Source organism: Homo sapiens, chromosome 4 (assembly GCF_000001405.40).
Source record: "Homo sapiens chromosome 4, GRCh38.p14 Primary Assembly".
Classification (NCBI taxonomy): Eukaryota; Metazoa; Chordata; class Mammalia; order Primates; family Hominidae; genus Homo; species Homo sapiens.
This window is the reverse complement of record NC_000004.12, coordinates 72,948,593-73,020,681: the sequence shown is the minus strand read 5'-3', so window position 1 is coordinate 73,020,681 and position 72,089 is coordinate 72,948,593. Positions and strand designations below refer to the sequence as shown.

Genomic DNA, 72,089 nt, shown 5'->3' with positions numbered 1-72,089 from the left:
AACCTCAGAGGCGGAGGTTGCAGTGAGCCGAGGTCACCTGCCATTGCACTCCAGCCTGGGCAACAAGAGTGTAACTCTGTCTCAAACAAAGGAATATTTGAGCACCAAATAGGTAAGAAATATTTAATCTCAGAATCGATGATAATCTTTTAATTTAGTAACTTCACTTTAGGTAAAACTCTATATTGTTCATCTCACCAAGGACAAATGAACTCTCTTAGTTTGCTGGTGTCCCACAAGCAAGGAGCAGAGAACTGAGTTCTTATTGGGTTCGATAGGTAGAAACTATGATAGTTCTAGTTTCTTCTCTCTTTTCAGTTGTTGCTAGTGAAGGATACACACAAAAACTAAGAGGCAGAATGCAATAGGCAGAAAATAGATTATTCCATAATGAAATTTTCAATTCTCCATCAGTATGGCATTTTAATTTTCTGAAAAATCTATTTTGTTTCTGAACCTTATTTAGAAATGTACCAGTAGTTATTCAAGGAAAAGAATAATGTTTACTGCTCCATGGCAGAAATTATGCTCGATGTTTTGCATACTTATTTAATCTTCACTACAACTCAGAAGCAGCCTCAAGGAAAATTAGTTTTTTTGCCTAAGTCTCACAGTGACGAGTGAGGTCCATATGCCTGCTTTCCATACCACTGATTTTCTTGATGTTTTGTTTGTTTTTTTTAGCCCACAACTAACATCATATGATTTTCATGATGTTTAGTATTTTCCTTAGAAATATGTAATAGCATTTTCTTACCATCTGGAATTAACCATATTATTGCCTATATCTACAAATTCTCCTGAGTTCATTTTACCATAGCTGTGGTGAAAGGAGGGGCTTTTTGGAAGCACCAAGCAAGTATTAGTGGAGGGGAAGAAATGGAAAAGAGCTACATTTGCTGGCCGATCAATGTAGGGGTAGTGTAGAAGAATTCAAGCCAATGATAACATTTCTTCTTTTGGAACCATTTCCCATGAAAAAAATAGTTAAAATTCCCCAAGAAACCAATCTTCACTAATATCACCACCAGGGGGCAATCAACACTGTCAGATTGTGGTGGTTCCAAATGCAGTAAAAATACAGCACCACCGGTTTTTTGTAATTATACCTTTTCTCTTTTTCCATTTTTTCTTTCCCAGAATAATGGGTACACTAGGCAGATATTTTGTTCTTTAATGTATCTCGACTTTGAATGCTTTTATAAGATTACATGGAAAATAAATAATTCTTGTATGATGTTTAACCATATATTATGTACGAAGGATTGATTGAACTTGCTAGTAACCGTGACCATTTCCTTTTAGGATAACTTTTCTAGAACCTTCCATGAAGATGATGCTGTAGGATAAATATGCCACTAGAATGCTCCCTGCCTCCCATCTCCAGTTCTCTCATTTTATTCAGTTCTAGTGTATTGTGAATTTCTTTCCCATTAATGAAAATTTTCTGGCCCCTTGGTTTTCAGATAATTTTCTTCTAAACTCTTACATAGGGAATTCCCTCTTACATAGGGAATTTTAGTGTCAATTCCCTATACCCCACTTAGTCCTGTACGACTTAACACCATTCACTTTTCAAGTGTTTCTTTATTTCTTTCACAACCGTAAAAGCTCCAGGGAGGACAATCAATTGAAAACTTTCTCCCCAGGCCACAATAGTCTAGGGTTGAAACTGGGGTCTCGATGACAATAATAAAACATATTTTCAGGTTCTTTCCTCACTCAATTTGTGAGAACTACAGGTCCCCCAGGTTTTTTCAAACTAATTCTGTGAGTCCGCCTTGGTTTTCTTCCATGCGCTGGTCCATCAGTCTGCGTGGCTGTCAGGATGGGTCAGTGCTTCCCTTTGCCCCAGCAGTGAGGCAGGTGGGGCTCCTGCTGGACAGCTGGCTCCTGCCAGTGCTGTCACCACCACCAGGGCTGCCCATCAATCTGGTTCCTCCCCAGCGCCTTCTGCAGAGGTAGCCTCTTCGACCTCACTCCTCAGGCCTCTGCACCGCAAAGGTGATCCAAAAAGGAGAATTATTAATCCTCTCTTGTGCTGTGTTCTATAGCATGACACCATGCAATATGAACTTGTGGTCATAAAATCTTACAGAATTTAGAAAAGTAGGAATTTTACTGTTGTGCACCTTTTATTTATCTTTTCCACCTTACAAACTATGTTTTAAATATTTTCTGATTTACAAAATCATTTCAAAGCCCTCAATGAGAAATTTTATAATACAAAAATGTTTCTCTGTGCCTGTTGTGGTGTAAGTATACGTGTACATGTGTATGCCTATGTGCATGTGTGTACACTTGATCTTAGGCACAAGCCTGAGATTTTGTGCATGTGTCTACACAAGATGTTTTGCTTTTACCAAACAGCATGTTATTGTGTAATTTAAATAATTTATTTGGTAAAAGCCTGTGTCTGCAAAATACAAACTCTTTCTGTTAAACATCCAAATCAAAATGGCTTGGGTACCAATCTGACAAAGAAGCACACAGTGCAGGCTTTTCCCTGGTTTCTTTGTTCCAAGTATCCTGAACACCTACACTCATACCTCAACTAATTCTTGTTGCTCTCCTCTGGCTGCCTTCTCAAACTTGAATGTAGCCCTGAGGGTCACAGGCTGCATCTCTTAACTCCCAGGAGAGTTCAGCCTTGGACTCAGTTACCCCTGGGCACTTTCTTCACTATGATGTCACAGCTGTTAGGGAAGTTCCTAATACCCTGCTTGCTGTTGTCCTTGCTCCTGGTAAAAATATCTATGGATCTGCAATTTGAGGTTTGAAGGAGATATTTCTCAGCATGATGCTTAGTTGAAGTGTCCACAGCAACATTGTCTGGTCCATGTAGACAACTTTTGATTCATGTATTTACTCATTGACTCCCTCATTTTTTCTTTCATTCAGGGAAAATATTCATTGAGTACTACATGCCAGGAACAATGCTAAGAGCTGCACAGAACTTTACTTCATGGTGTCACAGGGCCTGGGTGTGAGGAGCTGAGATAAAACAGGTTCCAGCATTAGATGTATGCTGATCCTGAAACCTGCATTCCCTTCAATGCCTAAGGCCCTGGATCTCAGTTCTGGTGATCGGCAGCCTAGTCTTTCTTATTTGGGTTTCCTTGTGGGACATAACGTTTTTGTTTATGTCTGCTTTGGCTTGGATATATCCACCCTCTCCCACACTAGTGAATCAGACAGATTTTTAAATCTTTAGATTCTCAAAATTATGGGCCATTTCATTTCTTATCAGGAGGCACCATTTACTGTGTATACATTTATATAAGCAGATGGTACTACTCAGCTCCACCAAATAGACCTAAGCTCTAAATGCAACTACTTTGTTGAAAAAGGTGACAATTCTTTTACCTATAGAATCTGAGCCCCCGTTCAGCTGTAATATCCTATAATAACTATGTATATAATTTGGAATTCTTCCCTCCTCCTCCTCGACCCCTTCATATTCTCAAACTTTATATATATAATAAATGCTAGCATATATCATTAAATATTCATTGAAAAAGATCTTTAATACCCACATAATCATCCATTATGTGAATGCACCATAAATTATTTCACCATATTACTGGATAATTTGTTTTTTTAAAATACATTTTTGTTGTTATATGAAATGCTATGATGAGAAATCTTGGATATAAATGTCAGCCTACATTTGATTATTTCTTTAGGAATAATTTCTAGGAGTAGAATTACTGGCTTTTATTAAACATGACTTTTTTTTTACAGCAACTTATGAGAAGCTATTCCACCATATCTTTGTTAACAAAAGTTTTAGCATTTATAATTTTGAAATGATAGATGCATTGTTTTAATTTACACTTTTGTAATTACCATTAAGACTGAACATTTTAGTATGTTTGTTGGGTTTTGTGTTTCTGTTAATTTCAATGCTTTTTATATTTATTTATAATCTTCCTTTATATGATCAACATAATGGCCTTTTGTTATATGTGTGCCAAGATCTTTTTCTTCATTGTGTAGTTTTTCAATTTTGGTTATAATATTTTAGCTATGTACAAACTTAAAACTTTTATGCACTCAAATCTTTTCATGTTTTTCTTTGTTATTTTCTAGCACTATCATTCATATTCAAGTAGCAGCAAAATATTTATATATATTTTCCTGTTTAATTGTTTTATCCAAAAACTATTTTAGGGACCTGTAAAGTTTAATATACTTTATAAAATAGCTTCAGCTGGGTGAGGTGGCTCACGCTTGTAATCCCAGCACTTTGGGAGGCCAAGGCAGGCAGATCACAAGGTCAGGAGATCGAGACCATCCTGGCTAACACGGCGAAACCCCGTCTCTACTAAAAATACAAAAAAAGTTAGCCAGGCATTGTGGCGGGTGCCTGTAGTCCCAGCTACTCGGGAGGCTGAGGCAGGAGAATGGCATGAACCCAGGAGGCAGAGCTTGCAGTGAGCCAAGATTGAGCCACTGCACTCCAGCCTGGGCAACAGAGCAAGACTCCGATTCAAAAATAAATACATACATAAATAAATAAAATAAATAATTAAAAAATAAATACAATAGCTTTTTTTTTCTCCCAAAAGTTTGTCAGTTTATCTTACATCCTTTGTTAACTAATGCTCGACTTTCTCCATTGTTTTATGATGTTGGCTATTTATATACTAGGTTATTCTATGAACTATGGTTATTTTGGGCTTGTCTATATTGTTTTATTATTCTGCCTGCCCCTAGACCAGTATAAAATTGACTTAATTACTGTGATTTCGAAATAAATGTTAATATTTGGTGAAGCAAGACAACTTTATTACTGCATTAAAAATATTTTATTATCTTTTCTAATTCCAAAATAAACTTGGAATAATTTTATCTAGTTGGGATTTTTCATTACATCATTAAACCAATATTGGTGGAGTCCTTCTGTGTGCCAGACATTCATTATTCCAGGTGCTGGGGAGTGAATGAGATGTCACTGTGTACAAGGCAGGTGGTCATTGCTCTCATGGGGTCCACATTCTCTTTGAAGAGACAGACAAGAGACAAAAACAGGAATGGATATACAGTGCAATGTCAGGTAGTGATAGGTGTGACAAAGAGAAAAAGTAGGGTACAGAAAGAAAATGAGGAGTATGATACTAATGATGTCCAATAATGTTTCTTTGAAGAGGTGGCCTTTGAATAAAGTAGCAGAGTGGGTGGGAAGGAATAGCTACAGGTGGAGGGAACACAGGTACAGAAGTCTTAATGTGGTAGAGAGCCTGGTGTTCTGGAGGAAGAGTGGGAAGGCCCTGTGGTTGGAGGCAGTAGGGGGTGAGTAGGTGATGAGGGCAGAGATGTAGTCGGCAGCTGGGGGCCAGACAATGCTGGATTCTGTAGGTCCTGAAAAATAATTTGGATTTTAGTCAGGTATTTTGATGAAAGTTGTGAAAATTTTATGAATTAATTTGGGAAAAAATGAAGAAAATATGTGTCTCTGAACATGTTTTGTTCTCTTTTACTCCCTTTCTCCTTCTTCTTTACATTTTATACCTTTTTCTCCTTCTTCTTTACATTTTATAGTAAAAAAAAAAAAAAGTGTCTTGTAGCCGGGCATGGTGGCTCACGCCTGTAATACCAGCACTTTGGGGGCCTAAAGTGGGAGGATCACCTGAGGTCAGGAGTTTGAGACCAGGTTGGTTTCGAGACATGGCAAAACCCAGTCTCTACTGAAAGTACAAAAATTAGCCAGGCATGGTAGCATGTGCCTGTAATCCCAGCTACTTGGGAGGCTGAGGCAGGAGAATTGCTTGAACCCGGGAGGCAGATGTTGCAGTGAGCTGAGACCGTGCTGTTGCACTTCAGCCTGGGCAAAAAGAGTGAAACTCTGTCTCAGGGAAAAAAAAAAAAAGTGTGTTTTTTTTTATATAGGTCCTTCACATTTTGTTTTTGGGTTATTTCTAGGAATTCTGTATATTTCTAGGAATTCTATATATGTGTAATGTTATTGTTAATGGAATATCTATTCTATTGTATTTTCTAACATATTTTATGATATAGAAGAAAGTGTGGATGTTTATGTATCTTACATTTGAATACTAAAATTGAAGAGATTTTCAATTAAATCTTTACGACTTTTGAGTAAACAATTTTAATTGTTTCCAATATAATATTGGAATATTCCAATATTGTCTTCCAATATAATGACAATTTGTCCTCTCCATTTGCATAGCTCTATCAGATCAAGAATGATTTTGGATATCTTCACTTATTTTTTGCTTATGGAAATCACTCTAAAGATTTACATGTAATGTCATTATTTTAGAATATTTATTTACTTGCATACTAAAAGAATTTTCTCTAGTTCTGGTTTTTGAAAGTTATTTACTTTTTCCTAATGAATAGATTATTAATTTTCAAATTCATTTTAGTATCTTTTGAGATAATTATATGGTTTTTGTCCTTTGACTTATTTATAGTATTAAGCAATTATTGCACTCCTGAAATCAATCCTACTTGATTATGGAAATGTTTGCTTCAGTCGGCTGCTTAATTTGCTCTATTCTTATTTTATTTTGTCCTTTCAAATTTACATTAGTAAGGTTGATTTACAGCTTTTGTATTTTGGACACTTTTTGGTCACTTTTGCTATTTTTGGTTATGCTAACTTCATAAAATGAACTGAATTGCTTCCCAGTAAAACTGTCTGGTTCTAAATCTTTTATTTGAGAAAATTAGTTGATAACTTTCAATTTCTTTCAATTTTATCAAACTTTTCATGTTTGATATTTTTCTTGAGTCAGTTTTGATTATCGATATTTTCTTGTTAATGTTTTATTTCATTGAGATTTTGAAATTCATTAGCATAAACATGTATGTAGTAATTATCTAATTTCAGAAAAATTTCCATTTCTTATTTTTCATTGTAAGGTTCTTCCTATCCCTGGGGCTTAAAAATGCGACCATAGAGGCAGGATTGAAAGACTACTTAAGAGATTGACGCTGGGCTCTACTCATTTGCCTGACTCTCATCATCTACAAACAAATATGTGATGTGTGAAAGGGTAGATTTTTAGTCACAAATTAAGTTATTATAGAAAAGTAGGTAGTTGACATCATCAGCTGTTTATAGATGATGGCTTCTGTCTGCTGCTTGTGACATAGCTTGCTCTTCTTTAGAAATAATGACTTCTTTTCCAGGCAGCTCTCTAGTTCCTCCTATAAATAACACCCTGATGGGTCTGTCCAGCCTGCAGGTCTCCAAACAATCCCAAGTATGTGTGAGTTTTAAAGTGTTATCTTTTTCATCAATATGGCACCAAATTGTGAAAAGGCCAGTGGGTAGAAACTTAAGGAGGTCGGATTTGGACTCAAAATAAGGAAGAATTTTTAATAAATTTTGTCCCAAGCTTGAATGGGATTCTTTACATGGTGGCCACCCCATCAATGGCGGTATCCAAAAATTGACTGAGTGTTCACTTAGTGAAAGTTTTTGAAAATATTCAGGGTATTGAGGGAAACAAGTCAACAGTGTAGTAGTCTCATTCTATTCCAAGTCTATCATTATGCTTTTCTTGAATCTCCCACAGTGCACAGTACTATGTCTTGTCACTGAGTGAACAAGCAGTCAAACGTAGTCTTATGGGATCACTTTTCTGGCTGGAAACCTCTGTGGCTGGTAGCACCTTTGCCCAAGTTTTGCTAGGGCCCACTGGGCTCGTTCCACCCACTTGGCCTGGCAGGCTGCACTTAGCTCACGCTACCTCCCTGGATTCCATGGCTCCAAGGGAGACTGTGAATCAGGTGTGGAGTGGCGAGGGGTGTGTGAGTGAATGTGGGGTATGGCCACTGTGCAGAGACACACCAGCTGCTGCCATTGGGTGGGCCACTCCAGGTGCTGGCATGGGCGCTAGCTCTCTGTGAGGCTGTGGCTGGACCAGGTGCAGCATAAGTTGCTTCCCCAGCTGGCACCAGGGTATGTGATGGTGCCTGGAAGCTTGGAGATACCAGGAAATGCAGGGCCCCAAAAAGGGAGTCACAGCCCTGACTTGGGGGAACTCCCAGGTCTGGGCTCTCCAAAGGGCTGCAGCTTTCCTCTTCTTCTCTTTGCCTGCAACATGGCAAGCAAGGGGCATGTTTCAGCCCTGTTCGTGTTACAGCTCTTTTAGTCTCACCATTCAGTGGGCCCCAAGTTCTTGTCCTGCAACCAGGAAGAATGAAGTACACAGAGAAGTGAAGGGTAAGCAAGACAAAGAGGAGCTTTATTGAGCAGTAGAACAGCTCAGAGGAGACCTGCAGTGGGCAGCTTCACTCTGTAGTCAGGGTGTCCAGATGAGTGTTCAGCTCTTAGCAGAGAGGGTAGTTCCTCTCTGCAGTTGGTCATCCCTCTGTCTCCTGAGCTCTCAGCAGAGGGGAGACCCTGGGATGGGCAGCTCCTTTCTGCATCTGGTCTCCCCATTGTCTCTTTCCTCAAGCCTGGCTGAGTCTGGGGTTTTTATGGGCCTCAGAGTGGAGGAAGTTGTGCTGATTGTTCCATGGGTGGCCATAGGTGGGCCCAGGGAAAAGCACCACAAGTTCCCCCTCTAGTCCAGGGGACTGGTGGCTGGGCCCCCAGGCTTCAGGCCCTCCCCAGCTTGAAGGTGGGGCTTCACCAGACTGGTCCCCTCCACCCAGAACCCTGTCTGCCTCCTCCCACAGCTCATGGAACCCAGGCTGTTTGTGCCAGGGCGTGCCTGCAGGCCAGCACCTGACTATCCTCAGCCCCTCCTCAACCTCCCTCCCTTACTTGTCAGCACCCCAAATCCGGAGGGGCCAAGAGGTGGCAGGAGGCTGGCATGTCAACATTGCTCTGAGTGTGTTCCCCCGCTGCCGTTGGGCTGTGACAGCACCTGGGCTCGGCCCTGATCTTGTTCCAAGATTGGAGCAGGAGCCAACAGCAGGGAGAAGCCAGGCAGCAGCAGCAGGCACCCTTGAGCCCACAGGAGACAGGGCTGCCTTTGTGGGCTCCCAAGAGTGCAAAGATACATGGATCCACAGCCTTGGCAGGGTGGCCACAGCTGCACCCAGGGAGTTCTTGCCCTGCCAACTCAGAAGGGGTGGGACTCCCATTTGTCCCTGGCTCCCACTGGCTTTGTGGAGCATGCAGCCCTGCCCACACCTCCTTGCAGTTTGGGGCAGGGGCTCCAGGTTCTCCCTGCACCCTGGCCATCATCTGGGGCAGGGGAGACATTGCTGTGAGTTCTTCCCATGGCCAGGTGCTCAGGGGTGGCCCAGGGCTCTCCCTCCCTTGGCTCCTGGCCCTGCCTGGGGAGAGACTCCAGGAGTGGATTGTGGGCCCCAGTCTTGGCCATCAGGAGGGTCAGGCTCTGCAGTCACTGTGATGTGGGGCAGACCCTAGGCATGTGGCCCTGGGCTACCCCACATACAGCATCCTCCCTAGGTGCAGGAACCTGGCACTGTTGTTGGGGTGGGCATGGTGGCTGGTCTGCTGGCCAGGTCCTTGAAGTGGGTGTGGCGCCCATTTCCTGGCCTGACCCCTGAAGCATGGCCCCAGCTCTGTGCCCTGGGCCAGCTGCCATGTTCCTTGTGCAGGTGCAGTACCACCACGGGTCCAGCTTTGTCTCGAGGCCCCTCTCTGCCCACCACTTTGTGCCTGACCATGCTGCTCCCTAGCTGGTAGGTGACTTGACCTCACCCCACTGCAGCAGCCCCCAGGGTGGTGGGCTCCTGGGAGCTTCCAGGGGAGGGCTCAGGGGACTGTTCACTTCTCTCCATGCCCTACCTGCAATGGCAATGGGCGAGAGTGGTGATGTGGGGCCAGGGTCTGGAGCAGCAGTGAATCTGGGCCTGGGGCCAGGTCATGCCTGGCTGTGTGAGATTGGGGGTGGCACAGTCAGCTGCCTCAGGGATATGGGGCACAGGGTATATAAGGCACAGGGGACCCACTGCTACCACTGCTGCTCCTGTCACAATGGCTGCTCCAGATGGCTTGCCACGGCCATCAGTAGTAAACGAAAAGTAATCTGCAAGAATATTTCATTGTTATCAGAAGCAGAGAAATGGACACGCATGGTGAATCTGGCCCAGGCTGCTCCTTGGTTATAGAGATCCCATGGAAATTGTGAACAAATGCTACCACTGATATTAATACCATGATGATCATGACTGCCATTAACTGAGCACCTAGCATGGTAATAGAGACTAGTAAACATTTTGTCTATGATGTTTCATTTATATTTCACAAGTACTCTATGAAGTAGACATCATTTATCCTGTTTTATGAACCAAAGCCCCATTTTTAAAGATAATAAAGCTGGGTAAGTTAGAGCGTGCTGAGAGTTGTGTTTGCAAATAGATTGTAGGACTACTCAGATGTTCTTAGCCCTGGCGATGGGTGGGATGGGCTTGGGGCTGTTGGATTCCCAAGCCAGTTACCTTTGACCAAGTGCTACTTTGACCCAGTGTGTTGTACAAATATTATAACTGTCTATGCCTAACAAGATGTGAAAATTGGCAGGCGCATTAAATTACTCATCTAAGGTGACAGTGCTCATATACAGCCCAATTAGGGATCTAAATCAAGGTCTGTGTAACACTAGAGGCCATTTCTTTTCACTATACTTCACTGTCTTTGAAGATCTGAGGAGTGATGTTTCAGAAACGTCATGTCCTTCATATGAAAGCAGAAAAAACAGCAGGAGGTGTTTAATTATGCAATATGGGTTTCACACAGAAGATGCAGATTCAAACACTTTAGTACCACTAGGGCTGGTACGTGATGTAGACTAGTGTGGGATTAAGATTGAGGGCTCTGTTGCATGTAGCTGGACTTCCTGGATTTAGAACCAGATTCCATCACTTACTAGCTGTTTGGCTTTGGGCAAATTACTCTGTTTTTTGTGCTTCAGGTTTCTATTTTGTGAAATGAAGATTAATTTGTTTGTTGATTTGACAAATATTTATTGAAGGTCTTCTATGTGTCAGGCACTGTTTTAGGATCTGCAAATGCAGCAGTGAACAATGTACCTGCTTTCTGAGTTTATCCAACTTGGAATTCATTGGGCTTCTTGGATGTGTAGATGAATGTTTTTTAAAAACGAAATTTGAGAAGTTATTGGTCATTATTTCTTAACAATTTTTTTACACCTTTCTCTTTCTTCTTTCCTTTTGGGACTCTGATTATGTGTATTCAGGTATCCTGATTGTTTCCTACAGGTGTCCAGCTCTGTTCATTTTCTTCATTAGTTTTTCTTTCTGTTTCTTTCCCTGGGTATTCTCAATTGACCTATCTTTTCTGTTTTCTGATCTTATCTTTTCTGTTTTCTGATCTGAATCTTATGCCAGTTCTGCTATGAAGAAGTGCTAGTGAGGAATGTTGAGATGAGCACTACTTTAGCTAGAGTGCATATGGAATGCCTCTTTGAGGAGACGACATTTGAATTGTTACCTTAATGAGACAACTTGTATATATCCAAGAAAAAGAACAGAAGTGTGAAGATGACCAATTTTACACAAGGAACAGAAAAAAGAACAGGGAGGGATATGAGAACAGAGAGGGGGACAGAACACCTAGAGTCAGGAGGCCCTGACAAGTAGTTTCGGACTTTTTTTTTTATTGCAAAGGAAAGACAATGAAGGGTTTTTAGTATGACATGTTGGGATCTGATTTAGACTTGAAAAAAATCAATTGATTTGTTTTTTGGAGAGTAGATTTTTGATCATCAGGGAGTAAGATTTGAGGCAGGGAGACTACCAATGAGAATATTATAAAATACTCCAGACCAGATATGATGGTGGCTTGGGTTGGCTGCATAGGGAGGAGATGGTGTGGAGCAGCTGGGTTTGGAATATAGTTTGGAAGTAAGGTTGATAGGATGTACTGATTGATTGGATGTGAGGTGTGGAGTAAAAAAAAGATGATTCCTAGGATTTAAGTGTAATCAATTGAATGAATTTCAGTGCCATTTACTGGGATGGGGTAGGCTTTGGGTATGAGCAGTGCAGAAAAATTTGAGAGAGATGTGAGAATAAATTGTACTTTGTAAGTGAATGTGAAAAAATGTTAAATGAATGTTTTATTTTTTTCTGTGATACTTTTTGAGGCTTAGCCCATTTTCTGCAGAATAGTCAGCTGCCTCTCTTGTTAGCTCATTGTGCTTTCTACAGGAATGCCTAAATATAGTACTGTTTGAGCTTTGATGAATAAGCTTGGTTTTTTTTTAATTACATTTTTTTCTCAGAGGTTGTGTTTATTTATTTATTTATTTATTCATTTACTGGTACAAGGTTGCAACCAAAGAACACTTTTAAAGCCCTATTGTTGAGAAAGGATGAGATTTTCTCTTTGATTGAGATTTAGATACTTAATACTTCCCTTTGTCATGGCAAAATATCTATTTGTTGAAGATGGTGGGCTATTCTCAGACTGAACTGCAAACTGTGCTCCCATGCGTTGGAGAAAGAGGTTGATCATTCCCTTGGTATCTCCATAAACCAGTTCATTTGGTGGAATTTTCTGTGTTTCTACCTGAGCTCTCTAGATTTGCAACACAAATAAATGTTCTAATTCTGAGAGCTTTATTTATTTATTTTTAAATGCACTGCCAATTGTTATAAAACACCCTGCATCTGCAAAATAATCTTTATTATTTAGGCAGACTTGAATTTTTTTCACAGAGAAGCGGGAAGACTTAATTATAGTTTCAACACACATTGGCATGCTTGGAGCAATTCAGAAGGAAGTCAGAGAATTTTGAGAATTTAGGCCATGCTACTTATTCCATCTTAATAAGATTGTGACTTGATGTTTATTTTACCAGCAAATAGTCCCATAAGTACCAGGTAATTGGGCTTTATTCTATGGCCTGAAGGCCAATATACTGCACTTGGTGAAACCAACTGAAAAAGTGAATTCCAAAGATGGAATTTCTCCATGGAAAATGTGTTGCTTACAGCCTTTGGTATTCACACCTAAGGCCTCTTGGCAGCTGTTCTTTGGACAGCTGAAACAGGCATGGTGGTACATAAAGGCAGTTTCTATGGAAACCTGAACCCAAATGATATTGGGGCTTGGAAGATCAAAGGCAACACCCTGAATTGTTTGGAGAGCCCAGTGAAGGTTTCAGAACTTTATTGTTCTCCTTAGAAAACACTACAGCCAAGGCTTTGGAATGCTTTCTTCTCCAGGTGCACTAGAACTATGTGCACAAAATAGAAGTTTGTAGTTTGTTGTGAATGTATCTGTTCTAATTATTTTACCAGCCCTTTTACAACATCCATCTCTGCCATAAAGAAAATTGTTGTCTTCCGTTTTTCCTTTCTCATCTTCATTTTAATAAATAGGTGAAACAATGAGGCACATGGAATATGCTAAGTTTGTAAATTTGATAGCAGATAATGGTTCCTTCTTTTCATAAATCATGGGTAATCTATTCAGTGCACTATTCTTCTCATTCATTTTTCTTAATATATACAAATGACTGTGTTGTCACGTGTCATGCAGCTGAATTTCAGTTCTGCCTATAAGGAAGGCTTTGACTACAATAGTGTTCCCTCATATGAGTGCAGTCTTTAAACTGGTTCCTTGTTTAGTATTTATGACACAAACCCCATTATCAAAATGTTAGCAGAAATTAAAATGTAAGAAAATATTTCCCATATATATGTCTCCCTAAAAATGCGTCTTCATTTTGTGGGTCTTAATTTAGATATGTTTCTTCTGAAAACTCCCACTTTATAAAAGTCTAAGCATCCTGACGAATGACAATGGGACAATGGGACATACTCTTCTTGGCTGATGGAGGTTGCCAAGATAAAAGACCTAAACATACTGTATTTTTCTGTGGGGATTTACATTCTTGGTTTTGAAAGACATATTGGAATCAGCCGGATGTATTATGGTGAGTCACGGTATTCAAAAAGCATCATATTCTCCACAAAGTAATGAAATGAAGACTGAGTGGCTTATACCAAGATTTATGATTATAGTAATCTGTGCATATGAAACATGGACAAGGAGAGAAGCATAATTTGGAGAAGCTCTCTATGAAAAATTTATTTTACTCTTCATAGCTTTTATTTCTCAGACTTCCAGAACCAAAGTAATCGAACTACCTAGGCTATATTTACTAGAATGTAGTTTTTGAACACTCTTGCGGGGAGAAGGTGATTCCTTTCCCCTCACGGGAACACCTTCTCTGCTTCTTCTCTCTGGGGGATTTCCATTTTGTCCCAGCCACATTTTCAGGCTAGTTCAACATATTATCTTTTCTTCTCACTTCTGCTTTTCTTTCTCACCTGTGAAGAATCAGGTGCACTCTTGCAAGAATTTTCTCTCTTATATCTCTATTTTCCCTCACCACCAAGACAGGACATTTGAGTTTGGATTGTGATATTACTTTGGAATTTTAACTTCTTTACATGCAAAGCATTGTGTTTAAGTAGTAAATTACAACCATGGTTTAAATCAAACTGGCAAACTGGCTGTTTGCCATTTAATTCAGAGAATCATAGGATGAAAATATATAGAAAGGACTTTGGAAAGCATTTATCAGTATTTTGCCATCATTTTGACGAAAGGACTTCTAACAGCAGAGGAAAAAGAGCATATTCACCAGATGTTTGGGGGCACAGAGAAAGTTCCACCCAGAATGAGCATACTATGTCTTTGATGTCTACTGTTTTTTCTTTAAAAATCTTGTAACTTTGGAAAACTCCAAGTTATATTCTTACTTATTTTGCACCTAGCACATGTGCATGTACCTTGAGAAGTGTGTGTACCCCAGTGCAAATAAACACAATCTTGGAAATTATGTTCTATGGTAGATGAGTGAACTGAGATCTAGAAATAAAAAGAGATGTGCTAAAGTTCACCATGGCAGAACCAGCATGAGAATTCAGGTCCAGTGGCTGCCAGCTCAATGGGTTTCCCATCAAACTCTGACATGTTTCAACCTGATGTCTTTTCCACATGGGTTTCTGGAAACAAAAGTTTCTGTAAGTCAGGAAAATTTTTGGAACCTGGCTGCCCCCATTTAACCTGGTTTCTGTAGTATATAAGCAAGGCTGGAAAACTACTGTAACTACTGATACATGCCTCTGACGGCAGCCTTGCTCAGGAGAGTTATATGAAGGCATGTGTTTGTGTGTGTGACAGTGGGTGAATGGGGGGTGAATAGTGTTGGTGGCAGCAATGGAGGATAACATTCAGTAGATCATCATATTTCCTCATATTTTCCCATCTTCTGAAATTACTACTCCTTCCTAAAAACCATTAGTCTGGTTTTGGCTTCAGGCTGCTGGAGGAAAGCATTATTTAGTGAGTGCTGCAGGGGCTGATTCTTGTGGAACTCATGAGATTTAGATCTGGCTAATGTTAAAATTTTCATAAAATTTTGGATTTTCGGAGGCATTTTGTACTCTACTTGTGAGCTTGATCTAAATAGTCCTGTTCTCTATATCTGGTGTAAAATTAATGGATAAAAAGAAGAACTTTATTTGTTCCATATGGAAGATATAAAATGTTTGAGTGACTGAATAGATGGATGAAATTTTGGGAATAATCATTGTTCAAGTTTACATTGCCATTTTCAGACAGGGCCAACCTTTAACTCCAAAGATATATCCAATTCTTCAGACCTTCATATACAAGGGAAAAAACTGTGCTATTCTAAACTAAATTGATGAGGAAAGAAAAGGTCATATTATATACTTGAAAGACTGTAATACAAATAAAATATGTATTCTAGCCAACCAGACAGAAATAAGGAAAAATCTTTATTTGCTCCTTTCATGGGTGAGATTAGAGAATCTTGGCTCTTCTCTTTGGTCAGATAAATTACTCATAGATATTGATTATGTGAATACTTTCATAAAATAAGCCTAGCCTTCTACTCAATGCCAGCCCCTCAAGTAGAAGTTTGGACCTACAAAAATGACTATGGTCAGTTGTGCCCCAAGTTTCTTATAGTCCACTGGAAAGACAGCTGCATGGATAACTAATCATAGTATAATATAATAAGCAATAATGCAAGTGATATAAACCAGAAGAAGGATTGTGTTAATTGATATTATCTTGGGGGAGGGAGTGTTAAGGAGAGTTGCACTGAAAAGCTAAGTTGAAATGTAAGGGGTTGTAAACATTTTTTTCCAGGTAAAAAGGGTTAAAAGGCATGGAAGGAGGAGAGACAAAGGCAAGGCGATGGAAATGGGAAAGTGTCATGATCCACTGGGGAAATGGCAAGGAGGTCAGACTGAGACTGAGACAGGTGTTCATGGCCTGAAAGGCAGGTGGGTGTGCCAGCCAAGAAATCGCTTGATTGAATATGGACTCTTTACAATTCTGTCTCTGATAGGAGCTTGTAGAACTGACTGCGTGGTGGGTGGTGGGAGAAGACTGGGGAGAAGGGAACCAGTGTTATCTAAGTCTGTAATTCCTTTTTTTAATACAGACTTTAAAATGCTGGTAAAAATAAAGGCAGGCTTTAGAAAAGCTGATTTTATCTCTGATAGGCAAGATGCCACAAAGAGAAAATGAAGTGGCATGCAATGAGAAGGAGAGGTGTTTGTGCAGGAATTATGTAAGAAAAGAATAAAAAGCCCTTTAAAATGAGACTTTCAGAAATAGTGATTTGCTCAAGATTGTATTGATGATGAATGCAGTTACAATAGGATCCCCCAGCCAACTAGAGAAGATTGAGAGCCCGGAGAAGCCACATTCCTGTTATGTATCCATTCCATATGATTTAATGTTAAAGTGAAAAAATATCCAGATATCAAACTTAAAAAAAATAGTCATACTGCTTCCCCCACATACCCACAGCCTTCCCCATTATCAAGAGCTGGCATCAGAGTAGTACCTTTGTTACAAGCAATGAAGCTACATTGATGCATTAATTATCACTCTGTCTTCATCTGTTTCTGGCTGTTAGAATACCATAGACTTAGTGGTTTATAAACAACAGAATTTTATTTCTCATTGTTGTGGAGGCTGGGAACTCCAAGATCAAGGCACTGGCAGATTTACTGTCTGGTGAGGACCCTTACCTGACCATCTATGGATGATTGCCTTCTTGCTGTGTCCTCGCATAGCGAAAGGGGTGATGGAGTTCCCTAGTATCTCTTTTATAAAGGCACTAATCCCAATCACGAGAGCTCCACCCTCATGACCTAATCGACTTTCAAAGGCCCCACCTTTTAATACTATCACCTTAGGAGTGAGGATTTCAACACATGAATTTTGGGGGGACATAAATAGTCAGTCTATAGCACACCCAAAGTCTGTAACTTACATTAGCGTTCATGCTTGGTGTTGTACATCCTGTGAATTTTGACAAATGTATAATGACATGTACATACCATTATTGTGTCCCACAGAAGAGTTTCACTGTTCCAAAAATCCTCTGCTCTGTAAAACTTTTAAATAATCATAACTTAAAATCTATATGTGAATGTATAAAAGATTAGAATTAAATTCAGCAGCATGTTTTAAGAGTGTTGATACTTGCTTATAAATTCAGATTTCCTGCTTGCTCAGAGGGTGCTGCTGTTCTTTCCTAAAATCTGGTCTTTTGTTAGATCACTCCAGGTCTGTCTTTCATGTTTGTATTATTAGACCCAAATAATGGTGAAATGGAATCACTTAGGCTAGAAGATAGTTCTTTTTTTGCAGGAAAATTTATAAAAACAATTAGATATGTGGGGGAAGAGGATCCACTTACCTTCATCTAAGAGCAGTGAAATAAATCTGTTAGGGATATACACATAGCTCCAAAAGATTCATCTTCATATTGAGGAGCGACGCACATTTGGAGCCCCAGATGCTCATATGATCCGTACTTTCAGACATTCCAGCAGTGGTATAAATGTGTTAAAAATCCTGGCAGGCCTGTTCTCTGCAAAGCTACCATGGTAGTGATGATGTGGTAGTGTGGAGAGAGCATAGATGTGAAGAATTGAGCTTTATAATTTGTTTTTAAATGTAGTTACATACATGGGAGCAAATAAATTAATGATAGCATTTTAAAGGGAGAAAAGGCTCAGGGAATGACATTCTGGGAAAAAATATCTAGCAATCTACAAAATAATGCCTGTTTCAGACTTTCTTGTTTTGTTCCTATTAATTTTGGAAATATGTTGGCTAGAGAAAGAAAAAATTAAAGAGGAAATATTGTTTGATTGTGAATGAGATTTAAAAATTTCCACAGCATTCCTTAAATAGGAATTATAGCTCTGTCTGAAGATAGACAGTTGTAAGATTACAGCTAGGATAAGCCAACTTCATAGATAGTTTCAGAAAATAAAAGGCTGATATTTTAATTAAATCCAGAATTTGAAGATTTAAAAAAAAGAGAGATGATTGTTTGTGTATTGTAGGGTAGAGGGCTCATTCTAAGAATGCTTTTTCTTTTCCCCATCACCACCCACTTTCCTGTGAATTACCTATAGGCACAACTGTCTTCTTCAAAACATTGGAATACCACCTTTTGGAATAATTCTTATGTTTTTATAGTGTTTAAATATGGACATGCTTAAGAAGGCAGAGAAGATTTGACTGTGTGGAAATTTACATCTGGCTGTGGATTCAGCATCTTTCCCTCTTGTTATTTGGAGGCAGTGGTGAGAAGGAGCACAGCATGGGGTAAATATGTGGATAGAAACATGAAAGGATTTCTTGGTCTGATGTGTGGCCAGTTCCCCTTGCCCCTTTTCTTTAGTTGACTGAAGTCCATTACAAACATGACTCTAGCGATCCATGCAGATTTCTCTTCTTTAGAGTATTGTGCATCGTGCCAATATGTATTCTATTCCTGAGATGCTTTTGTGTAAATAAGAAATGCTACTTAACCAAAATCAATACATACAAACTAAACAGCAAACTTTCAAAGTGTCTCCATGACATAGATTAGCAATGCTACCTCTAATTCATTATTTATGTAGTAAAAGTTTGTGGGAATATGTGTGAGAGGGAGTAGAGGAGCCTAGAGAATCTTCCTGCTCACATCAAAGATGTTAGGATATCAGGGACTGTTAGCAGGACTTCTTTCTGCAAAGGAGTCTCCAAGACTTCTGGAGAAAGAAAACTAACTAGGTAACTAACTAGTCAACTAATTAACCACACTGGACACTTGTGTTGTGTGTACCTTTCTGAATATATGCTATACTTAACAAAATTTACATAAAAAATTAACGGCAGGCGCCGAGGCCACTGGGGTTCAAGCAATTAAACAATAAAGGGAGACAAATATTGACTACTGGTTTCTGGCAGAAATATGACCCATATGTAGGAGCCTTAGCTGGAGATAGCTTACAGGTCCCAGAGCTTGGATATCGTTTGATTGCTATTGGAGAGAAATGTTGTTGAGGGCATCAGTAACAAATATTCTCTAACATAGCTATGCGTAAATGTGTCTCAAGTTTCATCAGGGAAAGAACCATAAAAATTGAAATAAACAATTATTTAGTGCTCAAGCAAATACTTCTATACACTTGGGGAATGGATGCTTGTTTGCTGGAAAGAGACCACCAACAAAAGTGAAATATGAGAATTGCTTAACAAGTTGGCCAGCAATGGTAGAAGCATGACTGCTGGAAGGAAGAATAGAAATGACAGTGGCAATAACAGAATTGGTTGGAAAACATAATCCAGGGAGAAATGATCCTCCAGGACTCAGTGAGACAGAGAAGTGTTATGGATTTTGAAGTTCAGGATTCAGTGTCAAAACACCACTGTGATTCTTACTGACGCCCTGTAACTTCCTCCTCCCCACGCTAGACCTTCTCTCACAAGTGACTGGGAAAACAGTTGTCATATTCTTATTGCCATTTGAATGTTCATCTCATCTTAGTTGTTTCCTAAACTGGAATGATTTCAGAAAATAAGGTTTATTTTTAAATTAAAATAGATAGTGTATAGATGGTGGACTTTGTTTAAAATATATCTTTGTGTAAATATAATTATGTAGGTATATTTAATCCTTTCTTGTGGCAATATTCAATACACATAGAGCTAATATGCAGCTCATTTATTTAGGGCATTGTATTAAGTGCTGACTTGGGTACCAAGAAGTTAAGAACCAGTCTTAGCTCTCAAAAACTTTAGTGACAGAACCGATAAAGTATAATATTAATCTGTTTCTAGGTTTTCAGTTTTAGGGCTAGGGTGTGGGTTTGTGGGATGAATTATTCAAGGTAGGCTAACTGCTGTAGAAAGAAAACATAACCAAACAAGTCCCAAATTGTACAGTTTATATATCACAATTTGTTGCAGGTTAGTGAAAGCGGAAGGGTCTATCCACTCCATGCAGAAATTTAGGGCCCTAGACTCCTTCCATTCCACGCCTCTACCATCTTATTGGGGTTTGGATTCCTCCATTAAATTCCCTGCATCTGGGCTTCAGTTGCAGACCAGGCCTGGAAGTGGCAAATGTCACGTCTCCGACATTCCGGTGGCCAGAACTAAGCTCCATGACCCACTGACTACGAGAACTGAGAAATGTAGTCTTCCTGTGTTCCCAGAGGAAAATGAATTGGGATCAACATGACACATAGCATGGTCTCTGCCATTAGAAGAGTTCTCTCAGGCTGACATTTTCTGATTTCTGGGAGCTTGAATTGAATTTGCTCATCAGATATTAAATTTCTCCATTTAAATAAGTAATGGAAGCAGGGAGTACAATGAAAACTTATGAAATACCTATGGTATATATTCATGATCTCAATTAGTCCTCAAACTGTGTACTTCAATGATTTCATTTATAGTTGCTGAGGCTAGGAGAAGCTAGGCAGGTTGCTTGAAGCCACTTCACTGGAGATTGGTGGAATAGGTATTTAGATCTGCAAGTCTGTTTTTAAGGCATTTGTTCTTTCATTATTCTCTGTAGGAGGGAGTTTGGCTCAGGATGAATAAATATTTGTTGAATGAATGAAAAAGATAAAAGAATTAAGTTATTCCAAAAGACAAAAGTAAGCAATTCAGAAAAATACAAGAAATATTAATGAGATTTAATAATGAATCAAAAAAGGACAGAAATTGTAAATGTATATTTTAGAATTATGAGAAGGTGCTCAGTGTTTAGTTTGTAGTTATTTCCCATCTTGAACCCAGAGAGCAGTGATTGGTTCCTTTTTTTGAACCATTCATTCATTCAACAACTATTTAATGAAAGCCAACCATATGTAAATCATGAGATGCAGTGATAAGACAGATACAGTTCTTTCCTTCGTGAAGCTTACACACATGGGAGAGAGATGAATAACCACTTTGGGTAGCTTTTGTTGGATTTGGGCAGCCCTTTCTCTTCTATATATGCTGCAGTTTAAATCTGCCTAATGATAGTTTTATTTTGTCTAGGCAGAGAAGAGAACTACTTCTTGTGAAGCAGTGTTTTGGGAATTCTTTTTGTGGTGAAGCAAAGTAATAAGAAAGTTGTTTCGGCCAGGCGCGGTGGCTCACGCCTGTAATCCCAGCACTTTGGGAGGCTGAGGAGGGCGGATCTCCTGAGGTCAGGAGTTTGAGACCAGCCTGACCAACATGGTGAAACCCTGTCTGTACTAAAAATACAAAATTAGCCAGGCATGGTGGTACATGCCTGTAATCCCAGCCACTGGGGAGGCTGAGGCAGGAGAATCACTTGAACCCAGGAGACAGAGGTTGCAGTGAGCTGAGATTGCACCATTTCACTCCAGCCTCAGCAACAACAGTGAAACTCTGTCTCAAAAAAAAAAAAAAAATTGTTTCTTGTGGCTGAAGGCTTTTAAGCATCAGTCTGCTTTTCTAGAAATTGTTGGATGACTTCTCCCAAACACAACAAGGACTCAACATTTAATTATAGTATACCAAATACACTTCATGTAGTGATATGGTTAAATAGATGCCAAAAAATTTAAAAGTTGCAACTTTTTAGCTCTGCAAAATCAGCCTTCTCTCAAGCTTATGTTCCTTCTTCTCACCTAAATCCTGTGACTTTGTACTTCCTGAATTGATCCGTGGCAGAAAGGAGACTGTCCTTAAAGCTGGGCATGTTGAAGAGAAAATGTCAGGTTCTGGGTGATACTTTTTCACTAACTGTATAGCTAGTGAGTCCCTGAGTGAAAATCAGACAAGTAAAAGAAAACATTATAGCAGAATCATGATTATTTGTTTATTTAAAAAATAAGAGTCCGCTTATAATTTAACATACATTTAGATGCTAAATTAATTTATAATATAATGTTTTAAGTCACATTAAGTTCTATGTATTCAATGGCCCATACAGATAATACTCCTGGATACACATTTGGCTTTCCATATCTGTGGGTTCTGCATGTATGGATTCAACCAACTGCAGAGAGAAAATATTTAGAAAAAATAAATAAATAGTCGTGTCTGTACTGAACATATACAGACTTTTTCTTGTCATTTTACCCTAAACAATGCAATGGAACAACTATTTACATAACTTTCACATTGTATTAGATATTATAAGTAATCTAGAAATAATTTAAAATATACAGGAGGATGTGTGTATGTTATATGCAAATAGCACACCATTTTATATAAGGGATTTGTGCATCATGGATTCTGGTATCCATGGGGCATCCTGGAACCAGTCCCCCATAGATACTGTGGGGATGACTGTATACTATCGCTTGCTGAAGTTTTCTTAAAATATTAGTTTGAGAAATCACCTTTCTCCTGTTGAAATGCTAATCAGATGTACTTAATTTTTGTAAATTATTAAATCCCATCAAAATTTCTTGAATTATTCCAGGATTACTCACCTTGGTCTTTTTATATAGCTAAATTATTGTTTTTAGTCTTGTTTTGGTCATTCAACAAATAGTTATTCATTATGTCCTATGTATCAGGCCCTATCCTAGGTGCTTGGGAACCATCTATGAGCCAACTGGAAAAAGTCTGTGGTCTTGACCTTTGTTGTTGCACAAGGAGATAGTGTAATAAGTCAATAATGGTTAGGGAGAGGGCCACCTGAGAAGGTGACATTGGAGCGAAGACTTGAAGGAGATGAGGGAGTAGCCCAGTGGGTACCTTGGGGAAGAGAATTCCAGGCAGCAGGAACACTCCTTGCAAAGGCCCTGAGGCAGGGCATGCTTGACATATTTGAGGAACAGCAAGGAGGTGAGTGTGGTTGGAGCTGTGCCAGGAGAGATGAGCTCAGAGCTGTGAAGTGGGCCAGACTGTGGGCACAGTGCGGGACATGGCAAAGAACTTGGCTTTCACTCTGAGGGAAATGAGAAACTACTGCAGGTTTTTGACCATAGTAGGGACATGGTCTTTGTCTCTGTTTTCCTTTGTTCGTATGCTCCTTTGCTTTTGGATATTTTGGTTATATTTATAATTGTGTTATTAGTAGTCTATAATCATGAGCAAGTTCAAATTTTTATCTCAACAAACAATTCTTCATTTGTGGATTCCATGTGTTCAAAGGATTTCAAATTCTCACTGTCTGCCTTTGCTTGTGACCCAGTTGGACCAAATATCAGCTTGGATGCACATTTACAGAGAGCAGGTTTTAGTAACCAATCTTACAGTGATGTGATGTTCGAACATTTTTCATTTTGTAACTTACCGGATCCTATTTCTTCTAGATGGATTTCTGAACTTTTCCATTTTCCCCTTTGCCCCAGAATGCATTCTGCTCGTACATGATGGCTCTAAACATGTTTGGAAATATAAGCAAGCATGGATTTACCCACTTCTATTCTGTGAATGGATTGTGTGACACTCACCTGCTATAAGGGAGTGTTCTGTGTTTTCCAGTTAGGTTAGGAGGGTGATTTTTGGGTCTTTCCCTAGGTCTGAAGAGGTTGTTGCCCAGTTTGCCCTGTTCACTTGAGACCATGGGTGTGAACTTTGTGAAGGGCCATGCATCTGACTTGGAGCAATGGGCCCATCTGAGAAATATCATTTAATATGCTGCTGTTTGCATGTAAAGAGGTGAGGGATTAGAGTATGAAACTTGTTGTTAGTTACTAGTAATAGAAGCAATTTTATTTGGTAGATGGTGAGGTGAAGTGGGTTGCTGACAGTCACCATAAACACCTGAGAAAAAAGAGTGAGAGAAGTTTCGGTCTGGTCGTGATACAGTCCCTTAGACAAGAGGGACAAAAGCACTACTTGAATTGCTCACATGGTTCAGCTCTCTCACCAAGGGCTCCATTGAGACTCCAGGGTAATGAGACAATTCTGCTCCTTTTCCTTGTTGTCTGTGCCCAAATCACTTTTCAGGCACTCAGTAGGGCTAAATCATGATTTTAATGGGCCTTAGGTACTATTGACTTTATTGACCCTCTTCCTCTATAAAAAGTATTAAAAATTATATTTTATGACGTGTTGGTGTAAGGACAAATATATTTATATTATTTTTAAATTTTTAGGACCTAAAATATTTTTCTCTTTGATCTTAAAAGAAATAAAAACATTTTCTGAACTTCTAAACATATTTTGGACACTAGACCCTGTAATGGATAAGTTGGTCTTGAGTCTCTGGGGGTGGCTGTAATTATGGAAGGAGGTTGAGGATTCAGGAATCCTAGTCTCAGCCAAGTATGAACTGATAATCAGTGAAAATCTGAGCTTGAGAAGAGTCTAAAACAAGGATTGAGCTTATATAGCTTGTTTAAAAAGTCTGAGTGGAGGCCAGGCACAGTGGCTCATGCCTGTAATCCTAGCACTTTGGGAGGCCGAGGCAGGCAGATTACAAGGTCAGGAGATTGAGACCATCCTGGCTAACATGGTGAAAACCCATCTCTATTAAAAATACAAAAAATTAGCTGGGCGTGGTGGCGGGCGTCTGTAATCCCAGCTACTTGGGAGGCTGAGGCAGGAGAATTGCTTGAACCTGGGAGGCAGAGGTTGTGGTGAGCCAAGCACCATTGCACCCCAGCCTTGGCAACAAGAGCAAAACTCCGTCTCAAAAAAAAAAAAGAAAGTCTGAGTGGCTGGGTGTGGTGGCTCACACCTGTACTTCCAGCAATTTGGGAGGCCAAGGTGAGAGTTTCTCTTGAGGCCAGAGTTTGTGACCATCTAGGCAACATAGCGAGACCCTGTCTCTACAAAAATTAAAAAAAAAATTGAAACACTCTGAGTCTTTTAACAACTGTGGAAGGAAAGAAAGTGGGGTTTTGTTGTTGTTGCTATTGTTTTTGAGACGAGTCTCACTGTGTCGCCCAGGCTGAAGTGCAGTGGTGCGATCTCGGCTCACTATAACTTCCATCTCCCAGGTTTGAGCGATTCTTGTGCCTCAGCCTCCCCAGTAGTTGAGACTACCGGCATGCGCCATTATTCCTGGCTAACTTTTTTTGGTATTTTTACTAGAGACAGGGTTTCACCATGTTGGCCAGGCTGGTCTCAAACCCCTGACCTCAAATGATCTGCCCACCTTGGCCTCCTGAAGTGCTGGAATTACAGGTGTGAGCCACCGCGCTCAGCCAGAAAGTGGTTTTGTTGGTGATGTTCATCTTTTATCCCACTGTTTCTTTTTATAAAATGGCTGCAGCTGAAATATAATGATCAAGGGTTACATAGAAAGATTGGGAACCAAAGACATGAACCAAAGACTTTTCTATCTCCACTATTGGAGCATGGGATATTTTAATTGAATAAATGACTGATCACATCAACAAATATTTACTGATCACCTATATGTTCAGGACACTGTGTGGTGCTAGGGTCCTAGTGCGCAAGATTGGCCTGCTGCTTGTTGTTGGAGTCAGTAGTCCCGAGTTAGGGTGGGCGGGTGTAAGAATAGGAGAGAGATGAGTGACCAGGAAGTTATAATACAGAAGGTTGCACCTGATCAAAGGGAAAACACAAGGTTCTGGGAAAGCTCATGGGAAGGGTGTTTAACACAGATTTGCAAGGCAAATAAGGCAGATAAGGCTTTCCAGAGTAACTGAAATTGACATTAAGGCCTGTAGGGTAAGTGGGAGTTAGCCAACTGACCATAAGACAAAAAAAGGGAGGAAGAGAAGGAGGAGGGGATGATAGTCTCAAGCAGCCTGAAGAGAGCTAAGGGTGGGGTGGAAGGCAAGAATTAGGACAGCAGACAAACAGGATGCATTAAAAGAACTACAAGGAACTGGGCATGGATGGAGCATAGAATGCATTTGGGAAGGAGAAGCTGTAGAATTAGGCAAAGGCCCTAGAAGCAAGGTTTTTAAAGCCATGGTGGGTGAGAGCTTGAACTTTAAGAGCAGGAGTATTTTAAGCAGTGGGAGTTTCCACTGTAGCGTTTTAAGCAGTGGGAGTGACATATTTGTGCTTGCATTTAAGAAAATCCTTTTAGGAAGTGTAACAAAGAGAAGCTGATTCAGGTGGGCCTAACAGACATTTGCAACTGAGACCCTGGTGTTTACAAGAAGGAGACAATATAAGCAGAGTTCCTCTTTGCGGATTGATATTGAATGCAGCCTATTCACATCTGGGTGTGATAACTCTATAAAATTGCTGCCTAATTTGGCCTTTCTTATGACCACATTCATGTAAGTACCACATCTTAGTAGACATTTACCTTCTCTTCTTATCCTTTTCCTCTGCCTTTTATCCTGTAATCCTCCAAATTTTTGCCTTAACTTCTATCCCTTTCTAGAAGAAATAGCTCAGGAATGCCAACCTCCTGGTAAGACTGCATTTCAGCAGTAGAGTCAGGACCAGCAGCCTCTGGCAGCACCTTGCTTTGGCTCTTGGATGAGAACTCTAGACAAAAATGTGCTGTAGTTTTTTTGGAAATCACCTGATTTTTGAATTGGCCAAGAAATGCCACTGCCTTAGCAATTTGCAGAGAAAAGCAGATTGTTAGTAAGTTGTCACCATTCAACCTCTAAAGCTGCCAAATTTGCCTCAAGCTGGACCAGAGGTGGTTCCATCTCTCAGGTTAATTTGGGGGAAAAAAATCCTGGAGTGGTGTGGAAGAGAAAGGTGGGTAGAAGTTTGAGGTGCAAGTCCTATCAGATGTTTCTTTTTTTCTTTTTTTTTTTAAACGCACACTCTCCATCTCCTCTAATTAAAAAGTCATGCAATCCACAGATGTTGGCTTGGCAAGTGTGAACAAGGCAGTCAGACAAATGAAGCAGCAGAGTGTTCAGTGTGCCAGGTACCGGGGCATGAGTTTTCACAGAAGCAACACCTTCCCAGTTCACTGGTGAACAGTAAAAACATTTTACTCTCTGTCCTCCTTTCTTCTTTGGGGTTTTAGAAAAACACAGGGTGGGGAAGTTGGGTGGGGCTGGTGAAAAGGGAGAAAGTACTGAAAGATGTTTTTCTATAGAACAGCTGGGCTCTCTGTACCCTATCTTGTGCTTGGTTTGGGTTTTATATGTCCACAGTTGAAATATATAAAAGCTAGGTACCAAAAGAATTGAAAAGTCATCTGGAATAAAGATGGGGGCTGAACATGACCTCATGGGAAGAATGTTGCTCAGTGGAGACAAGTGGGAAACTTACATAGATGTGGGGGGCTCACACACTGTTCCTTTCCAGGGAAGGGCTGGTCGGGGGCAGCATGCCAAATGCTGGTAAAATGTTTTGAAGGGCAAACCTAACATGGCCAGAGCATTTGGAATTTTTTTGTTGGCTTCTTTCTACTGCCGCATTTTCCAAGTCCTTCTTGGGCATAGGAAAGCTGTCTTCATTTCCTTGCAGGGTGTTAATTCCCTAATATGTAGGCCTTTGTCTCATTGACTAAATCCAAGCCAAAGATGAGAAAATTAGAAATATATTGTCTCACAGTTCTGTGAAGATTGAAGTTATTTATACTGCCACAAGCCAAAGAACTTCCAGAAGCTAGAAGAGAGGCTTGGAACAGATCCTCCCCTAGTGCCTTCAGAAGGGCATGGCCTGCTGACAACTTGGTCTCAAACTTCTAGCCTCCAGAACCATGAGACAATAAATTCCTGTTATTGAAGCCATTCAGTTTTTGGGACTTTGTTATGGCAGCCCTAGGAAACGAATATACCACCTTAACCCCTTTAACAAGGTGTCAGAATATATCTGCTCCTAATGAATATGTCCTTTATTTTAAAATAAGGAGAAACTGTTCTTTATGAGACTTGAAAAAATCCTTCTGCATTTTAAGAGGGATTTGAAAGACACTTAAATGTTCTCTACATTTAAATAACTGTTAGAATGAGTGTAATTAGGCAACTTCACGTAAATTACTTACCTCTCCAAATAACATGTATATTTCAAAATTGTTAGTAACTACAGTTTCCTGCTTACATCAAAGGGTTGCTTTAAAAAAACAAACTAAAGAGTGTGAAAATGCTTTGTGAACTATAAAATACTATAAACTTTTGTTGACATTAGTCAAATTTATGATTGTTGCTTTATTTGTGGTTTGCACTCTACTTGCTTTAAAAATGGATTTGAGACCTCTTATAATGAAATCTACAAACACTAAGAGGATTAAAACAGAAAAAAAATTATAAAACCACTTAGGAGAAACAGAGTACAAACATACCCCAAATTCTAAATTAAAATAGTGTGGCAGAGAGTGCCTTAGTCTAAATTAAAATAGTGTGGCAGAGGGTGCTTTAGCAAGCAGCTAGCCTACCGTTCCTAGACTTCCTTGCAGATAGATGTGGTCATGTGACTGCATCCTAATGAATGGAAGTGATGTGTGATATTTCCAGATCTGAGTCATATGCTATAATCCATTCACAAAGGATGGAATGGTGACATGAAAACCAAAATGATCTTGGAAGCCACATGTTGATTATGGCAGAGCTCTGTTAGCCTCGAGGGACTTTGAGGAGCTGATCCTTTCTCTCCTCCATAAAAGGCAATCATGAACATCAGACCTGGGCTGCATATGAGAGCATCATGAACCTTTTTTGTCATTACATTTTGAGTCTGTTTGTTATAGCAGTTTAATCTAACTACTCTCTCTCTCTCTCCACACACACACACACACAGACACACATAACCTGTATTTGAGTATTCAATTTAGCTTTCAACATTTCTGAATCACAAACTGCTAAAATTGGAGACACTTTAGAGATCTAGTCCACCTCATTTGTTTTTCAGGTTATTCTCTTTCTGTGTGTCAAATCCTTCAATGTCTCCAGATTGCCTTCATAATTAAATGCAAAATCTTTAATATGGCTCACAATACATGTTCCCATGTCTCTTTACTTTTTCACCTTGTTTCTTGTTATTCTCTTTCTCACAGACCCTTTTCCAGTTAAACAGAAAGACTTTCCTTTCTTTATCATTTTTATGTGTGTGTGTACTTGCTCTTTCTAGACTATTCTTTCTCTTTTTCTTGCCTATTTCAAGATTAGCTTAACTGTCACCTTCTCTGGAAAGCATTTCGTAGCTATCCCCTCTATCCTGACTGGTTTGATACCCTCCTTATAAGGATTTTTCAACTAACATTCATTGAGGCAGAAAACTTTCATTGAAATGCTTTGGTATCTCTAATGTCTAGCACAGTCTCTGAAATGTTTTTCAAATAAGTGAACAAATTATTTCAGCAAATATTTATTGAGTGCTCCTGGTGTACTAGGCACTTTGTTAAGTGCTGGGCATACAATGGTAACCAAGAACTGACAGAGCACTTGCTTTCATGGAGATATAGCCTAGAGGGGGAGACAGACATCAGTCAAATACACACACAAATAAAAATACGGTAACGATAAGTGCTGCATATACACAAATATCAGCCATTAGTTACTGTGAACTTTTTAGCACTTGAGCAGAAGAAAGTTATGGTTCAGCATTCAAAAATATTGCAGTTTCAGAACATGCAGGATTATGGAATACTATAAATAATATTCATAGCTATCATGTATTGAGCCTTTACTATGGGCAAAACGCTTTAAAAGGATTATCACATTAAGAGCTCACTGAGTCCTCATGAAACTGTAGCAGGCATAGAAAACTATTGTAGATAAATGAATGTGTAATTATGATCTTCAGATCAAATTCAGAATCAAAACTATTTGCAAACTATCAAAACTATCCCAAATGGACTGGGCAATTGATTTTTAGGAATGCCTCAGACCTAGCTCTGATGACACCCAGTGTTGCCTAGGAATTGACCTGCAATTCTTCACAGAGAGAATGAAAAAAAACAATTCTTCTCAGATCTGGGAAAACCTCACTCCAAATCAGTGGTACCATTGGCATCGGTATATTCTTGTGAGCAATAAGGGAGGCCTGGAAAAGTGTATCTCCACCTGAGAGTTTACAGTATGTTTCCTCGCTCCCTTTCTGTCCCTTTTCCTGCCTCCCTTCCTTTATGCCTTCCTCCCTTTCTCTCTCTTTCTGTTTTTTCTTTCCTTTTCCACCATTAGTCCTCTCCATTCAATCATTACTCCCATTTTTCAGATGGGAAAGTTGAGACTTAGAGGGATTATGTTGCAAAGATAATAAATAATAGAGCTAGGGGTGTTATGTGATCTACCTAAATTAAATTATAGAAAAATAAAGAAAGCTCTATTATCATGCATCTGATAATGAAAGGCTCTCAGACACAATAAGAAAAAAATAGGTTTATAACTTTAGCTATCTAAATAAAGGCAGCACTCAGGTTTTTCAGGTGAAGCATCTTTGACTCTTAATTATAGGAGGAATTGTGAATTTTATGATCATTCATTTATTCACAGATAGGAGTGAGAAGGTTACATAGGATATTGTTTTTGCTCTGCAGAAGAGTGAGGCAGATATACAAGCAAACATAGGACACAGTGCTAAGTGCTATGATAGAGGATCTGTTAAATGTTATAAAAATGCAAAGAAAGCAGGAACAAGATTTCCATGGATGATCAGGAATGACATTAATGAGGAGCTGGCATCTGATTTGGCCCTTTAATATGAGTGGAAATTCATGGAAAAGATAAAGAGGAGTGATATTGTAGGCAGAAGTACAGAATGTTCAAGAGCTAGGAGGTGTTACTGGGCATATAGGAGAAGGGTGAAGAGCTGAACGTGGTGGTCACAGAGGGCACTGGGAGTAGCTGGGGAGGAAAGTAGACCACATAATGAAAGGCCTTATAGGCCATGAATAGACATTTAGATATCATCTTGTACAAAATATAAAATGAGATTAATGAAGATGCTTAGGGCAGGGAAAGTAAATAAACAGATTGACATTTGCAAGTGGTACAGTGGCAATAGAAAAGAATGAGTGCTTTCAAAAGGATATTTCCCAAATAAATTTAGAAGATAGAAACCATGGGACATGGTGGCAAAAATAATTTAGGTGAGAGGAAAGACTATAGCTATGCTCTCCAACAGAATAGCCATATGTGGCTATTTAAATTTAAATTAGTTAACATTAAATATATTAAAAATTCAGTTCTCCATTCACACTAGCTCCATTTCAAGTGCTCCATAGCCACAGGTGGCTTGTACTACCATACTGGATTTCCGTCATCACTGGAAGTTCTATTTGACAATGTTGGACTAGAGAATTGCTCTGTTTAAATTTGGACAGTGAATGACAATTGCACATCAGAATAGGGAATATAAGAAAAAAATTTGAAAGAAAAAGAAACAAACTTCTATTTGGAGACATTGAATCTGAGATGTGATTGGGCATCCTGTTGAAGATGTCGATTGAAGCTGTGAGAAATTGGATTTGGAGCTCAAGAGAGAGGCAAGGGTTAGAGATAAATATTTCAAGAGTCTTCAACTTATAAGTATGAGCTAAAAAGCCAGGGAAGTGGGTATGAGAAGAGGAACAGGAATACCCATAGGCCTCCCTCATTTAAAGCGGGGCAGAGGAATAGTAAGTATAGTATGATAAAGCAATCCAGGGAGCAATCTGAAAAACCATAGAAGAATTCTAAGGGTCGATAACAAATTAGGAAAAGATGTCCAAAGCTTTGGAGCACCAAAACAGGATTTGTCCTGAAAAGACTCCTTAGGCTTTGGAGGTCAGGAAGTCATTAGTAATCTTGCCTGGAGTAGTTGCATGAAGTGATGGGAGAAGAAGCCAAATTGCAGCAGGGCTAGGATGAAATGGGCATGTGGGGCTGGGTAGGTGGTATAGGGGACACAACCTCTCCCTCCTTCAGGAATTTTGGCTGTGAGAGTGAGAAAGAGAGGTAATTAGCTTGAGAGACAGGCAGGGATGAGGGAAAGTTTTTATTTTTTAGAAAGTGTGAAATGTGAATTTTTTTAACTGTAAGGAAAGAGTGGGTGGAGTGGAAAAGTCATACATGACCTCAGAGTAAAGGTATAATTACTGAGCCAAGTGTGAGAGATAGTGGAAGAAAAGATGAGTGAGCCTTGGAGAGGAAAAGAGACACTTGTTTCTCAGAGCCAGGGTGGAAGGAGAGAATGATTAATACTTGGGGTGGAGGTAGAGAAATTTGGAACTGTTGACCTCTCAGTTTTCTAATATAATGCTTTAAACTATGATTTATAGGCTACATAGAAATATTATGTATATGGCTTATGTTGAACCCTGATGAAAGCTAAAGTCATGACACCAACATGTAACTCAACTCATGTAATTTGTAGTGTGGTAAGCTAATGAGGTTTAAATGTACAGTATTCCAGATTGGAATGTCTTGATAGTACATTCCTTAGGCTAGCTCCTCATATGTTGGACTTCTGAAGAGCAAGTTAATAATCATCAGCTTAAAGTTGAACTTAGTGATAAGTGAGAACTAAGGAGGACAAAACAGATAAATAAATCCATACCCGGAAACATCACAACCAAATTGCAAAGCATCATATGACAGCAATTAAAGAAAAATGGAAAAAAGAACAACGAAGAAAGAATATTGCCTGTGAAAGTAGGTACTTAGATGAACTTGACAAAAGACTTCTCAATGGCAACACTAGAGGTCAGAAGAAATAAGAAAGACATTCTTGAAATAATTTAATAGTTAGACATTCTCACTGAAAAAATTACACGAGGATGTACTTTAGGAATAAAAGCATTGAATGTAGAAGGGAATGAGATGGAAGAAGCAGTGTGACAAAAGAAAGTGATGAACGTGGAAATACATAATTAACACTATATAAAATAAAAATAATTCTGATTAAATTGGATGAAAACACAAAATGGAAATCAAATACTAGCCCATTATAACATGTAAAATAGGAGAGGAGTGATTGGAGTAAAAGATTTTGAAGACTTTTTATTATTTATTATTCAGGAAGAAGATAGATAAATTGTTTCCAATTTTAAGTCAAACTGTCCGTGTGGAAATTGCAAGGGTAACAACTAAAGTTATAGAAACAGAATATATGAAATTCAAGAAAATTCAAAATCTGAAAATAAAGAAGATAAAAGAAAACAAACCAAACAACAGAACAGGAAAGGAGAATTGTAGAGAAATTTTCACATTTTGGCTACAGGCTCTTTTTAATTTTAATGAAAAAAATTTTCTGTCAATTGAGTGATTCTGCATATATAGCTTGAAGGAAAAGGGAGAATATACAGTGTTCTTTCATGCCCACTAAAATGTCAATGAACATAGTGCTGTGTTAGTGTTATACAATATTAGTTCAGAGATGAAATGATCATATAAATTCCAATAGATTAAGAGAAAACTATTAGAAGTAAAAGAGATTAGCAAAGTTTTGGGTACAGGACGACTTATAAAAATCAATAGTATCTTCCCATATCAGCAATTATTAACTAGAAAATATAATAGAAATAATATGCTATTTATAATATTACTCCAAATGAATAAGTTTCTAGAAATCCACCTTACAAAGAAAGCCAGTCTCTTTCTGGAGAAATTTTAAAAACTCAATTAAAAATAGAAAAGATTTTTTTTTGAGACGGAGTTTCGCTCTTGTTGCCCAGGTTGGAGTCAATGGTGCGATCTCGGCTCACTGCAACCTCTGCCTCCCGGGTTCAAGAGATTCTCTTGCCTCAGTCTTCCGAGTAGCTGGGATTACAGGCACCCGCCACCATGCCCAGCTAATTTTTGTATTTTTAGTAGAGACAGGGTCTCACCATGTTGGCCAGCTGATCTTGAATGCCTGACCTTGGGTGATCCACCCAACTTGGTCTCCCAAAGTGCTGGGATTATAGGCATGAGCTACCGCTCTCAGCCCAAGAGATTTTAAATAAACAGACTGATTTAATGTAGCAAAGAAGTCAATTTACCTCAAAGGAATCTACAAACTCAATACAATTCTGGTCAAAATGTTATCAATATTTTTAAAAGAATTTAAAAAACTCTCTCTAAAATATGCTTGAAAAAATAAAAGTCCATGGATAGCTAAGCCATATTAGAAAACAAAGAGAAAGGAGAGCATTTACCATACCAGATATTAAGACACTCAACGATAATATGGTTAAAAAATATATTGGTTAAGGAGTGGACAAATAGATCAATGGAATAGAATAAAAAGCTCAGAAATTGACCTGTATATATGGAAAACTTTAAAAAATAGCTAAAAAATAAAGTAACACATTAAAAATAGTGAACAAAGTAATGATTTTAGCGATATTAGGAAAATTCTTGCTCATGAAGAAAAATAAGCTCAGTTCCCTACTTTAGACCGTATAGAGGCAATTCGGTATGAATTAAAGATATTTCTGCAAGCTAAAAATTATGAAGGTAATTGAATAAAATAGTTCTGTGCCTGAGTGTTGGTAAAAGGCCTTTTATATAAGAAACAAAAATACATAATAAGGAAAAATATTGTTCAGTTTGACCATATTAAAATGAAGAATTTCTTTTCAATAGACACCATACACAAAGTTAAAAGATGAATGAAAATACAAAAAGATAGAAAGATGCTACAGTGCCTGAAACTCAAAATGGACTAATATATAGAAAGGCATCAATTGCAACATTAATAAGAAAAAGACTAGAAAACTAATGAAAAAATTGGCTGAAGATATGAGAAAGCAATTTAAAGAGGAACATCTGAATGGTTAATAAGTTCATAAAGAGAGCTCAAATGCTGTAACCAGAGAAATTAAATTAAAGCTACAGTGAGATGCCATGTTAAGGCTATTGGGACAGCAACTGTTACAAATGTGCATAGGAAATGTTGGTCAGGACATGTGGTGATAGGTACTTTAATATTGTCCTGTGGTGTGTGAAGTGGTATGTTCACTGTTGTTATGCCCTATGGTCTAGCATATTCTTTGATGTTTATCCAAGAGAAATTCTTGTACAAGTCAGTGAAAGATCTGTTAAGTAATGTTAAAATGTGAAATAATGTGTGTGTTAGAACTGACAAAAGCATGAAATGTTTAAGACAGGAGAAGGTAGGACAGGCTGGTCAGGTACCTGTAACATTGTTATCCTCTCTCCTGGGTTTGAGTCTTGAGAGAAGTCCATAAAGCCATCCAGATAGCTATGGGTTATATGTGCAGGTCTTTATGCACATTGTTGCTTTTGGCTTAAGCCACATCTAACATGGTGTGAGGGAAAGAAACACAGGTGGAGGATGGAGAAATGAACCTGAGGTGTGCCTGATTCCACAGTGCAGGAGATGTGAAGACAGTGAGAACTAGAGACATGGGCTCAGCGCAATGAGGCAGCAATGTGTGGGGACTTCCTAAAAACAAGCCAATGGCTGGGCCCACTGACTTCAGCAGTGGATGTCTGCATGATGCTCCCATAGGGCCAGGAGTGACCAGCCACATGTCAATGGATGTCATCACAAATGCCCAGGGGCTAAACCTGACTTCACAACTTCAAAGACCCAGCTACGAGGAGATGCATAGAAGCCTACAGGTGAGAAACTTTATCAATCTTACTTAAAATCATGATTTCCCTCATATCAGCAGACAATATTTTAGAGAGGAGAAAGGTGAAGGGGAAGTATTCTAAGAGGACTGAGAACTTACTAAAAAAAAAAATTAACCTGAAAGAAATAGGAAGATATGGAGATGTCTTTAATTGGCATAAGAGTTAGATCAGCTTTAAAATAAAAGTTTTATTTCCCCCCTGTATATCTGAGTATAAAGTTTGAGGCACTACCTTGCCACATTGCCATATGCATTTTCATTGCACCTATTAAGTGTATGATTCACGCTTGACCTAAGCAGATGGAAACCTAATGGAGCCAAGGTACAGGACGGTTCAAAGCAGGAAGCACACTTTTCCAAGGAAACAAGAATCAGTAGGCCATGGTATTCGTGTGTAATGGGCTCACTCACAACCCAGTAAACAGGTCCTTGTGGGATAAAAGCAGGTTCTGTGACTTAATAGTTCTAACAAGCTGAGAAACTTGAGTCAGCTACACTCAGGTGATTTCAGGGCTCCAGTGGAGGCTGGTAATTCCCCCTGTGCCCACAATTTTTCTTATCTGCTGACAGATGCTATCTTTCACTTTTCAATTCTTGGCTAAAGCCGCCCTTCTTTTCCATCAAAATGCATGCATCATGATTTAACACGATTTTTTTTTGTTTGGTTATTTTTTGTTTGACTAGTTAGCATGATTTAACATTGATTTAAAGTAATTTTCTCCACCTTCTTTCGTCACCAAATCTTCCTCTAGTTATTTCTCCCTATTATGCTTTTCAGCGGTAACGTCTACCAACAAAAAGAATTTATTATAAGATAGCTGTTTTCTATTCTTGATTAATCAAAGAAATAGAACAGTTCAAATTAGAACTTCTGGTCTGCTTGAGCTAGCTACTTCTGCTTTACTGAGCTCTTGGTATATTTCAGGCCAAAGCTTCCTCTAGCTCCAGTGCTCACATTTGTCACTTCCAGGAACTCCAAAATGGAGACATAGTGGACAAGAAGCTAGTACAGTGCAGTTTTTGGGAAGGAACATGAGTGGTTCCTAAATCAGTTCACACCCTAGCTTTTTATTGTCATGTAGGTCATTCATTTCAAAGAGTTAATATGACCTCCTGCACTGCTTGGTGGAAATTTAGATGGTTATATTTACATAACAGTATTGTGTTTCAGTGTTTGTCATTGTTATTCTACTTTCAGGAATTCTTTACAAGAAAGTTATATAATACGTGGAAACGTTTATGTATACAGATCTATTCACTGCAGCATTATTTTTAAGTGCAAATAAAATAAGAAAAAGAAAAGGAAGCAAAGAGGTAGCTCTTTCTGACAACTTCTGATAACTCTCTGGCTCTACATTTTAAGTCTCAAAGTTTGACAATTATGAAGCTATGTCAACAGGTTCACCCACAAATTTGAAAATCTTTTTTTGAGTAGTTAATTTTCCCCTTAAGTTCATATAATTTTTCCCCGTCTATCCCATGCATCCTTACAAGTCTGTGGCCATGTCTGTGTCTTACGAACTAAGTTCTGACTATGCCAGACACTCACTGTGGTAAGGACTTTAGAATCTCTGTTGACTGTCAAGCCTGACAGTAGAATGATGACTGAGACTCTCTCTGTCTTCCCCCTTCCATCTCTCTTGTCCCCTATCTACCCTTCTTCTCACTTCTCAAATACACACAATCAAGTAAGCCTCAACTCACCCTTTAGCTTTGCCTTTATCGTCCCTGTTCTCCATCTATACAATCCCACACTTAGTTTTCTCCTGTCTCATGTATAAACTAAAGGATCTTTTAGTTTCATTCCCAGAACTCTTTACTTCTGGCCCCCATCTCCTTGATGTCCTGGAAGCTAAAGGGCAGGAGGCAGTAAGAATGTTAGGTCATAAATTTATGGATTTCTTACTCAGAACAGGAATCTCCCTTCGGTAGGAATAGAAGGATAAGGAAGATCAGCACTAGGGTGGGAGACTAGCCGTGGGTCTTTGGCATCTGACCACTGCTAGGATCCTTACTGGTACCATGACTCCAAGCATCTCTCAACCTCCCAGCTCAGTAGAATAGTTTTCAATGGCTAACACATCTTTTGGGGTCATTTGAATCTATAGAGAACTGCACCTTTCATTGTTTCTGAACTGTTTTACAACTCTTAATGTTGTAAAAAACTGATGGTAGTGCAAATGATTTCTGCTCATAGAAATGCAAACAGATTTTGTCCAGTGATGGTAAAATTGGTTCTGTCTTATGGAGGAGGCAAGCACACTATTGCACCTATTAGCAAATTTATTTCAGCATTCCTGATTGACTATGTGTTTATTCTGTGAATTCTTCTTTGAACAATTTTTTAATCTCTTACTAGTTCTTTCACTAATAAATAAATAAAAACCTTTGACACGTCCAGGCATGGGGGCTCACGCCTGTAATCCCAGCACTTTGGGAGGCCAAGGGCAGGCAGATCATCTGAGGTCAAAAGTTCGAGACCAGCCTGGCCAACATGGTGAAACCCCGTCTCTATTGAAAATACAGACATTAGCTGGGCATGGCAGCACATGCCTGTAATCCCAGCTACTCAGGAGGCTGAGGCAGGAGAATCGCTTGAACCTGGGAGGCAGAGGTTGTGGTGAGCCAAGAGCCATTGCACTCCAGCCTAGGCAACAAGAGTGAAACTCCGTCTCAAAAAAAAGCAAAAAAGCAAAAAAGCTTTGACACATATTCATTGAAATGTAAATGAGGGTCATAATTTTAGTCTTAAGAAATTATCCCTTTATAATTTCATGGGTCTCACTGAGATACCACCTAGATCCACCTGAAAAAGCCAGGTTGATAGCACTGCTGGAGAAGTAAGCCTCATGAGCAGATGAAGCCCAGGTGTGGGCAGATCAAGCTCTCTTCTTGGCTTATAGAGTGAATTTTAGAGACTCTGTTTTTGTAGGTTTTTTTTTTTCCCCGCTGATTTTGTGTTGTTTTTGTTTTTTTGTTTTTTGAGATGGAGTCTTGCTCTGTTGCCTAGGCCAGAGTGCACTGGTGCCATCTCGGCTCACTGCAAGCTCTGCCTCCTGGGTTCAAGCGATTCTCCTGCCTCAGTCTCCTGAGTAGCTGGGACTACAGGTGCCTGCCGCCACACCTGGCTAATTTTTTGTATTTTTAGTAGAGACGGGGTTTCACCATGTTAGCCAGGTTGGTCTCGATCTCCTGACCTCGTGATCCACCTGCCTCGGCCTCCCAAAGTGCTGGGATTACAGGCGTGAGCCACTGCGCCCGGCCTCTGTTTTTGGTTTTGATTTGAGCAGGGCCAATAATTTATTCCTTTTTCTAGTGGCAACAGTGATTGGGAATTTGATTTTTTGGTCTAATTATTTGTCAATATCTGTAAATAGATGATAGAAATCTATTCGCTATTGAGTGAGAGACAGTAGAGAATTCAATTGAGCTTTTATTTGTCTATGTTCTTTGCCTATTTTGAACTCAAATCAGACACTCTTACTGAGTCTCCTAACTTTTTATGACAATATAATTATTTGCATAGGTTTAGTAAGAATCCGCCTTTTTTTTTTTTTTTCAAAACCAAGATAGAGTTAGGCAAATCGATTGTGTAGCCAAGGCTTTATCTGCAGTATTGTATTGGAGAATGAATGATTCTATTCTCAGTTAATCATGTATGACCAGTCATACATGATTTAAGGTAGAAAGGTTGACTTTACTTTCACCACCAAAACGTACCTCCACTCTCCTTCCCAAAAACTGGCCTTGTATCTGGCTCCCAAAGTTCCAGGTTTTCAGATGGTAAGGAACATCACTTCTTCTCAGGTCAGCAACCTCACTAAATTTTGGGGACCTCAAGAAGAGAATAATGTAGCCAAATCTATAGATGCTGCTGTTGGAATATAATCAACACTCTTACAGCACTTATATAAATAACTAGACCAAAGTTGATGAGTCTTATTTTATGATCACAACAATATGAGATTATTATGATCATAGGGAAGAAATATTCCAGGAAAACTTGTGAAAGAGATTGAAATGGGTGAGAAGAGATTAGTGAAAATCTTTTCAGTGGGATGCTAGATGTTTAATGCATCCTTCTAGTTTACCTGATCCTATGAAAATTTGCACCTTCATTGCCTTTGAGCTACTTTATAATGCTTAGTTGTAGAAAATTGATGGTAGTTCCTGTTCCTAGAAATGCAGTGAAATGGCTCACGCCTGTAATCCCAACACTCTGGGAGGCTGAGGTGGGCAGTTCTCTTGAGCCCAGGAGTTTGAGAACAGCCTGTGTAACATGGCAAAACCGTGTTTCTACAAAAAATACAAAAAATTACCCAAACTTGGTGGCACGCAACTGTAGTCCCAACCACTTGAGAGGCTGAGGCGGGTGAATCATCTGAGCTCAAGAAAGTCAAGGCTGCAGTGAGCCATGATTATGCCACTGCACTCCAGCCTAAGTGATGGAATGAGGCCCTGTTTCAAAAAAAAAAGGTACAACTGATCTCACCTTATGCATCGATTAGAAAATTCATTTTAGTATACCTGATTACTTCTGTATCTATTTGAATTCTCTTTTGAAGCAGTTACTTTTGTATATTATTGATTCCCTCATTAATAAATCAGTTAAATATAATTTTGACATGTGTATTAATTTGTTCTCATACTGCTGTAATGTACTGCCTCGGACTGGGTAATTTGTAAAGGAAAGAGGTTTAATTGACTCACAGTTCCACATGGCTGAGGATGCCTCAGGAAACTTACAATTACAGTGGAAGGTGAAGGGGAAGCAAGGTACCTTCTTCACAAGGGAGCAGGAGGGAGAATGAACACAGAAGGAACTACCGAACACTTATAAAACCATCAGATCTTGTGAGAACTCACTATCATGAGAACAGCATGGGGGAAACTGCCCCCATGATCCAATTACTTCCACCTAGTCTCTCCCTTGACAAGAGGAGATTATGAGGATTATGGGGATTATAATTCAAGATGAGACTTGGGTGGGGACACAAAGCCTAACCATATCAACATGTGTTAACATTATATGAGAGTTATAACTTTATATGAGAGTCATGATCTTACTCTTAAAAAACTATCTCTTTACATAATCAGTGGGGAGGAGGAAGCTAAAATGTTTAATTTCCGATATGTAGGGTTGATTTTGCCCTAGTTTTATCTAACTTTAGTTCCTAAACAAGGAGACTGTAATTAGAGTAAAAAGTAAATAGTTATTTGATAAATTTTGGCAAATTCATTGTTGAAATTTCTCTCAGAAATTGAGAAAGTGAAACTCTAAAGTGGGTAACAAATATTTTTCAAAGTGAGCTAGTTTCATATTTGTTTAACAAATATGTCCGTTTGATAGATCATTACAGAAATTTCAGTGATAGATCACTGTGTTACTTTTATAGCACTTTTTCTTTTTTTTTTTGAGACAGAGTCTCGTTCTGTCGCCTAGGCTGGAGTGCAGTGGCGGGATCTTGGCTCACTGCAAGCTCCACCTCCTGGGTTCACACCATTCTCCTGCCTCAGCCTCCCAAGTAGCTGGGACTACAGGCGCCTGCCACCACGCCCAGCTAATTTTTTTTGTATTTTTAGTAGAGACAGGGTTTCACCATGTTAGCCAGGATGGTCTCGATCTCCTGACCTTGTGATCCACCTGCCTCCACCTCCCAAAGTGCTGGGATTACAGGTGTGAGCTACTGCACCCGGCCTCTTAAAATAGCACTTTTATAACAAAGTACCACAAACTGGGTTGCTTAAAACAATAGAAATTTATTGTTTCACAGTTCTAGAGTGTGAAAGTCTGAAATTGAGGTGTCAGCAGGGCTCCCTCTTGAGTCTGTAGGGGCGAATCCTTGCTTACCACTTTAGCTTCTGGCATTTGCTGGCAATCCTTGGTATTCCCTGGCTCGCACCACTCTTAATCTCTGCGTTTGTCATCACATGACTCTTGTGTGTCTTCACATCATTTTTCCTCAGTGAGTGTCTGTGTCCAAATGTCCCTCTTTTATAAGAGCACCAGTCATACTGGATGAGGGGCCCACCCTACTTCAGTATATCCTCATCTTAACCGGTTATACCTGCAACATCTCTATTTCCAAATAAGGTCACGTTCTGAGGTACTGGGGGTTAGAACTTCAACATATGAATTTGGGTAATGGTTAATACAATTCAACCATAACAAGGAGAAGCCAGAAATCTGGTGGAAAGAAATTACTAACTCATAGCCAGAGAATTGACCAAAAACCTTGATAATTTCACATGTTCTTCTCTGTTTTCTTTTGGGTTCTGAGTCAATACAAATTGAGGGTTCTACTGGGTCCCCAGGTACTCATCCCTGGTTGGAGAGCTATTTAGGAGGTAGGTCCATCAGAAGTGTAATTCTATTTCAAAGGTGACTTGGTGTGTGGAGCTCACCTGGGGTAAAGGCAGTGGTAATGTGTGGGTGAACAAAATGGCGAGGTAGACGAGTCCAGATACAAATTGAAAAGGACCTTTCTGCTCTGGATTCACTTCCCAACACATCACAGAAAGTAATTCCTACTGGACCTGGGTAAAGCGTCTTCTCTCCAAGTAGAATGTGACCCTCTCCTTCCAGAGTCACAGATTTATGAGTTTTCCTGTTGGTTTCTTTATTTTCGTCTCCCTAGTTGCCCAGAGGAAAATCAGGATAATTCTGAAAGTAGAACTTTCAACCCAAGCTCTTTTATTGCTCCTAGGTTTGTGGTTTTGAGTATTACTCATACATTTACACCCACAAAGTAAGCTTGAGCCGTTGAAGTGTGGTCATTAATTAATCAATTAACCTAAGTAAATCCTTCCCTGTTATGCATTTCTTGTCTCATCTTTCCAGGGAGTTTGAAACCAGGTTTCCAATCATTTCTGATGATGAAGGATCCTCTGGCTTAGGACTCGCAGTAGAAAAGTTCATGGAAAGCTTAGGGTGTTAACCTCTTTCCTGGTGGTGTTCCAGCTGGTTTTAAATCCGTCTGCTTACTTTGGCTTTCCCACATTACCTCTTTATGTGGCTGTTACAGGAACCTTCCTCTCAGTGTCCAATAAAACCCACCCCATCCCTTCTCAATCTTGCTACAAAAAGTTGGAAAAAACCGGATGGTGATCTTACTTTAATTGAAGGCCACAGGATAGACAGAGGCAATTAGGTACATGAACTTAGGAGTGGTCATTATTTTTCACACTGAACTGTTCCAGTGAGGAACAATCAGGAAAGAGTTCCTTGGAATCTCCCTTTACCTAATGAGCCCTCTGGAAGAAATTTGAGTCCCATGAGAATTTGAGGTTCACCTAGCAGTTTAAGAAAGGATTAGCAATTTATGTGTGCTAAGAGCCAATGGCAAAAGGAAAGTTGTTCTTGAGTTGTGGGTGGTCAAATGTCCATGGAGCTATGGAATTGTCTGAAGGCTGTATGTACAGCAATGAGGAAAAACACAAGGACATCTTCTTGGCAGACAGCTGTACTAGCCATCCAGGCAAGTGCTGAGCACTGATGAGGATGTTCAAATGTAGAGAGCAATACACTCAGAGCCCGGACATTGGGGTTCCTGTCTCTGTTCTTCCATTCGCCAGCTGGGGAATTGAGTGTAATCCCTTAGACTCTGAATCTCATTTGCTTTTTTAACGTTTCTTACCATGTGCTCTGGTTGAAGTAACTTTTCCACAGGTCTTTTCTGTTGCTTGAAGTCTCTTTTGACCAAAACTTTGTTAAAATACACATATATGTATTTGGGTATTATTAGTACTGTTATTGATATTGCTACTGGTATTGTGTAATGGTGGCAACTGTGGTGGGCACCTTAATTTGAGTGCTTTATATCTATTACTTTCCTTAATCCTCATAATGACTATATGAAGAGGTATTATCACTATTTACAGTTGGGAAACTAAACTTCAGGTAGGTTGTTAAAATATCCAAGTGGAAACAGATAGTTAAAAGGCACCTAGCCAGTGGGTAGGGCCAGTGAAAATGGGACACATAGGAATTTGAAGGATTGTAAAAGTGGGGTAAGTCTCTGAAGGGGTGTGCCAAAAGAGGCTCCCTTTTTTTTTTTTTTCTGAGATGGAGTCTCACTCTGTCACCCAGGCTGGAGTGCAGTGGCCCTATTTGTGCTCACTCCAACCTCCACCTCTGGGTTCCAGTGACTCTCCTGCCCCAGCCTCCCGAGTAGCTGGGACTACAGGCATATACCACCATGCGCAGCTAACTTTTGTATTTTTAGTACAGATGAGGTTTCACCATGTTGGCCAGGATGGTACTGATCTCTTGATCTCATGATCTGCCCACCTCGGCCTCCCAAAGTGCTGGGATTGCAGGGGTGAGCCACCGCACCCAGCCGAGGGGCTCCCTTTTTAAGGGAAGTGGCAGAGGGGTACAGAGGAGACTGCTGAGCATTTCCAAAAAAGCCCCCCCACCAAAAAACGTTAAAAAGTACAGAAAAGGAAGATGCTAGAAATAAGATTTTATTTATTGTTTAAGTTGTTTTTACCACTTTCTTCATAATTATCAAAATAACACATGCACATTAAAGAAAAATCAGGCTGTATAGAAAAATGTAAGGAACTGAAAAATATATATATAGACTTTCTACCATAATTACTTTATTATTGCATATTACCTCCTAGTTTTGGTCTGTTTAGTGATTTAATTTTTCTAAACTTGCAATCCGGTTCATAAATTATAAACATTTTTACATGTTGTTAAATGGTCTTTATCATTATCATTTTACAGGGTGACATAATTCACCATATGTATAGTAAGTCATTTCCCCATGGTTGAACATTGAGAGGCATGCACTTTTGTGGATAATTTGAACTTGATTCTTCATAAATGGTACTTTAATGCATTAAATTTAGGGGGGTGGAATATGGTTTCTAGAAACAACCATCTTGATTTTCATAGACATATAAATTTGTTAAAAATGAAAGTTACCCAATACCTATTCTACCAGCCATTTGTAGAAGATGAATATTGGAAAGTTGATAACATGAAATTAGATTTCTCTAAAAAAATTTTAAAAGGAGTGAAAAGTGCTCTTTGGATGTCAAGAAGAATCAAAGAGATATTTAAGGTGTTAATAGAGAGATTAGTGACTGTACTAATATATTTCTGTCTTCTAGATAAGAAGGCATTCACCATGTTCTATGCAAAATGGAGCCAGAATTTCAAGTAGAAATGCAATAACTTTAAGAAAACTTTTCTTGGCATTATATGCTTACACACGTACTTTTATATTCTACAAGGTTGAAAAAAAGTTAAAATTCTGAAGTATTGAGGCCACAGCTATGTAAAAAAATTAAGGTTTTAAACCAGATTTGTGAGGAAAAGAAAATATGTGTTATGGTATGTTAAATGCTATACAAAAAAAAAGTGCTATACAGCACTTTTTCATGCTGGCAAATGTTCTACTTCTGCCAATATGAACAATTGTTTTTGCTGGCAAGAACAGTTTAAATACAAACAGAAGCAAGCCACCATTTCTTAACACAGTGAAGTTGAACATTTCAAACATTTAATGGAAATTATTTACACAGTCATTTCATTGTTATTTAAAGGAAATAGTAGGAATTCCATGAAAACTTGTGTTTATGACAAAAGTAAATTGCTAAATTAAATTGTAAGGGTATTTTTAAGTTAGAAGTATAATAAATAGGAGATGAGTTAGAAAGAAACAAATATATCTACTTATGAAATATTATTATTGTTAGCTTTAACCTTCTCTGACCCTCAAGGACTAGGTAAGAGTCTGGAAAAGACAGGGCGAGTCATCTACCAAATATGTATTCACTTTTTCTTGTTTGAGAGACCGAATTCTTCTCAGTGCATCCATGGGCCCAGCTGAAGTACTTCTCCAGACCAGACTTGCTTGCAGTTAGGAGTAACTACATGACATTTTCAGCTGATAAAATAATTGAGAAAAAAAAAAATCCTGCCAGATTCTACTCCTTTACGCTTTCTTCCTTCTTGTTCTTGCTTGAAAAAAAGATAGTGAGGTTGAATGTAATAGTCCACTTGAGACCGTCCCACAGCTAAGATGAGAGGTTAAGTCCCATAATAAGAATGATAGAGTGACAAGGAAATAGATCGTGCGCCACTGCTGACACCATGACCCCACTGCACAGCTTTTCTCTGCACTTCCTTTTTATGGAAGGCAAATTATGCGAGGCTGTTTGGTTAAGCCGCTGTCATCAGATATCTGTTACATACAGTACACATAAATCCTAAATGGTGCAGAGCCCTTGACATGTCCTCATTTTGAATTCTGTACTTTATTTATGAGCTAGCCATTATGGTAATGATGTGCTTAGTGATTTTCTCCCTACAATCCTTTGAGCTATTAATTATATGAATGAATTAACATTTGTAATGCATTCTCTCTTTCTCATTATTGTATTTAATGACTAATAAGTTGTCTGACAATTGTGCACGTTTAATAAATATATATTTCTAGGTAACTGGAGAGTTGTTTTGACTCCAAAGTGTTACACACACACACACACACACACACACACACACCCCACACACACACAGACAGAGACACACCACACACATACACACATTTCTTTATATAATTGTATGTATGTGCAAACATCCTATATATTTGTAATGAATTTATAATGATGTTATGTGTTTTTAAATACTTGTTTGGTTTTAAAATACCCAGACATTAAATAATTACTACATGAGAGTAATTACCACTATTTCCTTTCTAGCTAGGATTTGTATATTGTTGTAGAAATGGACATTTATGTGTTTCAATGAACTCTACAATCTTAGGGAAACAAAAGAGAGCTGATGTGACTGAAAGGGAAATAAAGAAACTTAATGACTTTAGATTTCCTCCTGCAGGATTTTCCAGACCACCTGAACAAGCGTTTTGTAAAAGCAAAACAAAAACACACAACATTTTAAACTCAAATAACTTTGGGGAGTATAGCATGTTACACCATCTTTTTGGACCATGGGCACATTAAAGTTGCCTACAGTAGACAAATCTGTTTAACATTTTAAAATTCAGCATTCCCAGCCTTATATGATCATGAAACCCTTCTATTCAAATGAGGTCTATTAACACCCAGTGGAAATGCTGTTACATGATGCATATTCTGGTAAACCCTGCAATAGAGGGATTGGAAGCAAGAATTATCACCACTATTATTTAATGTTAATCTAAAATATCTAGTGTAATGAGATGGTAATCAGAAATAATATGTATGGCTTCTTAAAAGGAAAATAAAATTTCAGACATTTTACAGAAGACAGAAATTTGTATTTTACCATGAGAGGGAGATATTTATCTAGTTTCTTATTCTATCTCTGGCAGCCAGAGTACCTATGACTTATTTTAAATTTAAATTTATTTATTTATTTTTAGAGATGGGGTCTCATCATATTGCCCAAGCTATTCTCAGACTCCTGGCCTCAAGGAATCCTCCCACGTTGGCCTCCCAAAGCACTGAGATTACAAACGTGAGCCACTGCACCCAGCTGAGAATACCTATGTCTAAAACATAGGTACTCAATAAGTGCTTGTTGAAGGAAGGATGGTTTGATGGAAGGAAGGGAGGGAAGGAGAAAGGGAATCTCTCCTGGGAAACCAGGACTCCAGAGAAACATCCTGGACAAGCTGCCCAAGAGCCATGGTTTTATAAGCTTTCTGGAGACTTTGACATGCTTCATAAATTGCTTTTTCTCCAAATTCTCATTATTTGAACTTTTGTTTTTTTACTCTGATAGAAAATATGTGTATTTGATAGCTACTAATCAGAATCCTTATCAACATAGTACTCTAAGCAACTACTACCAATTAATTGTGGTAGGTGAGAGAGCTAAAACCTGATTGCCATCTCTAACATAAGCCTCTATCCTTTTCTCCTGGTCAAATAACTTAGGCTTATTTCATAATCACTAGCCTCATGTCTGTAGCATTATCTGAAGACAAATTATCTGCTTTTTAAAACAATCTCAAATACTGTTGTGATGATTTTTAAATGCCCCCAAATTATTTGACATTCTTCCCTTCAGTAGGTGGAAGATAATTCTCCTTACCTTGAGTGTGGGCTGGAGTAGGCTTAATGAATTTCTTCTAATGAAAATAATATAATGAAAGTGACAACATGAGACTTTGAAGATGATATAAAAGGCACTGTGGCTTACTGCTTACTCTGTCTCTCTGTCTCGTAATTCACTGTGGAAGAAGCTAGCAGCCATGCAGGACAAGCCCATGTGGCAAGCACCTGATGCCTCCTGCTAGCTTCCACGTGAATGATCAATCTGGAAGTTGCTTCTCCAGCCCCAGTCAACCCTTCACATGAGACTTTATCCCATGCCAACATCCTAACTGCAACTTTATGAGAGAATCTGAGCCAGGGCCACCCAAATAAGCCACTCTTGAATTCTTGACTCACAGAAACTGAATAATACACTTTTATTGTTTTAAACCACTAAGTTTTGGGGTAATTTTCAATGCATAAATGGATAAACAATGCTACTATATTAAAGGCTTTTAAACAAATACAGCTCATTTGCAACCCCTTTCAAAGCCCACCCCCTTTTCCAATCAATTTTACCACTTTGGTATGGCTGAGTTAGCTAGTTGTCCAGCAATACCTGATTTATTCTTTCCTCCAAAGTGAAGTCGGAAAAATGTTTTAAATAAAGGGCCAAATAATAAACATTTTAGGCTTTGTGGGCCATATGATGTCTGTCACAACTATTCAACTCTGCCATTGTAGCACAAAAGCAGCCATAGACAACATGTAAATGGACCATGGCTCCCTTCTAATAAAAATTTACGGTAGTCCCTCTGATCTGAAGGGGAGACATTCCAAGAGCCCCAAGCGTGTCTGAAACCATAGATAGTATTAACCCTATAAACACTATATTTTTATCCTATACATACCTATGATAAGATTTAATTTATAAATTAGACACAGTAAAAGATGAACAATAACTAAAAATAGAATAATTATAACAATATACTCTTCACAATTTCATCAATAGAAGGCCCATTCTTACTGTAGATCTTAGCACCGTCAGCATACAATTTGTTTTCTTTCCTGAGTCCAGAGCTTTTACCTTTTCATGTAAAGGAAGCACTTTACAGCTGATCTTTGGCACATCTGAATTGCCGGTATCACTACTCTTGTGCTTTGGGGCCATTACTAAGTAAAATAAGGATTACTTGAACAAAAGCACTGGGATACCACAAAATGGCCAGTTGATCTGATAACTGAGATGGCTACTAAGTGACTAATGAGTAATGTAGCATCTACAGTGCAGATACACTGGACAAAGGGATGATTCACATCCTGGGCAGGATGAAGCAGGGCAGCACAAGATTTCATCCTACTACTCAGTACAGCACACAATATAAAACTCACAAATTGCTTACTTCTGGAATTTTTTATTTAATATTTTCCCAGCACGGTTGAACGTAGGGTAACTGAAACCATGGAAGCAGAAACTGTGGATGAGTGGGTACTACTGTATTTATGGACACTGAAATTTGAGTTTCACATAATTTTCACATCACAAAATATTATTATTCTTTTGATTTTCTTTTAACCACTTAAAAATGTAAAAACTATTCTTAGCTTGCAGCTCACTTAAAACCAGATTTGGCTCATGGATATAGCTTGCCAATTCTTATGCTAAATCAATAGATTTCTTGATATTTAGCTGGCACATGGATGCCCAAAATAAAGAATATTTTTTCAGACTATGGCCACATGACCTTGTTATGGTTGGTGGAATGTAGGTGGGAATGATACGTGCAAATTTTCTTACAAGGAAGTGGTGAACTCTCCCTTTTTTTTTTCCTTTTTTCTACTTCTCTTGGCTGAAATGAAGATCATCTTAGACCATGCAGATGACAGAGATGTCCTTGGGATGGTGAAACAGATAGAAACAGCCAGAATTCTTGGCTCTGCATGGTGCGCAGTCATACCGTTATGAGAGTGAGAAAGAAACTAGTCTTTCCTCTGTTTTTAGGTCCTTTTCACACATTAACAAATCTATATTCTAACTAGTTCAACTGGTGAGTCTTTGGCTAACATCTCTTCTGAATGTCATGACAAGTCAATGTGTTGTAATTTCAAGAAGTGCTGTAGACAGTGATTAACAGCTTTGTGTAAAGTTAAAAAAATGATTCTTGGTTACTAGCCAGGTCAGGATAGTTTGAGTATAGGACAGCTTTAACATTTTCTAAAAACCAGAATTTCTAAAAAGTTGCAGGTATTTGCCTTTTCTTCTGAGTGTTGATTTCATTGGACTTGGAAGTGAACAAATGTGCCTTTTATTCCTTTTCTCCCATCACCATCACACTTACGACCAATGAAGGAAGAATATTAATTTGGAGAAACATAAATAAGCCACTTCTTATAATCTTTGAGGAAGAATTAATTCACATTGTCCTTTGGGGAGCTTATTTATATACATGAAAGGGTTTAAAAATCCACGCCCCCGCCTCTCCAAATATCTCATGGTCCTATGGGTGTTCATATTCATATGATAACAGAAAGAAATTGTAGTCATAATTGGCATATTTATCTTGTAAGTATTTCATATTTTCCACAGTAGAACTTGGGGGTCCCAGACTGTGTACAACAATGAGAAAAGATCCCACAGCCTCAAAATCTGAAAACCACTATGAGATTCATCAACCATCACTTGGCAGCCTCAGAGCACCAGGCATTGTCCAAACACGATTGTTTGAGTTTTTGTGCTGACACAAAGTGTTTCCCATTCATCTCTCTCCCCCTTTCTCTCCCTCTTTCTCTCCCTGCCAAAAACTCAACTTTCTTTAAGTAGGCACAGCCTTCCAAGTCCTGGCTGTTAGTGTCCCTGAGAGGTTTCAGGGAGAAGCAGTCTTGGCTGAGAGTTAGAGCTAGAGGCCAGCCAGTGAAGGGAACAATGTCTGGGTTTTGAGAACAGCTGGAGCTTTGGAGGGAGAAAAGCAGCTTGGTGAATGAGGAAAGAATGTGCTTGTCACTTCAAGAGGCAAGAAACATAGACTTCCCTCCTGCTTCTGCCAATAAGTGTTTATTGGAAAGGGCAGAGTGGTGGTGATGGCAGGTGACTTTTGGTTTGGATTTTTATGGAATTTTTCAGTTTATTTTACCTTTTCAAAGAGCAGATAAATGTACAAGTCCCACACCATAAGTATTTTCAATTCTGCTCATGTTTTTATTGGATACAAATGTTGTTCCTCAGAGTTATTTTTAAGAATGCCACCCCTGGCCTATTTTGAAACTCTGCTTGCTTTCCTTGCATGTAAGTTAATATTTGTTATAGGGATTTTGGAGAAAAGTATCAGAGGGTATTAAATGGAAAGCAAAGGCCTTAGGGGGAAAGGATCCTATTCTGAGAGCATGAGCTGAATTTACAGTTAGGAAGAATTGGGATGGCCTACTTAGACAAAATAAGGATGTTTTAGCTGAAACCAAAGGTAAACCTATGAAAATTCTGACAAAGTAGGTCAAAAAAGTTTATAAGATGTCACATTTCTTAGTCATGTTTTGATTTCTCTCTGATTTTCCTGGATTCTTATGGCAATAGACAGAATAACAGAGACGATATTCCCTTTCTGAATTCTATTTGCTAGACTTGGAAAGTATGACCTGATTTGAAGTGTCACTTATAAAATGAACAGAAAGATCAATATTAGTACTCAAGTAATAATAGCTGTTACCATTTTAAGACCTCTTTCCTTTCTCTCTTTCTTGACTCTCAACATTTTTGCCTGTTTCAGGATTGGAACAAACATTCTTGAGATCCAGCTGTGTGACAGGTCATGTACTAGATCCTTTCCTTGTAAGAACCTGTCAAAAAGGAATTATTACACCCATTTTCAATATGGAAGACTTGGGCTCAGTGAAGATCTTCATAAATTGTCTAGTATTCCCTGATATCCTATTAAATGGTAATTTTAACATCAATGAATCCTGATTTAAACATGATTTGGATTCCAAAGGCCATGCTATTTCTAATGCCCCATTTTGTCTATACAATAAAATATGGGTTGATTGTGTTCAAATTAAATAATCATTAAACATTGGTTGATCAGAAGAAACTTGTATATATTATTTAGTACTACTCTTTTGTTAGTATCTTGTGATTTTTTTAGTAATGGGACTTTAATGCAAGGATGCAATGGACCACAAAACCTTCAACTATCTAGTCACTTTGGGCTTCCAAATTTCCAAGACTGAAATTGATATTTCTGGAGAAAAAATAATTCATTTTTTTTTTAAAGATGAGTCTTGCTCTGTCGTCAGGCTGGAGTGCAGTGGCCCAATCTCGGCTCACTGCAACCTCCGCCTCCTGGGTTCAAGTGATTCTCCTGCCTCAGCCTCCCGAGTAGCTGGGATTACAGGTGGGTGCCACAATGCCCAGCTAAGTTTTGTATTTTTTAGTAGAGATGGGGTTTCACCATGTTGGCCAGGATGGTATCGATCTCTTGACCTTGTGATCCGCCTGCCTTGGCCTCCCAAAGTGCTGGGATTACAGGGGTGAGCCACTGCGCCCAGCCACAATTCATTTTTTGAGTGTCTACTTTGTGTTAATTACGGTGAGAATATTAAGAATGCATTTTAGGAATTGACAAAATTCTCAGGTCTCAGAGATCATCATTTTTCTTTGCTATATTTACTAATTCATTAAAGTCAACACAAATACTTCTTAAGGAGTGACTAAATCATTAAATAAATGTAAAAGGTTTTCTTATAATCCAGAATACTTAATCAGGATTCCTACTCCCATAAGCAATTTGGGTAATCAATATTTTCCTTTGTGAATTTCAGATGAAGAGTCATTTGTACTGTAATATAGAAGTTTCAATGGACTAATATTTGACAAAAATACTGACCTATTTCTCAGAAGGATCAAATAAATGGAAGCTTTATTTTACAACTACTTTTAAAAATAAGATACATGTAGAACCAATGCTGTGAGTATAATACAACCTTGTTATTGTCACCAGCATGCTACTTGTAGGGCAAAGTGGATCAGAAGAATTGTCTGGGGTGATACAAATCTACAGGTCCCAAATTGCTGTTGCCTTTATTGCCAACATTGAATATGTCTTTATAAACATACTTTTATGTGTCTAAAATGGAAAAACCTATTTACAGATATACTCAGATATTTTAGTGATTCATTAAATAAGTTATTGAATGAAAGAATATTTATTAAGAGGTCATTTTTTTAATAGATTTCCTAGTTTGGGCATGTTATTCCTAATATTTTAAAGATTCATAAATTTAACATTAAAGAACAACTAGATAGAAACACTGTCTGGGTATATCAGCTTGTCAACATACCAAGTCAGGGCTTATTTAAGACCCTGGGCTGTCACAGAAAATGGTCTGGCCCTCACTTTTTGGCCTAGAAACTTAGTTTTGTTAGTGCTTGAATTTGTCCAGCATCAGGAAGACTAAACAAAGCGTGGCAGACCAATAAAAGCTTTATGTGTAGCAATTTAGCAGAGAAATTAACCACACACGTGGCTGGAGACAGTCTGGTGAAGTTCTGGTTTTCCATTTTACTAGATCTTGACCTTGGTCAAGTTATCTGAACTCTGTGAGTCTCAGTGTCATTATCTGAAAAATTAGGATAGTAATAGTACCTCATAGGGAACTGTGAAGCTTAAATGAAATGATGCTTTTCAAGCACTTAGCCCAATTCCTGGCAATACTAACAGCTCAGTAAACATTAGATGTTACAGTTATTGTTTATGCTAATGTTACTTTTGTGGTTCTTCTTCTTATCATTAGTATTTTTATTATATAAACCCAAAAGTTAATATATAAATTTATAATTGAACATGGTATAATGCGTGGAATGCTTGTGTAACTTCTCAAGGCTACTTCATTTCTTAGTTTAAACATAATTTGGATATAGAACCAGTAATTAGAAAGCTGTCTGGGATAGAGACAGTGGCTCATATAATCCCAGCACTTTGGGGGGCCTTGATGGGAGAATTGCTTGAGTCCAGGAGTTCAAGACCAGCCTGGGAAACATGGCAAGACCCCATCTCCACAAAAATTACAAAAAAAGAAATCAGTCAGGTGTGGTGGCTCATGTCCATGGTCCCAGCTACTCAGGAGGCTGAGGCAGGAGGACTGCTTGAGCCCATGAGGTCGAAGCTGCAGTGAGTCATGTTTGTGCCACTGTGCTCCAGCCTAGGTGACAGAGCAGGACTCTGTCTCAAAAAGAAAACCAAAACCAAAAGCAAACCAAAATGAAACAACAACAACAAAGAAAGCTGTCTGGTTAATGAGGACAAAAGATTGGTTTACAGACAAGCATCTTTTAAAATTTTGCTTTTAGCTAGAATAAACTCATCTTAATATAGTAACCTCTGATTATCTTTGGTGATAGAATGCTGATTGGCCAGTATATTTATCTTTAATTCTTTCTATTGAGGTGAAATTCACATAAAATAAAATTAATCATTTTATAGCATTCAATTCATTGACAGTGCATTCACAACGTTGTACAATCACTTTCCGTATCTAGTTACAAAACCTTTTCATCACCTGAAATGAAACCCCATTCCCATTTAGCAGTCACTCTCAATTTCCTGCTCCCATTAGCCTCTGGCAAATACCATTCTGCTTTCTGTCTTTATGAATTTACCTATTATGGATATTTCATGAAGATAGACTCATGCAATATGTGACCTTTTATGTCTGGCTTTTTTTTCACATGGAATAATATTTTCAGGGCTCATCCACATTATAGCATGTATCAGTATGTCATTTCTTTTTACGGATAATATTCCATTGTATGCATATATCACATTTAAAAAATCCATTAATCTCTTGATGATCTTTGACTAATTTTTTTAATGGAAAATTACTTAATAAATATAGTCCATAGACAAATACTTCCTTTTTCAAAAATAAATTATTTTATATTAGATTCAGGACGCACATGTGCATGTTTATTGCATAGGTATATTGCATAATCATGGGGATTGGGCTTCGAGTGTACCTATTATCCAAATCGTGAAACATTGTACCCAATAGGTAATTTTTCAGCCCTTGCCCTTTCTCTCACCGCCCCCACCCCTTTTGGAATCCCCAGTGTTTATTATTTCCATCTTTATGTCCATGTGTACCCACTGCTTAGCTTCCACTTATAAGTGAGAACATGTGGTGTTTTATTTTCTGGTTCTAAGTTAGTTCACTTAGGATAATGGCCTCCACCCCCATCTATGTTGCTGCCAATGACATGAGTTCATTCTTTTTTATGGCTGGATGGTACTAGTTTTATAGAATGACTTAGAAAAAAATTGTTCCTGCTAGACTTTTTGGAATAGTTTCAGTGAGACTAGTACCAGCTCTTCTTTGTATGTCTGGTATTACATGGTGTATATGTACCACATTTTCTTTATCCAGTCAACTGTTGATGTACACTTAGGTTAGTTCCATGACTTTGCTATTGTGAATAGTGCCGTGATGAACATACAAATACAGGTGTCTTTTTTACGTAACGATTTTTTTTTCCTTTGGGTAGATGCTCAGTAGTGGGATTGCTGGATCAAATGTTAGTTCTATTTTTAGTTCTTTAATAAATCTCCATACTGTTTTCCATAGAGGTTGAACTAATTTACATTGTCACCAAGAGTGTATAAGTTTTCCCTTTTCTTTTTTCTGACTTTTATTATTATTATCATTACATTTTTTAAAAGATACAAAATTGATTACTTTTCTTATTTTTAGCAGGTTTTCATTTTTCCAAAAATTGCACCAAGGTAAAGCAAAGCTCTAGTTGATGCAGGTGTGTTGTGTACGCATTAGTAGTACTGCCCTCACTATGCACTGATTGGAAAGTAGTGCAATCCCAAGAAAAGGATGGTGTATTTGGCCATTTTCATGCTGCTGATAAAGACATACCTGAGACTGGGTAATTTACTGAAGAAAGACGTCTATTGGACTTACAGTTCCACATGGCTGGGGAGGCCTCACAATCATGGCTGAAGGCAAGGAGAGCAAGTCACATCTTACATGGATGACAGCAGGCAAAAAGAGAGAGTATGTGCAGGGGAACTCCTCTTGTTAAAACCATCAGATCTCGTGAGACTTATTCGCTATCATGAGAACAGCATGAGAAAGACCTGGCCCCATGATTCAATTACCTCCCACTGGTTCCCTCTCACAACACGTGGGAATTCAAGATGAGATTTGGGTAGGGGCACAGCCAAACCATATCAATGGTTCCTTTTTGACTTTTTAATAATAGCTATTCTAATTTGTGTAAAGAGATCTCATTGTGGTTTTAATTTGCATTTCTTTGATGACTAGTGATGTCAAGCAATATTTCCTATGTTTTTTGACCACTTGTATTTCTTCTTTTGAGAAATGCCTGATCATGTCCTTTGCCCACTCCTTAATGGGGTTGTTTTTTTCTTTGTTTGACTCCTTTGTAGATTCTGGATATTGGTCTTTGTCAGAGGTATAATTTGCATTTTATTTTTTCCCATTTGGTAGGTTGTTTACTCTTGATGATTTCTTTTGCTGAGCAGAGGTTTTTCTTTTTCTTTCTTTCTTTTTTTTTTGTATACTTAATTCCCATTTGACTATCTTTTGCTGTGCAGATTTTTTAAAAATTAAATTCCATTTGTCTATTTTTGATTTTGTTGCATTTGCTTTGGGCATCTTCAACATAAATTCTTTGCCTAGGCCAACGTCCAGAAGAGGATTTCCTAGGTTTTCTTCCAGGATTTTTATAGTTTCAGGTCTTACATTTAAGTCTGTAATCCACCTTGAGTTAATTTTTGTATATGGTGAGAGATGGGGTCCAGTTTTGTTTTTCTGCATATGAATTGCCAATTTTCCCAGCACCGCTTATTGAATAGGATGTCCTTTCCCCATTATTTACTTTTGTAGACTTTATTGAAGATAGTTGGTTGTAGGTATGTGTCTTTATTTCTGGGTTCCCTATTCTGTTACATTGATCTATGTGTCTATTTTTGTATCAGTACCAGGCTGTTTTTGTTACTATAGCCTTGCAGTATAATTTGAAGTCAGGCAATGTGGCATTTTTTTCTCCAGATTTGTTCTTTTTGCTTAGGATTGCTTTGGCTATCCTAAGTCCATATGAACTTTAGAATTATTTTTTTCTAATTATGGGAAAAATAAAGTTGGTAATTTGATAGAAATTACATTCAATATATAGATTGTTTTGGGCTGTATGGTCATTTTAACAATACTGATTCTTCCAGTCCATGATCATAGAATGTTTTCCATTTGTTTGTGTCATCTATGCTTTCTTTCATCCGCATTTTGTAGTTCTCCTTATAGGGATCTTTCATCTCCTTGGCTAAATACATTCTTAGGCATTTTATTTTTGGCTATTGTAAATGGGATTGAGATCTTGATTTGGTTCTCAGTTTACATGTTATGGGTATACAGAAATGCTACTGATTTTTGTATGTTGATCTTTTATCCTGAAATTGTTTTTTTTTTTTAATTTTGAGATGGAGTCTCGCTCTGTTGCCCAGGCTGGAGTGCAGTGGCACAATCTCAGCTCACTGCAAGCTCTACCTCCCAGGTTCATGCCATTCTCCTGCCTCAGCCTCCTGAGTAGCTGGGACTACAGGTGCCCACCACCACGCCCGGCTAATTTTTTGTATTTTTAGTAGAGACGGGGTTTCACTGTGTTATCCAGGATGGTCTCGATCTCCTGACCTCTTGATCTACCCGCCTTGGCCTCCTAAAGTGCTGGGATTACAGGCATGAGCCACTGTGCCCAGCCTATCCTGAAATTTTACTTGTTTATCAAGTTTAAGAGTCTTTTGGAAGAGTATTTAAGCGTTTCCAGGTATATAATCATGTCATTGGTGAACAGAAATAATTTGACTTCCTCTTTTCCAATTTGGATATCTTTTATTTCTTTCTCTTGCATGATTGCTCTTCTAGGACTTCCAGTACTATTCCAGTTGAATAGGAGTGGTGAGGGTGAACATCCTTGTCTTGTTCTAGTTCTTAGGGGGAATGCTTTCAGCTTTTCCTCATTCAGCATGATGTTGGTAGTGGGTTTGTCATACGACTCATTATTTTGAGGTATGTTCCTTCAATGCCTAATTTGTTGAGAATTTCCATCAAGAAGGGATGTTTGATTTTTATCTAATGCTTCTTCTGCATCTACTGAGATGATCATATGGTTTTAGTTTTTAGTTCCGTTTATGTACTGAATCATGTTTATTGATTTGCATATGTTCAACCATCCTTGCATTCTAGGAATAAAGCCCACTTGATTGTGGCAACTTAACTTTTTGATGTGCTTGTGGATTCAGTTTGCTAGTATTTCATTGAGGATTTTTGTGTCTATGTTCATCAGGGATATTGGCCTGTAGTTTTCTTTTGTTGTTGTGTCTTTGCAAGATTTTGGTATCAGGATGATACTAGTTTTGTAGAATGAGTTAGGAAAGAATCCCTCCTGCTAGAGTTTTTTGGAATAGTTTCAGTGAGACTAGTACCAGCTCTTCTTTGTTATGTCTGGTGAAATTTGGCTGTGAATTTGTCTAGTTCTGGCTCTTTATTTTTGTTTTTGGAAGTTTTTTTGTTACTGATTTGATTTCATTAAGTGTTATTGGTATGTTCAGGATTTCTGTTTCTTTCTGGTTCAATCTTGGGAGATTGTAGTTTTCCAGGAATTTATCCATTTCCTTTAGGTTTTCTAGTTTGTGCACATAGAGGTGCTCATAGTAGCCTCTGATCTTATCTCTGTGATATCAGTTGTAATGTTACCTTTATAATTTCTGATTGTACTTATTTGAATCTTCTTTTTTTTTTTGTTAATCTACCTTGTGGTCTATCAATCTCGTTTATCTTTCACATAACTAATGTTTTGTTTTTTTGACCTTTTGTATTATTTTCTTGTTGTCAGTCTCATTTAGTTCTGCTCTGATCTTTGTTAATTCTTTTTTTCTGCTAGTTTTGCCTTTGGCTTATTCTTGTTTTCCTAGTTCCTTGAGGTGTGACATTAGGTTGTTAATTTGAGATCTATCTTTTTGATGTAGGCATTTAATGTTATTAACATTTGTCTTAGCACTGCTTTTGCTGTATCACAGAGGTTTTGGTATGTTGTGTTTGTCTCTATTTTCATTTGTTTTGAAACATTTTTTGATTTCTGCCTCAATTTTGTTATTTGTCCAACGGTCATTCAGGAGCAAGTTGTTGAGTTTCCATGTCTTGTTTAGTTTTGAGAGTTCTGCTTGGTATTGATATCCAATTTTATTCAGTGTGGTCTGAGAAAATACTTGATATGACCTCAATTTTTTTGACTCTTTCGAGTCTTGCTTTATGGCTAAGTGTATGGTCAATTGGAGAATGTTCCATGCATGGATGAGAAGAACGTATATTCTGTGGTTGTTGGATAGAATGAATGTTCTATAAATGTCTATTACGTTTGTTTTTTCTATAGTCCAGTTTAAATCCAGAGTTTCTTTGTTGAGTTTCTATCCCAGTATCTATTTAGTGATGTCAGTGAGGTGTTAAAGTCCCCACTTATTGTATTGCTATCAATCTGTTTTCTTAGGTCTAGTAGTATTTGTTTTATGAATCTGGGTGTTCCGGTGTTGGGTGCACATATATTTAGAATAGTTACATCTTCTTTGTGTATTTAACCCTTTGTTATTATATAATGACCCTCTTTGTCTTTTTTTATTGTTGTTGGCTTAAAGTTTGTTTCATCTTATATAAGGATGGCTACTCCTGCTTGCTTTTGTTTTCCATTTTCATAATATATATTTTTCCACTTCTTTACTTTGAGTCTATAGCTGCCTTTAGCTAGTAGGTGGGTCTCTTGTAGTAGCAGTTGGTTGGGTCTTGTTCCTCACACTGTCCCCCCACCCCGCCCAATTTGCCGCTCTATATCTTTTAAGTAGAGCATGTAGGCCACTTAGATTCAAGGTTAATATTAATATGTGAGGTTTTGTTCCTGTCATAGTGTTATTAGCTGGTTGCCTTAGAGTTTCAATTATGTAATTGTTTTATAGGATCTGTGAACTCTGTACCTATGTGTCCTCTTATAATGGTGAGTATTGTCCTTTTCTTTCCATTTTAGAACTCCTGTGAGCATTTCTTGTAGGACTGGTCTAGTGGTGATGAATTCCCTTAGCATTTGTTTGGGAAAGATTTTACTTCACCTTTATTTATGAACCTTAGTTTGGCAGAATACAAAATTCTTGACTGACATTTTCTTTTTCTTTAAGGAGGCTAAAAATAGACTCGCAATCTTTTCTGACCTGAAGGTTTTTTCTGAGAAGTCCACCGTTAGTCTGATGGGATTTCCTTTGTGGGTAATTAGACAATTCTCTCTTGACACTTAGGATTTTTTCTTTTACATTGAATTTGGATAGTCTGATGACTAAATGCTTTGGTGAGGTTGTCTGGCAATGTATCTTTCAGGAGTTCTCTGAGCTTCTTGTACCTTGATGTCTAAATCCCTCTCAAGACCAAGGAAGTTTTCCTGATTTATTTCCTCAAATAAGATTTCTGTACTTTTCACTTTTTCATCTTCTTCCATTGGAACAAGTATAACTCACAGGTTTGGACACTTTATGTAACCTCATATTTTGCAAAGCCTTTGTTCATTAAAAAGTTTTTCTTAATTTATTTTTATCTGACTGGGTTAATTTGAAATACCTGTTTTCCAACTTTGAAAATCTTTCTTACACTTAGCCTAGTCTACTGTTATAGATTTCAGCTATATTTTGCATTTCTTTCAATGAATTTTTCATTTCCAGAAGTTCTGTTTGGTTTTTGAAAAATGATATGTCTCCTTTCATATCCTGAATTTTTTTGTTTTCTTTGTGTTGGTTTTCAACTTTTTCTTGAATATAATAGAGCTTTTTTAAAATCACTAATTTAAAATTATTTAGTATTTCAAATATTTCGTATTAGTTAGGATCCATTGCTAGAGCATGAGTGTGATCCTTTGGGGGTGGTTTTCTATCTGTCTATTCATACTTTCAGGTTGAGTATGAATTTTAATAAACCAGTATGTTTTTCTGGTTTATTGTCGTCTGGGTAAGCTATCTCTCTTTCTTATGTTTTGAATTTGCTTTCATTTGGATGAGGTTTTCCTCCCCTTGAGGAGGTGTCTATAATGTATGTTGTGTAGAGTCCTTTGGCTTTGGTTCTAGGTTCTTTCAGTGAACAGTATGTATAAGTTCCTTGATTGTAGATAGCATTTTTGGTGGCTTTCCCACATGCTGGTTGTAGTAGTGATGTACTGGCCATGTGAGTAGGCTCACTGCCTCCTGTGGGGCCAGAATGCAGAGGTGTCAGGAAACTTAGTCCAGTGCTGTGTACTTCTGTCAGCAGATTTTCTATTGTGCTGTGCAGTTTAATCTCCAGTCAGCGGATGGTGCTTATGGATAAGAGCTGGCTGCAGCCTACACAGTTGGGTATATACTTGATCCTTGTTTACTGGGAGAAGCTGTCTCTTGCTTCAGGCAATGTACTGTACTGATTTTTATCAGTAGAATGCCATCAATGGGACTGCTTGCCCGTCTTCTCCTCTGCAGGATCTGGGGCATGCTTCTCTATTCCAGTGGATTCCTGTTTTCCCTCTTGAATTAAAGCTAACAGAGTTGATCTTTACACACTATTTTGCTATTTCCGATTGACTGAGGCATGCTAAATGTCTGTAAATCATCATCTCAAAAAAAAATGGCAAATACTTTCAACATGGGATTTATAAGGGAAAATGTTAGGACCGTTAGACCTAAAATCTACATTTATCTAGCTACCACTGCATCTCCAATGACAAGCACAGAATGTGTCAGTCACATAGTCAGCACTCAATAGATATTTATTATATGAATGAATGAATAAATCGCTGTAAAATGATACTACAAATTTACCTAAAGATGGAATCAGTGCTCTTCACTGCACAAAACCAACTTAAAGGCAGAGGGCAAGAGATCCCACTGATAGAGTCCACATAGGTCAGCCCCTAAAGGCACAGAGCAAGATGGAGAAGGTGGATCTAGAGGGGAGAACAGACAAAGCCAACAAATGCACCAAGAGTCACTGAAGTCATGAGGAGGCAAGTGAGTAGTTGCATCTCTTATCTTATTCAGGGCCACATAAGAATGAGTGTTAAGTACCATAAACATATGCCCCATACTTTTACTCTCTCACCTGTTGAACTCACATTGTGGTTATACTTTAGGGAGTTAAAATGTCATATCAAAAACAATGATTTTGATTAGTGTACAGTTACATTTTTGGAAACAGCTGACATTTAAGACCTACAGAGTGACAATAATGTTAAACTTTAAGAAAAGTTGAAATTTGCCACACTGTGTATGTCAGATGCCCTAGATCAAATGGCAAAGAAGCAAAGTGAAATTAAAAACGTTGCCAGTTTAAGGAGCTGGGGAAATATGCTGTGCTGAAAGAACCCACCACACATTTGTAAACATAAGTCAACTTTAAGACATAGTTTTTCTTGGACATAATGGTTGAAGAATGAATTTTCTTTGTTAGCCTGTTTTATGAGCATAATCAGAATACATTCATCACCTAAAGCAACACTTCATTATTTGGAGGATTATAATGACTTTTCTCTGCTTCAGAATTGCTTGATGTTGCACATGCTGTAATTTTTAAGCAGGGAATAAATTTAATAATAATTTTATTTGGCTAGCTTGATTCAATATTTAAAAATAAATGCTTATGCTTATGGATAATTTTTGAACAATAGATTTGTGATTTATGGACTTGCCAGGAACTAGATGAAGTTTGTATACATAGAACTTTGACATATTTTATTGAGGAATATACAAAATTAAGAAGTTGGCAGAGAGAAGCATACACGAGTAAAGACAGGGCAACAAGAAAGATATATGAGAAATAGGCTGGGTGTGGTGGCTCACACCTGTAATCCCAGCACTTTGGGAGACCGAGGTGGGCGGATCACCTGAAGTCAGGAGTTCAAGACCAACCTGACCAACATGGAGAAACCCTGTCTCTACTAAAAATACAAAAATTAGCTGGGCGTGGTGGCACATGCCTGTAATCCCAGCTACTCAGGAGGCTGAGGCAGGAGAATCACTTGAGCCTGGGAGGCAGAGGTTGCAGTGAGCTGAGATCATACCATTGCACTCCAGTCTGGGCAACAAGAGCGAAACTCCATCTCAAAAAAAAAAAAAAGAAAAAAAAGAAAGAAAGATATAAGAGAAATAGATAAAGAAATGGATAGCTTCAAGAAAAGGGTATTTGAAGAATTATGTGGACAACACTGAGTAACTGGGTCTTTCTCTTTATTGAGGGCATGCAAAAATGAACTTAATAAATGTAAGTTAAGGTTGTGCATATTGGATTCAAAAAGACAGGTTACAGTATCCTTAATAGCTCCAAACACTTAATAGCAGTAGATAACTTCGGGCAGATTTCTTCATTCATCTGACCTTCAGTTTTCTCATATGAAGAATACAGATAATAGAAGTAATTACCTCATGAGGTGGTTGGGAGGATTAAATGAGCTCAGCTTTGCACTCTGATGCACAGTAAATGTCCAACAAATATAAGTTATTTTTGTTGTTTGAAGTCAAGGACATTTAAATATTGGAGTAGATCATCAAAAAAGTAGATTTTTCCCTTCCTGCCTTGAGACCACTGGGACTGTGACAGGATCACCCCTGCATGTAAATGATATTTTTCTTCAGATGATCCATTTATGTATATTTCTAGCCCACAATCCTAGAAGTAAAGTATAAATAAGGAGCAGCTATTCCAAAAATCCTTTTTACTCTGTCAGTGCTGGCTTGCTCTCTCTGGGAAGGGAATTTTTGCTATTCAAATTCCATGTTTGTCACTCTGCAGCAAGTTGAAATCAGAGCCTGGCTGCTGATTGGGCTACATCATGGTTTCCAATAGGGAGCCAACACCTGAGGTGTATGTTGCCCATTCCTCTCTTGAAGTGAAGGCTGGAGAAAGGCCAAGTCTGTATCTCTTTGATATTTTCTCCAAAGCCAAGTGTAGCTACTCTGTACATGCAGGTGGAAGAGCTGGGGAATGAACATTCTCCAGGAGCAGCTACCACTAATAACTATCTGGAAATTGAGGATAAATTTGTTAGCTGTTTAATCCCTTGAATGAGGAAATTCTCTTTTATAATGTTTTCCCACAGGAATCAGACCCAGTCACCCACATGGCAACTAACCCTTCATTGGCTGCCCTTTCTTTTCTCACTACCCCCCAACCACACACCCTCCCTTGTTTTGGGGATTACCTTCCAAATAAATTGCTTGCATTAAAAATCCTTGTTGCAGAATCTGCTTTTGGGGGAGCCAAACTGAGACAGGGTGTCAGTATCTAGCTTTCATGTTTTGTTTTGCTTTGTTTTTGAGAAGGAGTCTCGCTCTGTTGCCCAGGCTGGAGTGCAGTGGCACAATCTCGGCTCACTTCAAGCTCTGTCTCCCGGGTTCATGCCAATCTCCTGCCTCAGCCTCCCGAGTAGCTGGGATTACAGGTGCCCACCACCACGCCCAGCTAATTTTTTGTATTTTTAGTAGAGATGGGGTTTCACCGTGTTAGCCAGGATGGTCTCGATCTCCTGACCTTGTGATCTGCCTGCCTCAGCCTTCCAAAGTGCTGGGATTACAGGTGTGAGCCACTGCACCTGGCCTATCTTTCATGTTTTAAGGGCAATACACATCACAGTGGAGATTACAGGAGATTTGAGGCCACCGGGAAAGATAGAATTTATGGGGAAATAAGAAAGTTGAATGTCCATTTTAAGTATCAACATATCATTGAATGCTAAGTGCCAGGCACTGGGCTAAACTCTGGGGATATAAGCAATAGATCTTGTCTTGTAAAGACTCATATTCTTCTAGTAAAGAAAAACAGCAATTCATTCATTATCAAACTCCAAGGTGATCTGTAACTTAATAAAGTTGAGTGCAAAGTGCTGTGGGAATACAGACAAGAGAGGAGCTCAGAAGGCTGATAGAGGTATATTTCAAATTCACAAAATAAGTGATATTTGTGCTAAAGGATGAGCATGACTTTGTTGGAAATAGGGTGAGGAGAGCACTCTAGGCAGGGAAAACAACTTGCATAGAGGTTTGAAAATATTTGGAGTGTTTGGTTGGACAGTTGGAAGGAAGTTCATTTGGGGTGGAGAAGAGGCAGAAGATAAAGCTGAGAAAGAGGTCAGAGCCTGACTGTAAGAACTCTTGCCTCCAAAACTGTAGAACAGATGAGAAGAAGGACAAGAGCTTGATGCGTCAGAAAAAGGAAGTGCAGTGCCTCGCTTTCTTTCTTTCTTTTCTTTCTTTTTCTTTTTTTTCTTTATTCTTTTTTTTTTTTTTTTTTTTTTGAGACTCACTCTGTCTGTCTCCCAGGCTGGAGTGCAGTGGTACAATCTTGGCTCACCACAGCCTCCACCTCCCTGGTTCAAGTGATCCTCCTGCTTCAGCCTCCCGAGTAGCCAAGACTACAGGCGCCCACCACTACACCCAGCTAAGTTTTGTATCTTTAGTAGAGAAGGGGTTTCACCATGTTGGCTAGCCTGGTTTCAAACTCCTGACCTCAGGTGAGTTGCCTGCCTCGGCCTCCCAAAGTGCTGGGATTACAGGTGTGAGCCACTGCGCCTGGTCGTGCTTTCTTTTCTAAGTGTCTCCAGGGGAAGGAGAAAAGGAAGAAGAAAAGAGACTCATAAGTGAGGGTGCACATTTTCAACTACCATTCATGAGTCATTATTATGTCTTATACACTATGTGAAACCCTTTACAAACATGGTCCCATTTAACCCTCACATTAAGCCTGTGAGGTAGGACTATTGTTAGGCTCTTTTATTGATGAGAACATGAAAACTTAGAGGCTGCCTAGAAAATGTTAAGGTTTGGCGCTCACGTTTGCCTGATTCCAAAGCTCCTTAACCACTAAAGTATACTACTTTTCTTTTGGAAGAAGCAAATGTGGAGTGAACAGAAACTGCTGTGGTCATACTGCTTGGGTTGGGGGTGGCAATATGTGGAGGCCAGTGGAGGGAGAGGCCCACTTGCTGAGTTCTGCTTATTCAGGAACAACAGAATTTAGAAGAAACCACAAGGAGCAGTCATCATGTTGAAAGTCCTTTGTTTTTTGGTGAAATCTACAGAAGGTATTTTAAATATGGGAAGTTTTTGTTTTTGCTTTTGTTTCAATCAAATTTATTCTTAGCCACTACTAAATGATCCAACAGAGGAAGAGAGAATAAAAAGTTGCTTAAGCCACAGCAATGGCAATGATGGTTCCTTAGAGTGAATGGGTTTCAGCCTGTTATTCATTATTTCCTCTTGGAACCTCCATACAGCATCACTATAATTCCATAGCACTTCAAACTTCCCTTTTGCGATAGCCTTAAATAACTAAAATCCTAGCTTTCCTGCTATGCTCCCAGTATATTTGAACTATTTATTTGTTTTGAAGTTTAATATTTGTCTTCAGGACCTAATTACTTGAATGGAAAAGTTTGTCATTAAATTAACTGTTAACACTTAGGGGGAAAGTTGGGCATAGTTGGTATTACTTTTTAATTTTTTCTATAAACACCATTCTTAAATCCAGATAAGTGAAAAGTATAATTGGTATTATCCTTTGATAAATAAACAATGAAACTCCAGACATACAAATGCTTTTGAGAATTTTAAGCAGCTTGCATTTTTATGCCACACTGGAGTAGAACAGGGAGGGAGTAGAGGCAATCTGGGAAATGAGATGAAACCTTTTAAACATGTGACCAAAGTGTTAATGTAAAAGCTCTATAAATTCCAGAATAATCAATTATTAATCTTCTTCTAGGCTACTAATCTTATTTATAACAGAAATCTAATATAGTCAGCATAAAAACATTTTAAATTTTCAAATAAAACATTTCTGTAATAGATTTTAAAATACTTACATCTTTAGCTGCTACTAAAAGCTGCCATCCCAGAGTTATAGGAAGATCCGACAATATGGAGATCGGATGTTTTAAGCAGAGATTGTTTCAGGTAGTATCTTATAAGAAGCATTTAAGTCATTTGCCTGTGAGCTACTTGACCCAAGTCTTCCTTCTGGAACTGGAGCCATGCCTACTCTATAGCACAGACTTTAAATGGTCTCTGAGAAACAACCTGAAAAGTTAACTTGCTCTTCCTGGTGATGGCTGATGGTAATTCCTCTTTAGGCCGAAGAGGGAAAAAAATCTGATGCACTCATCTGAAAACTTTATTTGCTATGGGAACTTGCTTTGGCAAATGCAACTTTTAAGACCTGTTGGTTCACTCAAAGGTCAAGGAACATTTATGTAAGGGATCTTCAATAACATTCTTTCAGCTTGGCAAGCAGCAAATGCCCTGATGCCAACTTTTTTCCCCTCATTTGAGTATTAAATTTGTGTATGGCTTCATTTGACTTCCCACCAAATAGTGAAATTGTTTTCAAAATATGCAGATAACATTGTGTGAACTTAGAGACATTTATTTTACTTTTATTTCCTTTTTTAATGATTTTCTTTCTTGGTTTATCAAAAGCACTGCTTTTGAAATATTGACCATGACCAAAGCCACTGTGAAAAAATTTTAACCTGACAAGTCAATTTGCATTAATGATGCTCCCTAACACGATGTGTTTATCTGCATTTTCCAAAGTGTGTTCTTCAAACTTTTAATTCTGAATATTGGCTATTAGGATGGTAATAGGTGTCATTCAATGAGAATGTTCTGTGGTTAAATAAGTTTAGGTAATTCTAGGAATGTGGTGATCAGAATACAACTCCCTTTCTTCTACTTCAATTTGAAGCGACTAGACTCTCTTAAGCTAGGTATCTCTGGAGTCTGTGGGCCCTGGGGTGTGGTTGAGGCCTTACGCACTGTGGGATCCTTTTGGTGATAACTGGTGTGGGGCTTCCTTGGATTATGGAGTGAAAACCTGGGGCAATTAATCCTGGGAAAATCTTGAAGATATGCCCACCTTGATTCCAGGTGAGTGTGCTAGGTCCCTCCTTACTAAGTGTCCAGAGACCAGGAGACAGTGGATTGGCTAATTTGCCTCTGCCTTGTCATTCAGGGTAGGAGATTGCAGAAATATTTTGCAGTGCCTGGTACCCCACCTTTTCATCACAGGTCCCATATCCTAACAACCATTTGCCTCCAGTGTCCTTTATTCTATCTCATCAATAAAATCTAAGTCCCAAATAAGCTACAAAGAAAGACAACAGCTCACCTAAGAGTGTCCAGCTACCCCCAAGAGAAGAAACAGTTAAGCCATCAGAAAATGTGCCATGGTAATAAAGAAACAGAAGTACTGGGGAAGAGACAGATGAAAACTTCAATTAAATTGTGTACTTAGGGAGACCAAAGGGCTGCACAGAAAATACTTCCTGTCGTAAAAACATGACTTGAGTCCCAGTGCATTGGCTCACGCCTGTAATCCCAGCACTTTGGGAGGGTGAGGCAGGCGGATTACGAGGTCAGGAGTACAAGACCAGCCTAACCAATATGGTGAAACCCTGTCTCTACTAAAAATACAAAAATTAGCCGGGTGTGGTGGCATGTGCCTGTAATCCCAGCTACTCAGGAGGCTGAGGTGGAGGTTGAAGTGAGCCGAGATCGTGCCACTGCACTCCAGCCTGGGCAAAAGAGCGAGACTCCGTCTCAAAACAAAACAAAACAAAACAAAACAACAAAAAAAACTAAAAACATGACTTAAAAATTAATATATTCCGCACATGAAGTAATGGTCCCTTTTGAGACCCAAGTTAGTAGTCCCAAAGACCAAGTGCAAGAAATAATGTCAAACATAGAGCCAAAAGCTATATGGAAATTATAAGAGAAAGGATAAAAGATTGAAGGGTAAATCCAGGAAATTAAATATCTGGGCAATAAGTGAGGAGAAAAGAGAGCAGATACAGTAGAAGCAATAGATAAACAAATTCCAGGGAAACATTTCTCAGGCTGAACCTAGTCATGAGTCTGCATATTCAAAGTATTCACAGGGGTCCAGGCTAGACGGCTGAGAAAAGATAGTCATCCAGTTATTTGTAGGTAAAATTCTTAAAATCGAATAGATAAATAAAAACTTGTTATAACCTTCCAGAAGAGAGATTGCATTATCTACTGAGAAAAAATGAATCATAATGCCACTGGAATAACCATCTCTAAACATAAGAAACTAAAAGATGATAGAATGACATCAGAGAAAAAGGATAGCAACTCAAGAGTTCCATATCCAGCCAGGATATTAGTCACCTGAATAAAGATAGTCAAGTATAGGTAACAACTCAAAGTGTGAGTCATCCATGTAACCCCTCTGAGAAAAATACTTGAGACAGTCGAGATAAAATATAACTGAACCAAAAATAAGAACTCAAGCCAAAGAAAAGATAGAGTGAATAGAAAAAAAATAAACAATGAGCCTTGCCATACATACATATTAATTCATTCAATCAACAAATATTTATTGAATGCCTAATATATGCCAAACTTAGTTGTTGACAATGGGGATACTGCAGTGGATAAGATAGACAATAATTGAATCTTCATGAATGACTGCAAAATGTCTGCACATCAGCAACAGAATGTAAGAATTGCTGAAACACAGGAAACACATTATTATAAATATTTAAATAAATGCTAAAATATTTCAGCAAAACCTAAGTGAAAAGTGTAGGGAAGACTGAATTCATTCTAGAAGCCTCATGTGGTAGGAGAGGGAAATGACAGGCATTGGAATTTGGGGATGTGGAACTGAGTGTTCCAAAAGAGCCCTTTTTCTATTGGGGGAGAGTGGAAAATAGTTGTTTTAATTGCAGATGTCAACTGTGATGGGCCGAAATCTAAAGATGGCCCAACTGCTCTTGCCCTAATCCTCAAGACAAGAAACTGTGATTGTGATGGGATATCATGCCCATGATTATGTTATCTTAGATGGCAAAGGCATTTTGCAGATGTAAGTAAGGTTACTAATCAGTAAGCTTAGAATTAATCAAAAGGGGGATTTTCAGAGGAGGCCTAATATAGTTACATGAGTTCTTTAAAAGTGGAGAGCTTTCTCTGGCTGGTGGCAGATGAGAAAGTTAGATAGATTCAAAGCACAAGAAGGATTTGATGCACCACTCATGGCTTTAAAGACACATGCAAGAACTGGTGAGTGGCCTCCAGTTGCTTAGAGCATGTCTGGCCAACAGCCAGCAAAGAAATGAAGACCTCAGTTCTACAAATGCAAAGAACTAAACTCTCCCAACAATCTGAATGAGCTTGGAAGTCAATTCTCCCAGACCCTCCAGATAGGAGCCCAGCATGGCTGACACCTTGATTTTGGGGCTGTGAGACCCTAACACAGAGATTCCAGCTGACTTCACCCAGACCTCTGACATATAGAACTGTGAACTAATAAATGGTTATTATTTTATACTGCTGAATTTGTGGTAATTTGTTATGTATCAATAGAAAAACTAATACGTCTGCTTGACATATGGAAAAATGCTCAACATCACTAAGTATCAGGAAAATGCAAATTAAAACCACAATGTGATACCACCTCATCCCTGCAAGAATGGCCATAGTCAAAAAATCAAAAAATAATAGATGTTGGCATAGATACGGTAAAAAGGGAACACTTTTACACTGTTGGTGGGAATGTAAACTAGTACAACCACAATGGAAAACAGTGTGGAGATTCCCTAAAGAACTAAAAGCAGATCTGCTGTTTGATCCAGCAGTCCCATTACTAGGTATCTACCCAGAGGAAAAGAAGTCATCATTATATGAAAAGATACTTGCACGCACGTTTATAGCAGCAAAATTTGCAATTGTAAAAATATGGAAGCAGCCCAGATGCCCATCAATCAATGAGTGGATAAAGAGAATGTGATATATATATATATATATATATATATATATATATATATATATATATACACACACACACACACACACATAAAATGTGATACATATATATACACACACACACAAAATGTGATATATATATATGTGTATATACACACACACACACACACACACACACACCATGGAATACTACTCAGCCATAAAAAGGAATGAAATAATGGCATTCACAGCAACTTGGATGGAATTGAAGACTATTATTCCAAGTGAAGTAACTCAGGAGTGGAAAGCCAAACATTGTATGTTCTCACTCGTATATGGGAACCAAGCTATGAGGATGCAAAAGCATAAGAAAGATACATTGGACTTTGGGGACTTGGAGAAAAGTGTGGGGGTGGTGAGGGATAAAAGACTACACATTGGGTACAGTGTACACTGCTTGGGTGATGGGTGCACCAAAATCTCAGAAATCGCCAAAATAAGTTTTTCATGTAATCAAACACCATCTGTTCCTGAAAAACATATTGAAATAAAAAAATTGAAAATTAAAAAAAGAAAGTTGTAAAGAAAAAAAAGGAACTAATACATCAGCTTGTGAAAGTACTAATGAGACTTGATTTTTACATTTTTTATACTTTTGACTAATGACAATTTTATAATTTAAATTTAATAACAATTTACAAGCTAGTTTATAGTAAAGTAACAAAGATCTAAGCTAAAATAAACAAGGAAAACAATGTACTTAGAGGGCATTAGTAGACCATAATGTGGTATACACTCTATAGAAGTATATACTTTGCACATTAGGAGTGCATATAGATCATACTCTTTAATTTGCTGACTCTTCTTCCTCACTGAGACCCTGATTAAGTGTTAACTCAAGTAGAAAGTGGCTTTGAACTAAGTTAACATGGGGCTTTTTCACTGCAGACTTGTAATTAACACAGAAAAATGTGATGTGCCTTTTATAGCAGTTTGCCTGGTTACTAAATTTTCTCATACTTTATTACTGTAACCTTTTAGATTTAAATAATATATTTAATTATTTATATTTTTGTCATGTCAATTTCTTAGTATCTTCAGCTTTGTCCTCACTCATGGTTTATGCACTTCTCAACTTTTACAAATGCAAATAAATCATCTTATTATTCCCATCTTTGGAAATATAGCATTTCTTAAACAATGTAGATACAACTTCTAGATTTACCTAATTTCACAGTTTCTTAATTAGAAAACATTGTAAAGTTTACAAAGCTTGAGGGACAATGGGAAATAGCAAAAAGAATATTGTATTATATGAAAAGTAGGAGAACTGAGCTCAGTCTTCAAATTTCCAATACCTTGTACTGGGACCTTGGGCAGATCTTTTCCCTTTGCTTTCAGGATTTATCTTTTAACATCTGCAATTCAAGGGAGTGTTTGCATGCTGTAGAACTCTAGATCCTCCCTGGAAGTTCCAGATTTGCTCCAGTAATAAGAAGTCAAGAGTCAAAAACGGGGAGCTTTTGTATGCCTATTCCTGTTTTAATTAGTGTAGTTCTTTTATCTGTTTTATACAATGGGCTTCTGTATCATTTTTCATTTCAAAAAATAGCTGCATAGCTTTTACAAA

At 38.4% G+C, this 72,089-nt stretch overlaps 2 long non-coding RNA genes and 1 pseudogene across 2 annotated transcripts, besides 1 other annotated feature; 1 reads left to right on the top strand and 2 right to left on the bottom strand.

The window, feature by feature from the left end:
* Positions 8,219-9,114: an enhancer, noted in NCBI's record as "H3K27ac-H3K4me1 hESC enhancer chr4:73877285-73878180 (GRCh37/hg19 assembly coordinates)". NCBI's record gives its function as "activates a minimal SCP1, AML or CMV promoter by ChIP-STARR-seq in primed H9 embryonic stem cells {active_cell/tissue: H9 hESC(primed)}" and the evidence as "EXISTENCE:reporter gene assay evidence [ECO:0000049][PMID:30033119]".
* LOC105377273 (uncharacterized) lies at positions 22,124-66,832 on the bottom strand. Its single transcript, XR_938873.2, has 3 exons — positions 66,553-66,832; positions 23,529-23,613; positions 22,124-22,280 (listed from the first exon to the last, which is right to left on the bottom strand). It is a non-coding gene; the product is annotated as an uncharacterized LOC105377273 (long non-coding RNA).
* On the top strand, positions 26,238-41,094 carry LOC107986286 (uncharacterized). Its single transcript, XR_001741718.1, has 3 exons — positions 26,238-26,442; positions 35,510-35,622; positions 41,080-41,094. It is a non-coding gene; the product is annotated as an uncharacterized LOC107986286 (long non-coding RNA).
* On the bottom strand, positions 55,379-55,504 carry RNU4ATAC9P (RNA, U4atac small nuclear 9, pseudogene; annotated as a pseudogene).
* Positions 66,833-72,089: the final 5,257 nt, after the last annotated feature.